General features: G+C 36.5%; 3 protein-coding genes across 3 annotated transcripts; 2 read left to right on the top strand and 1 right to left on the bottom strand.

Annotated features, from left to right (window-relative positions):
• Positions 1-38,585: 38,585 nt before the first annotated feature.
• Positions 38,586-38,888, top strand: LOC110880478. Its single transcript, XM_022129000.1, has one exon. It carries the CDS (start codon positions 38,586-38,588, stop codon positions 38,886-38,888), a length of 303 nt encoding a protein of 100 aa, XP_021984692.1.
• Positions 38,889-42,776: 3,888 nt separating this feature from the next.
• On the top strand, positions 42,777-46,778 carry LOC110880479 (galacturonosyltransferase 8). The gene is made up of 3 exons (XM_022129001.1): positions 42,777-42,872; positions 42,979-44,226; positions 46,503-46,778. The coding sequence occupies exons 1-3, from the start codon at positions 42,777-42,779 to the stop codon at positions 46,776-46,778; spliced, it is 1,620 nt and encodes a 539-aa protein (XP_021984693.1).
• Positions 46,779-50,276: 3,498 nt separating this feature from the next.
• LOC110883894 (ninja-family protein AFP1) lies at positions 50,277-52,669 on the bottom strand. Its single transcript, XM_022131561.2, has 2 exons — positions 52,151-52,669; positions 50,277-50,843 (listed from the first exon to the last, which is right to left on the bottom strand). Exons 1-2 carry the CDS (start codon positions 52,584-52,586, stop codon positions 50,383-50,385), a joined length of 897 nt encoding a protein of 298 aa, XP_021987253.1. The 5' UTR covers positions 52,587-52,669; the 3' UTR covers positions 50,277-50,382.
• Between the last annotated feature and the right edge of the window lie 19,420 nt (positions 52,670-72,089).

Genomic DNA, 72,089 nt, shown 5'->3' with positions numbered 1-72,089 from the left:
CCCCAAAGGCGTTAAACAAACAAAACAGCATTTTCAAACGGGTTATTTTGACAACACTTAACCACCGATCGGTTAAGGTCAATTACCCGACCAAGCGGTATTTTATATACCGTACCCCAAGCGCGTATAGGGAAAATAAGTTAAAAGTATTTACCCGAGCAAAGTATAAATCAAATACAGCAAGTGCACGTAGCTTTTACTGGGCTCCTATATCTGGAATTAAGGTTTTAATAACCTATTAGAATCCTAACGGGTCTTAAGCCTAGACCGGTTAGTTTTATATAAAGATTACGGTTTTAAACGCACGATAAAGCGAAGACCTTTTTTAGAATGTGGTTTGACCCGACAAGCTTGCATGCTTGTTTAACATGGGTAACTTAGTCACATTCTGGATTTTGAGACTGAAATGATATGGTTTGACCCGTTTCGGCTAAATTGGGTAAACTAGTTACAAAAGCCGATCCGAACGCGTAAAGTGCGTAACGAGTAACCATAAGAGTCAAATACAAGTTTCTGAAGTTAATATGCCTAAAATATGTTGTGATATCAGAATGATACCTTCCATTATGCCCCAAATGGTTTTAAACCAAAACTATGCCTCATAAGGGCATTTTGGTCATTTTATAAGGTGTAAGAGAGTTTAAATAATAACCTGAGTTACAGGTCTGATTAAATTAGTAAATATGCTTAATTTACTAAGTCATAACAGTAGGGTATCAAATATATGTGAATTTTATTGCTTATAACCATTCTATGCTCCGTAGGGGCATTTTGGTAATTTCACTTAGGTCTAAAATGTCAAAACTAGAAATCTGAGTTCAAAATATTTGCCCACTGTTTAAAATACAAAAACTTACTGAATATATCAGTAGGTATCAACCCTTTATGCTTAGAAAGATTCTAGTACATACTTATGCGTTAAAACGCTTAAAAAGGCGATTTGGAGCCATTTCCGGGTTTTCTGTAAAAAGCTGATATTTTTAATATTCCAGAAGGCTCAAAATAATTTGTTTAACATATTGAATTAGTAGAAAAAGGTTTGGGGTCAAAAGGATTTGTAAAACTCATTTTATAGCCCAAAAGGGCAAAACCGGCATTAACCGAATTAATCTTAGAACACTAAGTTATGCTCAGCCTAAAATTAAATAGAAATCTCCAAAAATCCCAAAATATTATTTTATATCAGTAGGTAAAAAGTTTTGTATAAAAATTTGGGTTTAGATAGGCTATATGTAATTTATGTCTTTTAATTACTAAAGAAGCTTTAAATTACGCTATTGAGCATAACTCTTAATCTACACCTCAAACTAATCTCAAATTTTAGGTGCAAGTTTATAAATCAGTAACTAAGGTGTCTACCCTTTTAATTTTCCAAAAATCACATTTTAGGGTCATTTGGGCATAATGGTCAACATATGAGCGATTAACGGAAACATGTATGTGAATAGGATATCTAATGAACCAGGTTGTATAATCTCAGAGAGTTATACTAACATGTAAATAGGTCCAAAAGAAGCTCTAAGGAAATCCTAAACTTGGCTTAAACGGGTCAGAACTGAAAGTCAAAGCAGAAGTCAAACTATGCGACTTTCGGTTCCAAACCGAGCAAACTGGAAATTGTCGAGTTGAACATGTTGGGACATGTTCTTATATTAATTACCAAGTTATTTTAATGATCAAACAGGTTGCATGTATCCTACATTGCTAATTATGCATTAATTTGCAAATAACCATTCTGTTGACTTTTTATAATCATCTTTGACTCGATAATTAACATAGTTAGAGTGGGTTTCTGAAAATACCCTTTTAAGGGTTTATTCCCCACATAATTACCTACTTATAGGTATTTTTAATTCGGGATATTAGTGAGTAATTATTGACTAATCCCGAAGTCAAACCTTAATTACGATGGGTTGACTTTTAGCTAATTAACTAAGTTAAAACGAATTTAGAAAAGTTAAGGATACTTACAAGAGTCCTAATTATGCTTCGGGGGCCTAATGAAGCCTTGTTGCTGATCAGAGAGCTCCAGAGAATAAGTTGTAAACTTTTGAAAGTGAATGCACCAATGTTCACAACTTAGAGCTCCATATATAGTCAAATTAATCTCACAAGATGATGCCACAACACTCTATAGTTGTTACCAGATGAAGACAAGTGCCCCTCCTGCATGAAAAACCATTGGAGAGGCCTCTGGTATAAGAAAACAAGAGTTTTAAGTCGGTTACAGACCTAAACTGGCAGCTGCAAGTTAAATCTGTCGCTGGCACTTTGACGCGGGCCACGTAAGCCCATAAGAGGCTCTTATGCGGGCCGCCTGGCCTGTCAGAACTTGCCAAACAAGTTTAAACTTTGCACTTTTGGTCCCTGGTCCTTTGTAACGTGGTTTTAAGCCCTTAAATTGCATTTTCAGCCCTCTAACCTTATTTTTAAGGGTCTTGGGACTTTTACTAACTTGGTCAAGTCCTTGACTAACCTTGTAACCACTCATAAGGCTTTAGAATTCAACGTTGACGCTTTTAACCCCTCGTACACGAATTTGATCATAACTTTCTCATACGATAACGAAACTTTATGAAATTTTAACCACATATTCTAGTGAGTATATTTTATCGTTACAAAGCTTCGGGTCTGCCAAAAGGTCACTCAGAGGTATACTTTGCACATGTTGACACATTTAGCCCCTGTAGTTTGTAATTCCTCACTTTCTTTCATATTTAGCTTCGTATGATCCATGATTTATTCGTTTGAAGGTATAAACATTATGTAGGGCTATTTTAGAATATAATTATCCATCGTTGACACTTTGGACCCTTATATTTTCATAGTTTCCCTGTTTGTAACCAATAGTCCCTCTAAAGTATTCTTTCACACGATCAGAGCTTATGACACGTGTTTATACATTATTGGACATGAATTTTCAAGGTGTTACATCCTCACCCCCTTAAAAGAAATCTCGCCCTCGAGATTTATGAAAACAATTGAGGGTATTTCTCCTTCATTGTGGACTCTAACTCCCCTCTGCGGGCATCCCATTTCACCTTAACAATATGCACAAGCTTTCTTCGAAGCCTTTTTACCTGTCGATCCTCAATCGACACAGGTTTCTCCACAAATTTTAAGCCCTCGTCTATGTGCACATCTGTATGTGGTATTACTAGTGATTCATCAGCTAGACATTTCTTCAGATTGCAGACGTGGAATACATTATGAATACCACTGAGCTCTTCGGGTAAGTTTAACTTATAAGCCACTGACCCAATACATTCGATGATCTCGAACGGTCCTATGTACCTCGGGCTTAACTTACCTTTCTTACCAAAACGCATCACCCCTTTCCAAGGTGACACTTTGAGCAAGACTTTATCGCCAATCTCAAACTTGAGAGGTTTTCGCCTCTTATCAGCATAGCTCTTCTGCCTGTCCCTGGCAGCTTTCAGGCGATCGCGAATCTGGACAATCTTGTCCGTAGTCTCAAAGACTATATCAGGACCTGATAATTGAGTGTCTCCTACTTCTGCCCAACAGATGGGCGTTCTGCACTTTCTACCATATAGTGCCTCAAAAGGTGCAGCCTTGATGCTGGTATGGTAGCTGTTGTTGTAGGAGAACTCAACCAATGGTAGATGCCTATCCCAACTACCGCCTAGATCAATCCCACACGCATGTAGCATGTCTTCCAAAGTCTGAATAGTACGCTCACTTTGCCCATCTGTCTGGGGATGGTAAGCTGTACTAAAATTCAATTGCGTGCCCAGAGACTGTTGGAAACTTTTCCAAAAGTGTGACGTGTATCTTGTATCTCTATCTGAGATAATAGCCACTGGTACTCCATGCAGAGATACAATCTTATCAACGTATAGTTGGGCTAATATGTCAGAACTGTAAGTCTCTTTAATGGGCAGGAAATGTGCTGACTTAGTCAGTCTATCTACTATGACCCATATAGTATCATTTCCTTTCTTCGTCTTTGGCAGCTTGGTGATGAAATCCATCGTCACCATTTCCCATTTCCAAGTGGGAATTTCAGGCTGTTGTAGCAAACCTGACGGCTTCTGATGTTCAGCTTTAACTTGAGCACACGTCAAGCATTTAGCTACATAAGTAGCTATAGACTTCTTCAAGCCTATCCACCAGTAGTTTGCCTTTACATCCTGGTACATCTTGTCGGCTCCTGGATGGACGGAATATTTGGAACTGTGGGCTTCCTTGAGGATAACATCCCGAAGTCCTCCATAAACAGGAACCCATATACGTCCATTTAATCTTAAGATTCCGTCTTTAACATAGGATAACTGTTCTTCAGTTACTCCTAGCTTTCCCTCAGGATAATTAGCTTCTAGCACAGCTTCCTTCTGTGCTGCTAACAACCTTTCATTCAAGCTATTCTTGATTTCAATGCTTTTGGCATTGGTTCTTATTGGCTTCACTCTTTCCTTTCTGCTCAAGGCATCTGCGACTACATTAGCCTTGCCTGGATGGTATCTTATTTCACAGTCATAATCGTTCAGAGTTTCCATCCATCATCGCTGCCTCATATTCAAATCCTTCTGAGTAAACAAGTGCTGAAGGCTCTTGTGATCAGAATAGATCACACATTTAGTTCCGTACAGATAGTGCCTCCAAAGCTTCAGTGCAAAGACAACAGCACCCAACTCCAAGTCATGGGTGGTGTAATTCTTTTCGTGCACCTTCAGTTGACGTGAAGCATAGGTAATGACCTTGCCTTTTTGCATTAACACACAACCCATCCCGGTGTGTGATGCATCACAGTAAACTACAAACTCTTCAATTCCATCAGGCAATGTCAGTACAGGAGCATTGCTCAACTTCTGTTTCAAAACATCGAAGGATTCTTGTTGCTTAGGCCCCCAGTTAAACTTGCTATTCTTGCGAGTGAGTAGAGTCAGGGGTGCTGCAATCCTTGAGAAGTTCTCGATAAAGCGTCTGTAGTATCCTGCCAATCCTAAGAAACTGCGAATCTACGTAGGCGTTTTTGGCTCTTGCCAGTTCATAATAGCTTCAATTTTAGCGGGATCTACTTGGATACCACGCTCACTCACAACATGTCCAAGAAACTGGACTTCACGAAGCCAAACTCACACTTAGAAAACTTGGCGTAGAGCTTTTCTTGGTGCAACAATTTCAGCATGCAACGGAGATGCTTCTCATGGTCAGCTTGGCTCTTAGAGTAAATGAGGATGTCGTCGATAAAGACGATAACAAATTTATCCAGATAGGGCTTGCAGACGCGATTCATGAGATCCATGAATGCGGCCGGTGCGTTAGTGAGCCCGAAAGGCATCACTAGGAACTCGTAATGACCATAACGAGTCCGAAACGCAGTTTTGTGTACATCTTCATCCTTGACCTTCAATTGATGGTAGCCTGACCTTAAATCGATCTTGGAAAAGTAGCTAGCTCCTTGAAGCTGGTCGAATAGATCGTCGATCCTGGGTAACGGATACCTATTCTTGATAGTAACCTTATTAAGCTCACGATAGTCGATGCATAAACGCATTGAACCATCTTTCTTTTTGACGAACAAGATTGGTGCTCCCCATGGAGACGAACTAGGTCTAATAAAACCTTTAGCTAGCAAATCATCTAGCTGCGTCCTTAATTCCTTCATTTCTGTTGGTGCTAACCTATAAGGTGCTCTTGCAACAGGTGCAGCTCCGGGGATGATGTCAATCCTAAATTCCACTTGCCTATCTGGTGGTAAACCAGGTAGTTCTTCTGGGAAAATTTCAGGGTATTCAGAGATGATTGGAATATCTTCGATCCTGGGCTTCTACTCATCCATGGTTACCTGTGCCATGTAAATGACACAGCCTTTCTTCAGACATCTGGATGCCTTGAGCATAGACACTTGCTCAGGTAGTCCATGTTGGGTATCTCCCTGAATGGTGAGTGGCTCACCAGATGGAGTCTTGATTACCACTTGCTTCTTATTGCATACTATTTTGGCTTGGTTATGCGATAACCAATCCATGCCTATTACTATGTCGAATCCGGCTAGCTTAAAAGGTAACAAGGATAGAGGAAAAGAGTGGTTCCTAATGGATAGGACACATCCATCTAATACAGTCGAAACTATCTCTATGGTTCCATCAGCTAATTCCACTTCGTATTTCACACTTAGGGCTTTAACAAGTAATTTCAATAATTCACAGAACTTATTATCTACAAACGATTTATCTGCTCCAGAATCAAATAATACTCTTGCGTAAACATCATTTATGAGAAAAGTACCTGTTATTACGTTGTCGTTCTGTATAGCTTCTTGAGCATTCATCTGGAAGACCCTTGCGTTGGTCTTCTTTCCCTCTTCAGCCTTTTTTCGCAAGTTTTGGGCAATTGGTCCTAAGATGCCCTTTTTCATTACAATTATAGCAGGTGGCATCCTTAAGTTTCTTGCAATCTAATGCCTTGTGATCCGGGGACTTGCAAATCCCACATGCTTTTGGCTGAGATTGGGATCTAGACTCATGCCTGCACCTCCCAAAATGGTGCTTCTTACACACCTTGCATCTGGGTTTATCACCCGTTTGTTGATCTCCCTTCTTGGATCCCGACCCTTTCCTGTGGTCGTTATTTCCCTTCCGTTTCTTATCCGAGCGATGTGAGCTGTCATCATCGCGCTTCCTCTTCTCGGCGTCCACATTTCTTAATGATCTCTGTCTTACAGCGTCCAGCGTAAGAGACAGAGATATGTCAGCTGCTGATCGAAGAGTAGCGGGCCGAAACGGGCTATCCTCTTGGGTTCAGGTGTTACAAGGTAAGGAACTAACCTTGACAGAGTATTAAAACTTGTGAGATAGGCCTGGCAATCCAGGTTCTTCATGACCAAAGATAGAAAATCAGATTCTATCCTTTCAACCTCGTGCTGAGGACAGTAGTTCTCCTTGATGAGAGCAACAAATTGATCCCATGACATGTTGTACAGTGGAATCTTCCCAGTAGCTTGAATTAATGACCTCCACCAGGCCAGGGCTTCACCCTTGAATGATTGGGATACAAACTTCACAATATCCCTTTCCGCACAACCACTAATGTCCACAACAGTGTCCATTTCATCCAGCCATGTCATGCAATCCACAGCCCCTTTTTCTCCGGTAAAATCCTGGGGTTTACAAGAAACGAAATACTTATACGTACAGGACTTAGTGTGTGGAGCATCATCAAACACGATCTTCTTGGGTGGATCACTGTTGTTGTTCGAGGAGTGCCTGTCACCATCTTTCTTAGATTCATCCTTCTTGGATGGCGGCTTGCTGTGAGACTCCGAGTGAGTCTTAGGCTTTGTGTGCTGTGTAGATAGGGTTCTACTATGGGTCCCACTGTACTCACTATACTGCCGCTCTAAAGCCTTTGTAACAGCATCATCAACAAGCGCTTTCAGCTCTGCGCCCGTTAACTGTATCCTTGCATTCTCGGGATTTTCTACTGGACGACTGTTCACTTCGTCCAACCTAGCCATGTAGCTTCGACTGCTACATATAAGCAATAATGGGCAAGGTTTTATTTAGAAGTTAACACAGTATTTTAGATTTTTATTAACCATGGCTTTAAATAGTCATTGCTGGTTAATTTGTTAATCACTTATTTATGCAGGACCTTTATTATAATCTTATATTACAATTTTAATATTGGCACCAAAAGGCCTAGTCACGTAAACAAGTTTAATTATAACCAGGATTCTCACAGAATCAGGGCATTAGGGTTTGAATCACAGTTCATTACCCTTTTTAGACAGTGAGTTGCAGACTTCTACTGTCTATTAGTCCCAACGGACATTTATTTATTACCCGTAGGCACTTCATCCCCAAGGGATGGTTATTTACTTACAGGGAATTTCAAATTAACCCAATTTTCAAAAAGAATGGCCTATGTGACTTTTACTGCATCACAGTTTGCCCAGTATGTCAACATACTTACAGATGTTAACAAAATTTGGAATCTTTTAGACAGGTTCTACCATCTTGGCCATGTCTACAACGACACGTGGCTAGGTTTTACCCCTAAGATTCTCTTTTTAACATAACGCAGATCAATCCTAAGTTGAGACGTTAAGTATGGACCTGAATCTAATTATGGAGGTACCATCTTGGCCTTGTCTTAAAATGACACAAGGCTAGGTCTTGTCCCCTTTTAGATTTTGCCATCATATAATAATGGTAGATCTTCTTTATTAGGAATGTCATTTTCATTCTACTTTTTATTTTAAGTTTATGCATATACTTATTTATAATAAACAATCATGAAAATTTAAATGCAATTTTTTTCCATTAATAAAGATTAAACAGTACAATACTTGCTCTAAACGGGACTTCTACAAAACAACATGCCCGCGCAGGGGCGAAATACAACAAACAAACCCACGCAGGGGTTAACTGAAAGACATGCCCACGCAGGGGCAGAATACTAAAAGACAAGCCCACGCAGGGGCTGAATACAGAAACAACAAGTCCACGCAGGGACTGATTACAACTAAACAAATAACAACAAGGTCTTTAATGACCCCTTCTCTTGGACTTCCCCTTGACCAAGTCTGACAGACCTTTGAAGAAGCCTCGGTTGTTTTCACGGTCTTCACGAACCACTTGCTCGACTCGGTTCAAACGGTCGAGAACCTCATGTTGGCGCTCCGGCGGAATTAGCTGCGGCTGCGGCGACTGATACAGAGGTTGAGGAGGTGGCGGACGCTGGTACCCATAAGTTGGGTAACCAGTGGTCCAAAGACCACCATAAGGTCCCTCTGCGTGACGTGCATTGTAGTCCCATGCTTCCTGGTACGGGTCTACGTTGGCATAGTCAAACTGGTTATGAGCCGGCTGCTCAAAAGGGTTGTACGTCGCTGAGCCGGCGTAAGCAGGTATTAGGTTGTCAAAACCCACTGGTGGGGCCATAGGCGCAGAGTTGATCTCCGGAACAGGGTTCGATGGACCCCCTATCTGTGGTTCTTCTTCTTCTTGGAGTGGCGGGTAGTGACTGCCACTCGATGGTTGGGGTGTGCTGATGCGGACACCCCCTCGCACGGACATCCGTGTGTTTGACCTTCTCCGCCTCGGTGGCTCCGTAGGCGGTTGCTGTTCCACTGGTGGTGGTGGTGGCGGTGTGACTGCCACAAATCGAGAATCCTCGGAAGGATCCTGCTGCTGTTGCTGCTGCTGGTATGGGGACGAGTGGTGAGAGGGGGTAAAATACCAGTCAATCTGTCTGAACCTCTCCTCGTAGCTGTCTGGACCGCGATAAGGCGATCCGTGAAATGAAGACCCATCTGAGATCTCGATGGGGTGGTTTGGGGTCCTAGTGGCAGGCTCCACGGGATCCGTGTCCTCGTCCATGTCATTTTCACCGGAAAAGTGGTCTTCTGGTCCAAGTGGGTTAAAACCCACGGGTTCTTGAAGGTAGTTAGCCGGGTTGAACCGGCGATGGAATGCGGGGGTTGGGTCACCAAAAGAGTGGTGAGAGTTGGACCTTTGCAAGGGTATGAAAGAGGCTTGAGGGTTAGTGGGCTCAATTTCCGATTGAGGCCCGAAAGAATGCAAGTATGAAGGTGAAGAGCTGAGGGAGACGGATCGCCTCCCAGGTTCAGTGTAAGTCCTCCACGGCTCTTGAGGACTTGTGCTCATGGTAATTGAAGGGGTACGCCGGTGCGAAGGCCCGACTTCATGATCGTGGCTTGTGAAAGGAGCCTTTCCCCGTCCGCGTCTTATTCTTGGTGGCATGGTTAAACCTGTCAACATAATTAATACAACAACATATATAAAAAATAAATTAAGGACAAATCAAAATAAAACATAACAGAGTCTGTCCTATGTTCTTTGTCTAGACTCGGAACTCGAGGAATGTGCATTTATTTAACTGAGATTAAACACAAAAGGCTAGTGTTTAATTCACTCAGCGTTGGCTCTGATACCAACCTGTCACACCCCAATTTTCCATGTGTCACCGGCGGGCCCGGTGGGGGATTCCGTGACGTAGTTGATATCGTCATAGTCAAACATACAATATATAAATACACAGCGGAAGCAAAAGAAAGATTTATTTCAACTTAATAATAATGTAATATCCAAGTATCACAAAATAGTCGAAATAGATCCACAGGCGGATCAAATCAAAGAGGAAACTTTATTTCAACAGACTTCATGCATCCTAAGCTTGCGAGACTTCTATGGATGCTAAGGAGTGGCCAGCCTATTATGCGTAGTACCTGCACTTAACCTTTTTGGAAAATACGTCAGTTTACACTGGTAAATACAATTTAACTGACTCATTTTGAAAAATGTTTAAATTGATTTGAATGCCCGCGGCACAAAACTTTTTATAACTTGGGATAATTATTTGCTTATAATCTTGTAAAAGAATTACATGTTTATTTTGCGTTCAGTGGCCCGGGTCGTGCCGGGTTAATGAATAATAGACACAAATATAATTCCGTCGCGAGACTCCTCTCGTACCGACGATTATACTTGTTGTAATGCACTACGGGTGTACGCCTACACCCGTGTACTAAGGTCGTGGCCATTCTTTGAATGATGCCAAGGATATCCGGGACATGGTCATTAAACCCCCAAAGGCGTTAAACAAACAAAACAGCATTTTCAAACGGGTTATTTTGACAACACTTAACCACCGACCGGTTAAGGTCAATTACCCGAACAAGCGGTATTTTATATACCGTACCCCAAGCCCGTATAGGGAAAATAAGTTAAAAGTATTTACCTGAGCAAACTATAAATCAAATACAGCAAGTGCACATAGCTTTTACTGGGCTCCTATATCTGGCATTAAGGTTTTAATAACCTATTAGAATCCTAATGGGTCTTAAGCCTAGACCGGTTAGTTTTATATAAAGATTACGGTTTTAAACGCACGATAAGGCGAAGACCGTTTTTTGAATGTGGTTTGACCCGACAAGCTTGCAGGCTTGTTTAACATGGGTAACTTAGTCACATTTTGGATTTTGAGACCGAAATGATATGGTTTGACCCGTTTCGGCTAAATTGGGTAAATTAGTTACATAAGCCGATCCGAACGCGTAAAGTGCGTAACGAGTAACCATAAGAGTCAAATACAAGTTTCTGAAGTTAATATGCCTAAAATATGTTGTGATATCAGAATGATACCTTCCATTATGCCCCAAATGGTTTTAAACCAAAACTATGCCTCATAAGGGCATTTTGGTCATTTTATAAGGTGTAAGATAGTTTAAATAATAACCTGAGTTACAGGTCTGATTAAATTAGTAAATATGCTTAATTTACTAAGTCATAACAGTAGGGTATCAAATATATGTGAATTTTATTGCTTATAACCATTCTATGCTCCGTAGGGGCATTTTGGTAATTTCACTTAGGTCTAAAATGTTAAAACTGGAAATCTGAGTTCAAAATATTTGCCCACTGTTTAAAATACAAAAACTTACTGAATATATCAGTAGGTATCAACCCCTTATGCTTAGAAAGGTTCTAGTACATACTTATGCGTTAAAACGCTTAAAAAGGCGATTTGGAGCCATTTCCGGGTTTTCTGTAAAAAGCTGATATTTTTAATATTCCAGAAGGCTCAAAATAATTTTTTTAACATATTGAATTAGTAGAAAAAGGTTTGGGGTCAAAAGGATTTGTAAAACTCATTTTATAGCCCAAAAGGGCAAAACCGGCATTAACCGAATTAATCTTAGAACACTAAGTTATGCTCAGCCTAAAATTAAATAAAAATCTCCAAAAATCCCAAAATATTATTTTATATCAGTAGGTAAAAAGTTTTGTATAAAAATTTGGGTTTAGATAGGCTATATGTAATTTATGTCTTTTAATTACTAAAGAAGCTTTAAATTACGCTATTGAGCATAACTCTTAATCTACACGTCAAACTGATCTCAAATTTTAGGTGCAAGTTTATAAATCAGTAGCTAAGGTGTCTACCCTTTTACTTTTCCAAAAATCACATTTTAGGGTCATTTGGGCATAATGGTCAACATATGAGCGATTAACGGAAACATGTATGTGAATATGATATCTAATGAACCAGGTTTTATAATCTCAGAGAGTTATACTAACATGTAAATAGGTCCAAAAGAAGCTCTAAGGCAATCCTAAACTTGGCTTAAACGGGTCAGAACTGAAAGTCAAAGCAGAAGTCAAACTATGCGACTTTCGGTTCCAAACCGAGCCTAAACTGGAAATTGTCGAGTTGAACATGTTGGGACATGTTCTTATATTAATTACCAAGTTATTTTAATGATCAAACAGGTTGCATGTATCCTACATTGCTAATTATGCATTAATTTGCAAATAACCATTCTGTTGACTTTTTATAATCATCTTTGACTCGACAATTAACATAGTTAGAGTGGGTTTCTGAAAATACCCTTTTAAGGGTTTATTCCCCACATAATTACCTACTTATAGGTACTTTTAATTCGGGATATTAGTGAGTAATTGTTGAATAATCCCGAAGTCAAACCTTAATTACGATGGTTTGACTTATAGCTAATTAACTAAGCTAAAACGAATTTAGAAAGGTTAAGGACACTTACAAGAGTCCTAATTATGCTTAGGGAGCCTAATGAAGCCTTGTTACTGACCAGAGAGCTCCCGAGAATAAGTTGTAAACTTTTGAAAGTGAATGCACCAATGTTCACAACTTAGAGCTCCATATATAGTTAAATTAATCTCACAAGATGATGCCACAACACTCTATAGTTGTTACCAGATGAAGACAACTGCCCCTACTGCATGAAAAACCATTGGAGAGGCATCTGGTATAAGAAAACAAGAGTTTTAAGTCGGTTACAGACCTGAACTGGCAGCTGCAAGTTATATCTGTCGCTGGCACTCTAACGCGGGCCGCGTAAGCCCATAAGAGGCTCTTACGCGGGCCGCCTGGCCTGTCAGAACCTGCCAAACAAGTTTAAACTTTGCACTTTTGGTCCCTGGTCCTTTGTAACGTGGTTTTAAGCCCTTAAATTGCATTTTCAGCCCTCTAACCTTATTTTTATGGGTCTTGGGACTTTTACTAACTTGGTTAAGTCCTTGACTAACCTTGTAACCACTCATAAGGCTTTCGAATTCAACGTTGACGCTTTTAACCCCTCGTACACGAATTTGATCATAACTTTCTCATACGATAACGGAACTTTATGAAATTTTAACCACATATTCTAGTGAGTATATTTTATCATTACAAAGCTTCGGGTCCGCCAAAAGGTCACTCAGAGGTATACTTTGCACATGTTGACACATTTAGCCCCTGTAGTTTGTAATTCCTCACTTTCTTTCATATTTAGCTTCGTATGATCCATGATTTATTCGTTTGAAGGTATAAACATTATGTAGGGCTATTTTAGAATATAATTATCCATCGTTGACACTTTGGACCCTTATATTTTCCTAGTGTCCCTGTTTGTCAACAATAGTCCCTCTAAAGTATTCTTTCACACGATCAGAGCTTATGACACGTGTTTATACATTATTGGACATGAATTTTCAAGGTGTTACAACTAAATTGAATGAGATGTGTCGATAAGATATGTAGACAAATACTGCAAAACGTACATCATACATTTATAAAATGACCGAATTGCCTTTCTCGTTAACAGAAAAATGGATAAAGTTAACACAGTGGACTAAAATGGCAATGGTGAAACCTTTTTGGACCCACAGGTGAAAAATGAAACCTTTGGACTAAAATGGTAAAATGTCCCAAACCACAGGAACTAAAATGACATTTAACTCTTTTTTAAATATATGTTACTAGATAAGAAAATCAGTACAATGAAAATGCAAAAACTATCAGTGAACATTAAGGCTATCGAGTGTGGGGATCCTCCCAGGGAAGGCAAGCCGCGTCCAGGGCCAGCTACACGCCGTCCTCTCCTGCAGCGTCATATCGTCATCGTCCACTCCTAGCCGCCTAAGACGAGGCTCTCTCTTTTTATCACCTACACACATACATATACATACATATTGTTAGGATCTAAGTTTGATATGACTGTGTTTGTTTAACTAAATGAAGATGAAATAGAAACAATTGCAGCGGAAATAGATGAATAAACTTTCAACACAATCAAATAGAGAACAATTTTAAGCAAACATGTTTAACATAGAATCGAATGATTGTATTTGATTACAATAAACAAAACTAATGCATGCATGCACAAAGTCTCCCCCTCAGCCTGAGCTCACAGTGATTTGTTCGTACAGAATGACTTGGTGATGAAAAGAGCTAATAGAACAGTACAGGGTACTGTTCTATTTATAGTACAGAACAAACCACTGAAGCATCTTTGCTGACGTCACCATGAAAGTGACATCTAACCTCCTAACAACCTCTAACCACTGACTATTACAACTAGTGCTTTACAAACTACTGCTTACAATGAATAAACAAAATACTAAGTAAACTACTGCATCTCATTCCACTGTTATAGCTCCAGCAGTACTTTGTGTCTTCAGCAGTGCTTGACCCATATCAGTAGATTGAGCATCAGTGCTTAGTCTTCAACAGTCTTTAGGTATCATCAGTTGTTGGAGACCAACAATTGTTGTAGAAGGGCAGTACTTAGAGGACATCAGTTGTTTGGCCACATTCAAGGGGAAAGAACTATTGCAAACAACTGCTTATTGTGAACCCACTGATCTGATCTAGTTTTGGCTTTATCGACTGTTCCTTTGGAGGGGTTCAATCCCAACACATATGTATATATAAAAGGGGCTCAACCCCACAACCTAGGCCCATCCCTTTAGGCTCATTCTCCACACCCGCTGACGTGGACGTCTACGTGGCGGATCATCCTCAAGGGACTACCCTCCTCCACACCCAATACCCTAACGAATACATTCCTATTGGAGAAATAGGGGTTCTATAAAATGTGTGTGTAGTGGATGTAGCCCCATAACCCCCTAACAATGATTTACTCAATTATTTTTTTTTTTACTTTTATAATCTCTAAATTTTAAAATAAATAAACAGAGGAGTAAACTTCCGTTTTGCGCCCTGTGGTTTGATCGTTTTAACGCTTTTGCCCAATCATTTAAAATTGTCATTTTCCTCCGATAGTTTACTATGTTTTTCCTGTTTTGCTCCTCACCTCTAACTCAGTTAACATTTTCAGTTAAAAGGAAGGGTATTTCAGTAATTTTGAATATAAGTAATTAATTATTTAGTTACCAAAATACCCTTTCAGTTAACAAAAGTTTTAGATGGAGTTAGTGTCGGAAGCTCTTCCTGATTGGGAAAACATAAAAAACTATTGGAGGAAGTAGCAATTTTTAAATGATTGGTGCAAACCGCTAAAATGACCAAACCACATGGAGCAAAATGAAAGTTTACTCTAAACAGAAATAATATTTTCATTAAATAAAAAAACTTCACAATAATTAAAAAAACATTAAAGTCGGCAAACTTGGTTCCATAGACGGTTGATCGGGTAGGAACCAGAACATAGGTTTAGTTCCGAAAGTTCATTTGGTTCGGGTCTTGCTCCAAACTGCTGCATGGACGAGAAGGAACGAAACGCGGGTTATAGGGATACATCTTTTTTAGATTGAAAGCTTGAGTTTTTAAAAAAAACTAGATTTTGCCCTGCCCGCGTTAAAGGAAATAAGCCGAATATTTATCTCTCATAACATGTACGTCTGTGTTTCGGTTACTTATATATACTACTCATAACACGATCCCAAAAAATTACATTGAGTCAACCAACTAAATTAAAACACTATCATACGTTTGCTTAAGGAAAACAGAAACAATAGAAATACAATAATTTTAAATAGGGGACAAAATTGTAATTTTTCCAGATAAATTAGTGTGTTCCAGGCAGCCACCTGGCACGAATAAAAATTACACCGAGTCAAATAATTAAAACAAAACACTTTTATAGTTTTGTAAAAAAAAAAAACTAAAACGATGACATGACTGTAATTTTACATTGGGGCAAAATCGTAATTTAACTGTGAAAGGAAAGGAAAACGATGGAAAAAATGTAAATTTAAATTGAAGGCAAAATCGTAATTTGGCTGAGTGGGGAAAAAACAAAACTAATGGCAAAACTGTAAATTTAAAGGGATGAAAATCGTAATTTTTAACCGAGGGTAAAATGATAATTTTTAGATAGGAGCAAAAGCATAATTTTATTTTGAGCTGGGGGTAAAAACGTAATTTTGAAATAATGGAAAATTCGTAATTTTAAAGCGGGGATAAAATCGTAAATTGGTTGGGCCAATGGGGGAGTGTCAGGCACTGCCTGACACTATTCCCTCATCTTGTGTCTTTAGTTATACATAGGGGGCAAAATCGTAATTTTACTGGGAAATCAAACAAAAACGATGAAAAAAATGCAAATTTAAATTGAGGGCAAAATCGTAATTTAGCTAGGAGAAACAAAACAAAACTAATGGCGAAACTGTAAATTTAAACGGGGCAAAATCTCAATTTTTAACTGGGGAAAAAACATAATTTTATTTTGAAATGGGGGTAAAAACGTAATTTTAAACTGATGGCAAAATCGTAATTTTAAAGTGGGGACAAAAATCGTAAATTAATTGGGCCCAAAGAAGGTGAACTACTGTTTCATTTACTTTCATTTTTAATATATGTATAATGTTAGAGCGAAGAGAATGAGAGATGAGATAATTGTATACAAATTATAAAATGAATGAGTAAATATAGGGTTTAAAAGAGCGAAGAGAATGAGAGATGAGATAATTGTATACAAATTATAAAATGAATGAGTAAATATAGGGTTTAAAAAGTTAATATTGTTGTGAAACAACGACCTACTAGCAACCAACGCATAACTATAAATATAAAGAACAAGGATTATAGAAAGTAAGAGAGAAAGAGAATATGAGAACTCATTCTTGTTCATATATGTATGAAATACAAAAGCCACTATTTATAGGGCTATCATTCAACACAACTTAAATGCCAATGGGAGTTAGGCATGTGGATAGTCAAATATATTTATAACAATCATAAAATATATTTATAACACTCCCCCTTGACTATCCACATGATAAAAGAAAACAATGTATTATACGCTTGGTAGTGTTGCCTCATTAAAAACTTTGCTAGGAAAACTCAGTGGGACAAAATCTCAGCTAATGGAAAAAGAGTGCAGCGCGTATTGTCTCCCCTAATACTTCTGGATCAGGTATGTTGCCTCATTAAAAACCTTACTAAGAAAACCCAATGGGACAAAACTTAGTCAAGGGAAAAAGAGTGCAACTTGAATAAGTCTCCCCCTCATTTTAACATGTATCATTTAAGTGATGTGTGTCCATCTTTCTTGAAAGTCGAACAAAACTTTTGTAGCGAATGATTTATCGCTTGATCCCTTAATGTGCAATCCTTTATGTTGAGCAATGTTGTATAATCTTTTAATGAGACTTTAGGTGCCTCCTTCCAAAAATTATCATATGTCCACGACTGTGTTTCGTTACATTCCTGCATCTACAAAACTAACCAAACTTGTTTTGATGGGTTAGTAAAATATAATCAAATATCGTTTATACCTGAAATATTTCTTTGAACTCATTCCAATGTCTCTTCGCTTGACAAATGTTATATCATGACAATAAGCTCAAATGAAAGATATTGTGATCAAACATAGCTAGTAAAACATATTAATGCACTTATGCATTTAACGATGGTACATCTAGAATGAGAATCTCTACTATGGTAGGAGATGATGATAGGCATTTCTTATAACAAATGACTTAACAACCTTTAACATACTTTAATGTTCAACTATGTCCATACTAAAATATCCAAACATCATCTTCTAGATGTACTTGAGGGATTAGTAAAATATAATTACATATATACTTGAACTACATGTCGAGAATAACTACACTTTGTAAAAGTCATTCAAAAATTTCCTCTTTAGTTTGAGAGTTCCCTCTCGATGATGTTTACATTATCACTGTAAGGGTGAAATCTTGTTAAATAGATGTAGCTCATTTTATCAAAATTATACCTTTCTTTTCAGAGTATAGTCGACTGTACCACATACGAGTAGTTTCCTTTAAGATTCATATATATAACACCTATGGGGTTATTGTTTCATAATGCTTTGAGCATTTTTAATCCTTCAGGGGGTTTTCATACAGATGTCATTTGCAATTGTCTCGTACATGTATACGGTGATGACATCCATAAGTTGTTTTATCTGAAGTTATTCTGAGATTGTGAGGCCGCTTAAACATCTAAAGATTATCGCATCCACTACAGGGGTATACGTTTCCTCGTAATCAACTGCTGGGATTTGAGAAAAATCTTTATGTTAAAATGCGTGCCTTACATCACAAAAACTCATTATTTACGTTTCCTTTTATTTAAAGACACCCATTTATAACCTACTGGTTTGACGTCTATGGGTGTTCAAACTGCTGGTTCGAAAGCGTTTAGTTTGTCGAGCAAATTTAGTTCAACCTTAAGTCATGTAGCCATTTGGCTATTTGTGTGCGTACACTCTTGCACACTTTCTATATATGTAATCTTTTTTTTTCATCGATTACATCTATTGCTATAGCATAATCAAATATATCATTTTACACGTGTTTCATTACGGTTCCATATTGTACTTATTTTGTACATAATTCATCGCGATCTCATTTTTGTTTAGTACTAGAGTTTCTTTTAGAACTCCATTAGCCTCTTTTGGGGTTTTGACAACAACCTTCTTTAAGGTTTAGTATGCAACCACTTCTGGGGTTTTGTGTGCAACCACTTATGGTGTTTTATGTGCCACCTCTTTTGGGGTTACACCAACTGTGTTACTCTGCTCTTTTTATGTTTGTGGGTTTTATCTCTTTGGAACCGATTTATTTCTCACAATTTATTAATATGATAATCATTTTGTGAGTACTTCCATTCGAGCAGATAAGTTTAAGCTGGTATATGTGACTTTGTCACTTTTTTGTGTTGGTGAATTATTTCATTTGTTATTAGTTGTAAATACACGCTCTTTCTTTTGGACTTCAGATTTGCATTGACCACTTCAGGGGTCGATATATAATATGATGCATATTTTTTTTATGTTACCAGTCTTTCATTTTCTTGTCTCCCCCTAAGACTGGGAATATCCCATTTTATATGTTATGGTGGTGCTATTGGTACATGGGCTGCACAACAAAATATATAAAAAAAATGGAAACTTGGTTCTCTTCAGGAGACCAGTTGTAATGGGGAGTATTTGTGATAAGCAGTTGGTTTTGAATTGATATAATCAATCGACGAATTCCGTCTCGACTACGTATGCCTCTCACTATATTTCACATTGTGCCCAACAATGGTCCCTACCATTGGGTTGTCAAATAACAGTGTTAAACCATGTAAAAAAAACAACGTTCCATAGTGTTGGGCATATGCTGCATATGGGTAGCTAAAAACTCACATGTAACCATGTATGAATGCCACAATCCACACAACTGTACATTTCAATGGTCCCATAAGAGGGATTGTTTGTAGAAGTTTATTGTTTTGAAAGGCATAAAAAATTATTTGCCACAAAAAAAAAAAAAAAAAACTAACTAGACATATGATAAGGCATTTTGGGAGCAATGTTGTTAGATTACTTAGAGGTGCTAAGGTGCCGGTTAGTATATTTGATTGTTTAGCATATCATGATGCTATCTTGATGACCTATTTGGTCATGCCATGTGGTGAACGTATAAATATTCAAGTAACTTCTGGTTACTCACCATATTTGATTTAATGGAATATTGTGGAAAATTAGTATCATTTCTAGTAACTTCTAATATAGTCTTCTGGCCATATTTGCTATACTCCCATACAACATTCATGGTGGCATCATTACAATTTTCTTAGTATGTTTATGATCATAACCTTTGAATTGATCATCATCACATTCATATTAGGGAATGGATTAAAATCACAGAACTTTCATGCTTGTTGTTTCAAACTTTATATATATTCTTTAACAATTAATGATATTTGACGATGGAAATTGTTTTTCTCAATGGATTATGATACATATTTTTCTCATCACATGATATAAATCGAGATGTAGTTATATAACCGAGACATTTATACTTATCGGTTTAAAATCTTACAAGCTTCGATAAACTCATAATAAGCTTTGAGAAGTTAGACACTCCATGTGTCTTTTTATATAAACCTTGACCACAATTCAATCATTTTTATAGCTTGTGATCATATACCACAACCCTGGTCACTTTGATGCCCCCTTTCAAATTTATAACATATGTAACATAATGTATAAATTAGATTATACAATGCATGACTATATAACATGTCACCAAATAAACAGGTTATGATACAACCTTATGAAATAAGTTTTTTTCATCACTTTTAAGAAATATATATATTTTTTTGTATTAGCTTATTACGATACAATAAATCGAAAGCATATCTCTTATACATATATATATTTTTAGTGTAACTTAAAACATATAACTACATAATCATTAAGTCCTTACAATGTTTTAGTAGCATATAATAACATATGATCAAGTATGTCTACTTTTTTTTTTTATAAATTTTGTTAGAACATGTAACATAAAAGGTTTCACGAGCTTCTCAATGTTAGACTAATTTACTTGTATATCATCTTTTCCATACAAGCATTTCAAATATTAAAATATAAACAAGAATATGATAACATTCACAAATATTCAATGAAACTATTATGAAATTTGCAACATTATAGCTTGTAATTATATAAATTTAGTATAACAACTTTAATAAACTACAACGATGACCATGGAATGTAATATTAAAATCACTACTACTACCCATAATTTTTTCTTCAACCACAAATAACAACAATAATGTCAAATTAAATATAAGACAAATGAGATAATCTTATATCATTACAATGCTTGTTGAACTTTTAATTTAATAAACCTTTCTTTTGTTCTCAATTTAACATATTACGAAATGAGTAAAAAAAATTAAGTAAATATACATCAAAATGAATTAATGATGAGGAAATCGGAATTAATTTTATAATTAATAATATTTAATTCACGCTCATAAGTTATATATTAGAACTTTAATTGAATTTATGCTATATTAATTAAAACTAAATAATATAAAAAAGAAATATAAAATCCATTTAGATTACATTAACCTAATAGTCAAACTAGAGAGCAATGCTTTACTTTTACTATTCAATAAACTATACACATAATTTATAAAAGTAAAGCAAAGCCATATCAATCCTTAATTATTTTTTTACTAGATAAAATAATTGTTTCTATCATATATATATATATATATATATATATATATATATATATATATATATATATATATTTAAAGAAACATTCAATCCTTTTTTTTAAACATACAGAAAGGCTTGATGTGTGGTAATTAACGCCTTGATATCAAATTGTCAATGATCAAGGTTAATTTCATAATATCTCTAGTTATTTCAAAATTTATATACCTCTATTTATATATATTTATTTCAACAAATATAATATAATAGTACACTAAATAAAATTTACAGCCTCATAATCGGTGAACTAAATAATAACAATCATAACATAATCGGTAAACCAAATAATAATATTTACGATTAATAAAACTCAAATTAAAAAGATTGTAAGTAAAATAAAAACAGTAAAAATTTCAAATTCAAATAACATAACTAATTCACAACTGGCAATTTAAATCACAACTGATAATTTAAAAGTGAAAATATTATCACCTTTTTCTACTTATATTTAGACTTCAGAGAATGTATGTCGCTAATTATAAGTATGAACAACAAATAGTAGTAACAAAAGCATATATGTTGATAACAAAATACACTATGTTTGTTAAATGTGCATATATGTCTATTTGATTATCATAGTTGTGCATATATGTTATGGATCTTTTATACCTATATTAATCATCTAAAAAATAATCTAATCGAGTACAACTTATTCGTATGAATGAAAATTATATACTCTTGTACATTCATATCATAAAACATTAAATCATATGTACTAAATGGCCATGTATCCACGGAACTGGGATGGAGATGCATATACTCAAAAACGAATGTGGTTGGAATGTGAATCGGTTAAGCAGAGAAATTCTTTTAATCATAGGATTTTGGTGTAAAATTTTGATTTATGCACATGTCCCAAGATTTTAACTTAGAAATCAAAACTAATCACGTGGGTTCACGCGATTTTCAAATTTCAATTATGTTCAAATATACATGAACAATATAGCATACGATATTCAAAAATTAAGATTACCTGTGTCTATTTTCGATGGTTGACAATGGCTCGTACGGTTGGCATAGGTGGCCTCAATCTAGTTGCTAATTTCTCCCACATTTATCATCTTCCTTAACATACGATAATATGATTTGTCTACAAAAGCAATTCGTGCTGATAACGTGTTGTGAAACAACGACCTATTAGCAACCAACGTATAACTATAAATATAAAGAACAATGATTATAGAAAGTAAGAGAGAAAGAGAATATGAGAACTCATTCTTGTTCATATATGTATGAAATACAAAAGCCACTATTTATAGGGCTATCATTCAACACAACTTAAATGTCAATGAGAGTTAGGCATGTGGATAGTCAAATATATTTATAACAATCATAAAATATATTTATAACAAATATACATATATATTAAATTTTTTACCGTTCAACGGTCAAAAAAATCAAACCAACAACATTCACCCGTTATCCTCAACGCGGGCATCCAATTTTTCAGCACAAAACGCCTAGGAGGGGGGGGGGGGGGGGTGTTTCTTGACGCTACGGGGCACTCTGCCTAAATTAGAGCACTCACGCTCAACTACACATGCTCTTAGTCCAACTAGTTATATCTTATGCCCTAATATTAGTGGTAAGGGGTTCGAGTCCTGTTCCTAGGAATATAGGATTTGTACTAAGATCGTTCCATTGAAGGAGCGATATGATATGTTATTAATCCAACCAAATGTCTTTTTTAAGTATCTATATTTCACAAATTTTATATAGGGGTAATCGTTTAGAAACCTTTTAGTGGGCATTCAATATCTTGTCTTATGTTGTCTCTTAAACACAAATTATAAATTAATGTATAGGGTCCACATCAAACCCTACTAAACGTAGTCAAGCACAAATATGTAGTAATATGTTACAACGAGAAGAAATAAATGAAAATATATCTTGTTACACACAACTATGCGAGCATCATCTTATAATCATACACATTTTAATTTCTTTTCTTAATTTTCCAATATGACATACTACAAAACGTATATATCACACATTCATATAGAAAATAAAATTACATAAAGTATATCACACATTCATATAGAAAACTAGATAAGAATCATATAGAAAATTACATAAGCATATATGACACATTCATATGGAAAACTACATAAGAATAGAAATATATGATAAACGTAAATTTAAAGGTTTTCTTACAATAACTAAATTGAATGAGATGTGTCGGTAAGATATGTAGACAATGATGTTTGTCTCTTATGGGCATGCCTATGGTGGATCCGTATGTCTTGTCCATTTAGATAAAGACACTTTTTTATCATTGTAATCATGTTGTCACACTTTTTGTAAACAGTAACTTATTTACAATATGGAAATCTTTTACCCGCTGAACAAGTAAACCCCAATTATGCCATATCACGTGTTTATATGAAAATAAAATGATTGCGTGACATTTACTAAATAATATCTAAAATAAATAGCAAAACCTCATATTTTTCATCATATTGTTGGAAGTGTATTTCAATTGAAGAGCCTAATAAATATATCATGAAATAAACTTCATTCAAGTGGTTTTAGATTTTTTTAACAAGATTAGTGAGAGCAACGTCAATACGGCTTTGTTGAACGTTTCTATCGGAGAAAGAAGCTAGGAATGGTAATGGGCTGGGTATTGGTAATCCCAGGCTCGTACTCGGTTGTAATTCTTTGTCCCATAACCGGCCCGTTACCCGTTAGGCATTTTTCGGGTAATTACCTGTCGGGTATCGGGCATACCTGCGGGTATCGGGTATACCCATTAATTTCTTAAAAATACCCATTGGGATAAATGTGCAATTTTTACTTTGATGTTTATATAATTTACTATTTTAGTGACTATAACAAATGAAAATATGATTAATAACTTACATATCATATTCAGACCACATATACTAAACTAAATTAAAACGATTACTTAATTAAGTAATTGTATCAGGACCACCTAATTGTATAAAACATTCACATAATAAAGGGTGATAGCTTTCATATCCAATATACATGCTCAAAAATAAGTTATATGTTCACTAAACACTTGTCAAATACATATCCACATATGACTATAGAGAAGGTAATAAGTACATGTACTAAGTTTATATATGTTAGTGCATGCATCTGTCGACTTCGTCTTGTATCGAGTCTTAGACTAGATAGGATAGATCAGGGCGCATTTTACGAGAAAATAGGAAGTTTTATAGTTGATTTCGCTTGAAAGTGGATTTGTATATGATTCCGCTTGAAACTGTTCAAGCGAAATCAGAAATGTGTTAATTCCGCTTGAGATGTCATTTGTGAGGTTTCGTTTGAACTGATGATTCCGCTTGAGCGTGTTCAAGCGGAATCAGATCTCTATAAATAGGTCTTAGGTGTGTTGGAGCGAAATCAGTTGTTGTATGTGAGATTTTGGATACCGAGGTGCTGCCGGTTTATCCAGTGATTGTACAAGCTGTAATATCAATCAAATCAGTGTTTTAAGTGAACTGCAAGCTGTGTCTACCTTTGTTTCTTAGTTTCCGCCTCTGGAACAAAGTAAAACTCCTCTGAACGACTCGTTCGGGTCATTATTCGATCCTACAAGTGGTATTAGAGCACAGGAGGAGGAGTTCTGCAGATTACAGCTGATTTTCATTGCATTTTCTTACTTCTACACCTTCTTTCTTGAATTGAACAAATTTTAACGGTTAAAATCTGCTGAATTTCTCATATATGGTGTAAAAGTGCATGTTAACAAATCCTTAAAAGTTTCAGCTTAAAATTCGGACTAAAAATGGGTAAAATTGACCTTCGAAGTGGTTCCGCTTGAACGGACTATCTTGTGATTCCGCTCGAGATTGGTTTATTTCACTTGAGTTTTCAAGCGAAATCTGGTATTTCGCTTCAAAAGTTGTTGATTCCGCTTCAAGTGTCCTATTTCGCTTGAAAAAGTTCAAGCGAAATCAGTTATTTCATTTGAAATTTCTGATTCCGCTCCAAAGTTTTGATCCCGCTCCAAATCATCCTGATTCCGCTTGAATTTCAAGCGAAATCAGATCATTTTGGTAAATTGCTTATCCCGCTTGAAATTTTTGATTTTGCTTGAAGTGTTATTTTCAGGTGATTCCGCTTGAAGTTGTCTGTTCTTGAAAAACGTGCTACCAAATCATGAGTGAAGAGTTTTTCAACGCGTTTGCTACATCTTCGATTACTCCGGCTTCCATAGCTCAAAATATGAATCTGGAAAATGAAACCGGAACTACACAAAAACCCCCGAAACTAATGAGCATTGAAGAATATTACGGATGGAAAGATCGCTTCGAAAACTGGGTTCAAGCCAACCATCTTAGATCATGGGAGTGTATTCTGAAGAGATATGTTTTACCCCGCACTGAACTGCAAACCGAAAAACAAATTTCTGAATTTAATGACCAAGAACGGGAAATGTATCGAGCTGAAAAGATGATGATTAGTTTGCTTCAGCAAGCTATCGAAGAAGACATCTTTGTGTTGCTACAACATGACAAGACCTCAAAGTCAATCTGGGATGCTCTTAAAGTCAAGTTTGAGGGTAGTGAAAATATGATTAAGAGTAAAAAGGCACTGCTCAAGAAAGAATTTGATATTTTTAGTAGTCTACCCGGGGAAGACACAAAGAAGCTTATCGAACGATATTGCCATTTAGTGAGATCCATGTCAATGCTGAGCATAACCAAAGATCGTGAAGAGTGGGTCGACAAGTTAGCTGATGCTTTACCACAAAAGGAATGGGGAACTTACTTGATGATTCTGAAGAACACTGGGGTATATGATGGGTTGACAATCTCTCAGTTCATTGAGAAGATAGAGAGTCAAGATCTGGAACAGCAGAAGATTGCTAGGATGAACAATCCGAGTAATCAACAAGATGTGAAAATGTACTACAAAGGCAGTATTCCAGAAGCTGAAAGAAGCCCGAAGATTCAAACTGCTTTTTGTGCTGGAGATTCATCTGAAAAAGTTGATCAAAGTTTAAACAAGAGCAGTGGATTCTCTTCATATCCAAGTGTTAATCCAAAAGAAACAACATCAAGCTTTCAGCATCAAAGTTCAAAAACTGGAAATGGTTGTGTGATACAATGCAACATTGCTTTAAATCTTCCGGATGGTCAAAGTTTTTCTGAAGAGGTTGCTAAATATCACATGGCATTACTTGGTTCCGTGCTTCTATCTTATGAAGGCTTGGTTGCAGGACGGATCGGGAATCCTATGCTTACAAAGGAGGATTACGATCAGATAGACGCTGAAGAAATGGAGTTAATGGACATCAAATGGTGTCTAGCTAGTGTCCTTAGAAGAGCTGAGAAGTTTAAGCTGATTACCGGAAGAAATGACTTTCTTGATGCACATGTTTCTACTTTAGGTTTCAATAAATCTAAAGTTACTTGTTTTAAATGCAGGGAGAAAGGTCATTTCAAGAGGGAATGCAAGAACAGAGAAGTGAATGATGCAAAGAATCCGTTCGGAAAAGATGACTACTACCGGAAAGCCATATACCAACAAGTTGGTCAGCAACAACAACAAGAATCACAAGTGGCTCATGGTAGAAAAGTGATTGAGGATTCAAAGAGAGCATGTTTGGGGAATCAAGAAAGTTTTAACTGGAACAAATACGTTTCATCCGACAGCAAAGCATGCCTAATCCATCAAGATGATGAAAGGCTACCTGAAGGCTTTAGCTGGGATATGTTTGTTGATGAAAAGGGAGAATTTAAAGCTTTCATTGCTAAGATTGTGAAAGAACCAGACGTGTTCACCGAGTGGATGAAATCTATTGGAGTTAGGGTGAAGAATGAAGATGAAAAATCTGTTTCACCAGAAGAATGCTCACAGAGTTTAGATGAAAGTTTACAAAGTGATGAAAGTTCAGAAAGAGAAGTTGTCTTTGATCAAACACCATCTGATTCTGGCTCTTCGGATGACTGTTCTGACAAATCAGTAGAGTTTGATCAATCTCCAACTGATGATAGTAGTGATGATGAGGAAGAAAAACATATTAATATTGCAAAATCTCATCTCTCTCCTGAAAGTTTTCATTTTTATTTTGCAGATCGTTTGAAAAAACTGAAGGAGAAACGAGCAGCAAAAGAACAAAAACAAATGAAGATTGATGGTGTTGTTCAAAATGAAGAAGTTAAAAGTGTTGCTGAGGAGATTGTTGAAATGAAAAAGAAATGTGAAAGTATGAATCAAGAAGAAGATTCTGATTTTAATGATAAAGTTCAATTTGCTAAAGAAGTGTTTCAAACAATCAAAAGAGTAGTTGAAGAAAATAAGAAAGTTGTTGAAGTTGAGAAGATCATCGAAGTTGAAAAGATTGTGGAAGTCATCAAGCCATGCTCAAAGTGTCTTGAATCCTGCAAAGATTGTGCAGCAAAAGATGAGAAGCTGGCTGAGCTTGAAAAGATAAAAGATCAATTACTGTTTAATCTAAACTACGTGAAGGAATCTTATGATGTTTTGAATAGAACAGTAACCGGTCTTCAAAAGACAAACTCTGAGAGAGAAGACGCTTTGACCATGATGAACGCTACAATGATGACAAAACAAAAAAGCAATCAATCATTACATTGAAGAAAATGCTGAGCTGAAGCAAGAGTTGGAAAAGGAGAAAATTGAGAATGAGAGAATCAGACGCTTATTACTGAGTTATTCTAGTTCTGATTATCTTATTGATCGAATTTATCCAACTGTTGCAGGTTTCGAAGCATTCAAAGACGACAAGCCAAAGAAGAAGGATACTGGTAAGAAACCGACTGTTAGCTATAACAAGTGTCCGCCTCCGATTTGGGAAGGTTATTCTCCCAGGAAACCAAATGAGGAGCAAGTCGAAAAGGCAGTCAATATAAAGTTAAAAACCGATACAACTGATGAATTACCAGAAAATATTGACGTTACTTTCACATCGTCTGACACTGATCATGAGTCTAAGTTAATAAAAAAGGTGGTCGATCAGGTGTTAGATACTGATGAGGAGTCTGTGTCAAAATCTGAGTCTGGAGGGTCAAGTTCGTCAGTCAATAGTTCAAAACTGATGGTCAAAAGGACTTACAGTAAAGAGTTTTTGTTATCAAAATCAAATTTGGATGATGAAACATTCGAAGTAGTATATACTTTGAATGATTCTGACAAATTATATTCTGACGAAGAGTTTCCAATAAGAAGTGTTAGATTTGAAATGATCAAAAAGGTTTTCAAAATGATAAAAATCAATATTTCTAAAATAAAAGATTTAAATCTTACTGGAAAACCTAAAAAATACACTTCAAGAGTTCAACAACGACTAAACAAGAAAAAAGGGTCACAATTCTGGTTCTGGTTTTCAAAAGAAACCAAACCATTATGGTAGCTACAAAAAGAAAGGTTTGGGTTTTGTTCCACCTGAAAATTATAAAAATGATAAAATTTCTAAAACAAACACAAAATTTGTTTCAGGTGGAAGTGCAGAAGAAGAACAGAAGAAACCATTCTGGAGGCAATCAAACCAGGAGTTTTTTACTGAGATGAAAAGAAAAGGAACTGAAGTTTTTCACAAGAAGGATACTCAAACCTGTTTCAAATGCAATGAAGTTGGTCACATTGCATCATTTTGTTCTCAATCGACAAAACCAAAACAGGGAGTATCGGAAAAACTTAAAGGAAAAGTTGACAACGTTGAACCACCAACTGAAGCATTCAAAACTTTTGAAAATTCTACTTATGAAGTTGGTGAATGTTCAAAGAAAAATTTTTACAAAAAGAAAGCAAAAGACAACCAAATGTGGGTTGTTAAAAAGTCTGATGAGAAGGTCGGTGATGAATCTGATTCCACAAAATCAGTGGAGCCACAAGTTGAGGTTAAAAAAGAAAAATTTGTGCTTTCAGAAGATGATGTTAAAATTCCATCATTGAAAATTGAAAATGTTATGCAAAAGGTTGGAAAGGTAGAGATCTCGAATCAATTCTTTTCTGATAAAAAGGAATTTGATGTTGAGAAAACATTCAATGGGAATGTTAAGAAAATTTTTGGGAAAATGGTCGAGGGAAAGGCCAAAGAGGTTAAAGATTTTTATGCGACAAAGAAAGCAACCTATAACCCTACTGAGCAAGAGTTAAAAACACCCAAGGTTGGTAAGACTTGGGTGGAAATTCTTTTCCCTTGAAACACCGGACTATGCCGGAGATCCCAAGTTTGTAATCGTGGATCAGGAATCGACATCATTCTTATTATGATAGATTTTATAAAAAGATTTTAATGTTGATAAATTTTTACAGGTAATGGACTATGCCGGAGCTTCCAGGTTGGTTAGTGTGAAGCAGGAATCGGCATCTTGATTGGTAAAATGGTTTGTGTAAATGTTTTATTCCTACAAGTGGATAAATGTTTTGGATATTTTTACAAGTGGTAAGAGGTTGGATCTTACAATTGATTCGTCAAGGTCATTAGTTTGAACTTGATGTAATCCTTATATATATGTTTGAATGGACAAGATGATGAACCAGTCCCTACAAGTGGTAAAAACAAACTTATTTTCCGGAAAAATCATTTTGATTAAAACAAACTTAAGTGTTTTGAAATCTTAATGAGAAAATGGTTTGTTGAAAGGGGGAGTTTTGATTATTTATGCCAAGTGGATGGCGAATTGAAGCGATTCGATATCAGTTGTTATCTTTCTGTACAGTTTGTTTTCAAATTTCTTTAAATGTGTTTGAATTTTAGGGGGAGTAAGAAATTTTCAGAAAATCCAAAAACATTAGAAAATTTGAAAAATCAAAAAACATGATAAAATTCAAAATGAGTTTTGTTGCAAAGAGAGGAAATGATAGTACATCAGTGGACTATCACAACATGCTAAAGAAATGTAAAGTAAAAATGTGATAAGCAATCTCACTGATGATATGCCAGTAGGTTTTTGCACATTTAGTAGATTGTGACGAGATATAAACCTAAAAATTCAAACTTGCTTATTTCGTGGGTAACATTTTCTTGAATATATAGGTAACCCCTGAAATCTTGTTTGAAAGGTCCCTCTTTCTGAGATACTAGGTCTTTATACTCAGTGATATCTGGGGTATTATCCCGGGACTTCTGCTGAATGGAAATTCTGACCTAGTCCCCGTATAATACTTTCTGCAAATGCTTTGAAATATAAGCTCGCCCTCAGCAAAATGATGAAACAATAAAATTGATAATCATTACTGTTGAAGAAAAGATCCTCTAAAGGGGACACACCAAAAGTCGAAGCCGTCATCTCTCTGCGTATACGGAAGTATCGACCTGAGCTCTCACGGCCCTCGCAATTAACCCCTTTACAGATATCATCTGTGGTATACTCACCTGTAAGACTGTATATTGGGATCTGGATACGAGAGTATATTCAAGTAGTGGGACACGCGAATAAGTTTAAGTGCTTAAAACATTAATATCGTATCTCAGAACAATTGAACTTTGTGTGAAAATTTAAGTGGACCAATATACTGACAATCTAGGTGAATTGTTTAGAACTTAAAATGTAATCAAGCTTAACGGTGTTGGTGATTTGTCTCAAAACTGATATGATCCTCTTACACAAACTCACAAAAATAGTGTCTGTAAATATTTCTTTACTACATTTCATTATATTCAAAAATCCAAAAAGATTTTAGTGTGTTTTAGCATAAACTTTTGAAAAATTCAAAAAGATTTTTGACAACTGGTGTTGAAAAGCTGATTTTCAAAGTTTCAAGTGCTAAACATGATGAACATAGTTTGAGGGGAAGTCTGTGTTTGAAAAACAAAAGTGTTTTGATCAAATCTTCAAATGGTTCATCAAGATTATAGTTAATTTTGAGAGAGAGTCTGAATTGGTACATACATCTATATTCTAAAATGTTTAAATTTGAGAATTTACTTTGAGGTAGAGATTGTGCAGGCATAAAGCTTAGCTAGGTCGATCGATCCTGAGAAGCTTGTGTTTAAAGAAGCCAGGTCACGATACCTGAGGATTCTGTGGATAGAGCATGAGCCAGGTTTCGATTCTGTGGACAAAGTTTGTGCCAGGTAACGATCTTGAACCGGAGAAAGCCAGACTACGATCTTGAAGCTGATGATGCTGATGAACTTAAGGAATGCCAGCACATAATAAGGAGGAGTCTGAAGATATTCGAGAGAAGATTTGGAAGAGTGAAGCCCAGAGACTGATCAAGACTGTAGTTGCAAAGACTCGACACTGTAAGACTCGTCAACATCTGAGGGGGAGTCTGTTAGTGCATGCATCTGTCGACTTCGTCTTGTATCGAGTCTTAGACTAGATAGGATAGATCAGGGCACATTTTATGAGAAAATAGGAAGTTTTATAGTTGATTTCGCTTGAAAGTGGATTTGTATGTGATTCCGCTTGAAACTGTTCAAGCGAAATCAGAAATGTGTTAATTCCGCTTGAGATGTCATTTGTGAGGTTTCGTTTGAACTGATGATTCCGCTTGAGCGTGTTCAAGCGGAATCAGATCTCTATAAATAGGTCTTAGGTGTGTTGGAGCGAAATCAGTTGTTGTATGTGAGATTTTGGATACCGAGGTGCTGCCGGTTTATCTAGTGATTGTACAAACTGTAATATCAATCAAATCAGTGTTTTAAGTGAACTGCAAGCTGTGTCTACCTTTGTTTCTTAGTTTCCGCCTCTGAAACAAAGTAAAACTCCTCTGAACGACTTGTTCGGGTCATTATTCGATCCTACAATATATATGGAAATCTATAATATGATACTTTCGGGTATTATTTGGGTAAATGGGCCGGGTATCGGACGGGTATCACTAAATCCCATACCCATTGGGCTTCGGGTATACCCGGCCCGTATGTTTCGGGTATACCAATCAGACTTGGGCTTTTTTGCCATCCCTAAAAGAAGCTCAGTTGAATGAGAGAATATAGGGTGATGTGATGTTCTTGTGGGGGAACAAATGAGACGAGTGGGGGAGCAATGAGAGAGAAGATGGATATGGAGTTTGAGGAGGATTTTTGGGTTGTGAGAGGGCATGAGAGAGTGTGTAAGCATGTATCATTAAATGCACACAAATTGCGAACTGGGAATATGCGGTTCAGGGTTGTAACCAAATTCAGATATGGTCAACAAAGTCAAAAACTAGATATTGCAATACCCGGGGTTGGATGTGGAATCGAGATTTGGAGAGTAAGTGATTGGGTTTTGATCGGTAGGTTCAAGTGATCGGGTTGGACCCAGAAAATATCCGCCGTGTAGTGTAGGGCAAGGACCGGGTTGGGAATGCCCGGTTTTAGTTTTTTTAGGGTAGAGTAAAAGACCTAGTTTTTTGGGCACCTCTAGGTATCATGTTACTACTGTTTTTGTTCTCTTTTCATTGGTGATGGCCTAAAAGTTATACATTCAAAACTCATAAAATATTGAGTTATGAACTACAAATATATATCTTTAACACGAAAACATCAAACTCTAGAAGTTTGGGTTGTTATATCATTTCTCAATCTATGTTTTAGTTTAGTTTTACCATAAAGTATACATTAGTAAAATGAAGCCGAAAATAATTGCCATGTCTCCCGAAAGCGAGTTTGGTGACAATAGTAATCTTACAATAAACAAGAGTAACCTTAACTAATAAATTAGTATAGTCTTAAATAGTAGAAAGGAGAAAATATTTTAACATTAGTATGAATAATTAAATAGTTTATTAGATAACAACTAGTGTGTGAGAGAAAAGATTAAATGGACGTACGTGTAAGTAAAAGTGTAAAACCCATCCTTTCTAGAATAGATTCAACATTTATAAATTTATACCTATGTGATTATATAATTCAAATTTATAGTTCAACAAAGAATGCACATTATAAAAAGAACATATTAATAGCCGTTGGTGGCAATCATAGCAATAGGAGCGGTAACAATGATAATAGACGAGCAAATTCTATTATCCCAAAGTTAATCATTCTATATTATAGTTTATATAAAATATGGTGGTGCAAGGCTTCCGTTTCACAGTTGGTTAAACTAGAAGCCTATTAATAAACCTTCTTGGACTTTCAAAAAAAAAAAAAGTTTATAAAAATATGGATTATGATTTGCCAACAATGATGGAGGACATGATAATGCTGGTCCTAGAATTTTGGAGCCTAAAGCGAATTAAAAATTCGAGGCCCTTTTTAATTTTTTTAGGCTCGTAATTTTGGTTTGTATCTGACATTAAATATATTCGAAAGAAACTTATAAAGCACTTAACCGTTATATAAACTAGATGATTTCCCTAATCAAATAATGTTGGGATCTAATACATAAATCAAATTTAAGTTGTTCAAAAGAGTTTAACCTAACAAATAACAACTTAAATTATGTGTGAAAGGAATTAAAACATGATACTTATTTTAAGTATACTATTTTTATTAGCTAGAAACGATTTTTTTAAAATAAAATTTTACATGGAAATATCATGTTAAAAATTATGTGAACAAAATATTTTAGCTTATTAAATTAAGAGAGGTGATTAAAAAAGATGCAATTATAACCCTTGATTAAAAGAGTGAGTGAGGTGATTAATAATTCTGAAAATGGGTAGCAGGTGGAATTCGAACCCAACTCTCTACAAAAACAAAATTTTGTTGTTACCACCAGACTATACTTGTATTAAGGTTCATTTGAGAAGAAAATTTAATTGAGAAGAGAAAAAGAACAAAGGGTAATTTTGTAAAACATTAAATAGTTTTTTCACTTATCTCATTTATTATTATTTTGACTAATTAATTAGTTATAAAGACTAGTATCCTCCACACTAATTTTTTTTGCCTACACACATCAAAAGTTATCTTACATATTTCGAAATTCATCCTACACGTTGAAATTTATCTTACACAACTCGTAATTTATCCTACACCAATCGTAATTCATCCTACACTTTAAATTATTTTATTATTATTTTTTTTTTGAAAAAATATATATTTTGAAGATAAGTTACAAAAAAATTAATATAGTTAGCTATTAAAGAGGAAGACTACAAATTAATGACCTATGTATATTTACCAATATACCCTTATAGTAACATTAAATACTTATATTAAATGAAGTAAAATAAAAAATTCTTATTGGTTGAAATTTCCTCTTTTATCTTCTTACAAAAAATTTCTTCTTATTTGAACTCTCCACTATCACCATATATATATATATATATTTTAAGTTTAGAGGCCCTATTTTTCGGAGGCCCTAAGCCGTCGCCTAGCCCAATTACACAAACGGACCGGCCCTGAGAATACAAAACTAAGGAAACAACCCAACGGAAGTATTCCTATTGGGTATTGCTAAAATTTCAAAAAAAAAAAATGATTACAAAAAAATTTTATTTGCTTTTGAATCAACATATCACTCAATTTCGTGTTCGTTCGTTAAGGAAATTAACATGTTTGCGAACTGTTCACGAACGCATACCGAACATAAGTTTATGTTCGTGTTTGTTCGTTAAGGAAATTCAGTTGTTCACGAACAGTTCGTGAACACTGGTCTCGAACACAAACGAATGCAAGCAAATAACAACGAATGTAAACAAACATTTAACTTGAAAATAAAAAAATAAAAAATATTGTTATCCTTAAACATTGGATATAAGTAGTTAAATACAACTATCCAATGATAAATCAAAATACAAGAAGTCTACTATACCACTAAATGATAAATCAAGGTTAAATAACCTAGACATAATTATCCCAAAAAATGTCTTCGAGTGTCCAAATTTTAGCTAACTTAGAAAAAGACAGGGTTTAAGTTTTCAATATGTTTAGTTAAAAGATTTATTATTTATTATTTTTAATATAATCGAACGAACGAACATGAACAAATGTAAATGAACATATTACCGAACGTTCACGAACACAGTCGAACGAACGAAACCTGTCTTCGTGTTTGTTCGCTAAGCTAACCGAACATAATTTTTTGTTCGTGTTCGTTCGTTAAGCTAATCGAACGAACATAAACGAACTACCCACCGAACAGTTCACGAACTGTTCGCTGAACGTTCGGTTCGTTTACAGCCCTAATCAGTCATGTTAAGATATAAGAGTCTAGCATCTCATATATTCTATGAAGTGGTAACACCTCAAATATGTTTGGCAAATTTCTGGAATAAACAACGAATGCTTAGATAATTTGAGAGTCTTGTGGGCCACTTTCAGATTGAAACAATTTGATGGTTCACTCGAACGAATCAATTTGATAAAACTCTTACAAAATTCCACAAGAACCAAGTATGATGTTAATGTGTGATTTTCAAGAACCAGTAATCAAACTAAATTTAAAGATAATACGAAGTTAGGAGATGAGGATTCAGTAACTCCAATTAGACAATTCACAATTTTAATTCAAAATTGCTTAAAAAATGAGCCAAAATTCTACCAAAATTTTGAGAGCAAATTTAATGAAATTAAGCCAAAGAAGGGTTGCCGCCCCTTCGACCCTGCTCACAGGGGTGCTGCCCCCAAATCATTGCTTAGACGTTTCGCTTCTAAGAACCAATTAGGTTTCTAAACACGTAAAATCATAATAAACTAAAACAAGTGTGCCCTCATCCACTCTCCTAACTTTTTTGATGTATATCATGATACATATCGATCAAAAAAGCAATTCAATTATACTAAAATTATCAACAAAATATCCTATCATTCTTGATGTGACACAAATCGTAGTTGAGAAAGTCTAAGACACGAAACCCTATAACTAATGTTTAGTTACCACGAAACAAGTCCTAGTTCCCAAATACAAATCTTAGTTTCGAAACACAATTGTGAGTGAACAGATCTATCTCTGACCATAGTCCGTTAATACTAACAACTGTGAGTGATAGTTATGGACCGTCCCCATTTCGATTATTCAATAGTTGGTTTGTATTACCTGGGTTTGACGAGACGGTGAAAAAAGGTCTCGGTAAGTGTGTGAGTCAAAGTTTAAAGATGAAATAATAGCAATAAAACTTAAGGCGGTTAGAGATGAATTAAAGAATTGGAGAAAAAGTAAAAAAGAAGAAGAGGAACAAGAATTGGTGGAGGCACAAAACAGTTTAAAACAGTTAGATGAACAAGCTGAAGTCAGATTGTTATCGGACCAAGAGATCAGGAGGTGGCATGGATGTAAGATCAAAATCAAAGAATGGAATGATAGAGTGGTGGCGGATCTACAACAGAAAGCAAAATTAAAGTGGGTGGTGTTAGGAGATGAAAATACGAGCTATTTCCATTCAATTATCAACAACCACATAGCTAAAAACAAGATTTGCGGTCTATGGATTGATGGGGTATGGGTATCGGAACCGAACGTAAGAAAATCACAGTTTTTGTCGGCTTTCAAAGCAAAATTTAAAGAACCTGTGGAGCTCAGACCAAGAATTAGGGCAGGAGATTTCAAAACTTTGAGCACGGTGCAAGCCGAAAGTTTAATAATTCCGTTTTCTACGGATGAAGTTCGGAGAGTAGTTTGGGATTGCGGTATCAACAAATCTCTAGGACCGGATGGGATAACGTTTAAGTTGATCAAATCGTATTGGGAGGAGTTGAAAGAGTTAATCATGGAGGTTATGAACCAGTTCTTTATACACGGTTCGATTCATCACAGTTGCAGTGCCTCGTTCATCGCTCTCATTCCAAAGGTAATTGATCCGATAACTCTATCTGATTTTAGACCCATATCATTAGTCGGTGTAGTGAATAAAATAATATCCAAAGTTTTAGCAAGCAGATTGAAAGGGGTTATTAAGAGTGTAGTGTCAAACATCCAATCAGCACTTTTGTCAGATAGAAATATAATTGACGGGCCGATGATAATTAATGAAGTGGTCGGTTGGGCAAAAAGAACGGGTAGAAGTCTATTTGTCTTTAAGGCAGATATAGAAAAGGCTTATGATACGCTCAATTGGAAATTCTTGATTTCCATTTTAACACACATAGGATTCCCACCGAGATGGAGGAATTGGGTTATGGGTTTTTTATTTGCTGGGAGGGGATCGATATTGGTAAACGGTTCGCCAACTGGTGAATTTCAACATAAAAGAGGCTTGAGGCAAGGAGATCCACTATCACCTTTTCTGTTCATTACGGCTATGGAGGCTTTGCATGTAATGATGGAAAGGGCAAAATGGAACAACTTCTTTTCGGGCATAAAACTACCAGAAGACGGACCATATTTAACACACATGCTGTATGCAGACGACTCAATCTTTATTGGTGAATGGGATGAGGTAAATGTAAAGAATCTCAAAAGAATTTTACGTATTTTTTTATCTTGTTTCTGGGCTTAAAGTAAATGCACATAAAAGCCAGCTATACGGGGTGGGGAGGACTGAAGTGGAAGTAGAAAGCATGGCATCAACCTTTAACTGTAAGGCTGGGAAGTTTCCCTTTGTTTACCTAGGGCTAAAGGTAGGTGCAAATATGAATAGAATTGTAAATTGGAAGGGGGTTATTGATATGTTTAATAAGAGACTCACAAACTGGAAGGCGAAAACATTGTCTTTTGCGGGAAGGGTCATATTGGTGAAATCGCTTTTTGGTAGTCTACCAAATTATTATCTATCACTTTACAAGTGCCCGAAGGGCATTATAAAGATATTGGAAGGAATACGTAGAAAGATCTTATGGGGTGGATGTAATAATAATAATAAAATTAGATGGGTAAAATGGGAAAAAGTGGTAGCTTCAAAAGATTTTGGCAGGCTCAGTACAGGGAATATTAGAGATATGAATTTAGCTCTTTTAGTTAAGTGGTGGTGGAGATTCAAAATGAAACCGGAAAGTCTTTGGGTAAATGTCATCACTTCGATTCACGCTAGTAAGAGGAAAGTATAGTCGATTCCGTTTAAAAAGTCTATGCCAGGAGTTTGGAAAAACATTGGTTAAATAGAAAAGGATTTTAGAAAAAGTAACACTAATATCAATACGAACTTGAGAAGTAAAGTGGGGTTGGGGGACAGAACATTATTCTGGATTGATACTTGGCTAGGCAACGAGCCGTTGAAAGCACAATTTCCAAATCTATATTTACTAGCGGTAAAGAAAAAAGCAAAAGTTCAGGAGAATTACAGATCATTGAATGGGGGTAGAGTGTTGGATTGGGTATGGACAAGAGCACCAGTAAGTGTGGAAGAAAAACAGGAAATGGAAGATTTAATGGGGCGTCTTCAAAGTCAAATATTAGCACAAGGGTGTGAGGTGTGGTATTGGAACAACAGTGAGAATCACGAGTTCAGCGTTAAGAACGTGAAAGCATCACTAGGGCAACATCTAGACTTGAATTCGTCAGTTTAAGAGTTCGGATAGAACTGTTGGGTGCCAAGTAAGTGCATAATGTTCGTGTGGCGTGCGATTGATGAGAAAATTGCGTCAGCAAAGGCTCCTAGAAGCAGAGGTCTAAACTTACCAGATATCGTCTATAAAACATGTGGTGCCGATGAAGAATCTGCAGTGCATATTCTCTTAAAATGTAACTTCGCAAAAAGAACTTGGGAGCAGGTGACGAGTTGGCTGAAAATTCCGATGGTAAACGTAAACGACAGTTTGAAAGACATACTATTGGAGATAAATGAAATTCAGCGGAGCAAGGGTATGCGGAAAGCGATTTATGCAGCGACAATACAAACAATGTGGTAGCTGTGGAGATCAATAAATGAAAAGGTTTTCAAAGGTAGACAAGGAAAGGTACAAACAGTTCTGGAAGAAATCAAGGAGGCATCTTATCAAGGGGTGAAGCTTAGATCAAAACACAGCTCATTAACAAGAAGTGAATGGTGGGATTTCAATGTAATGTTGTAGTTTGGACTGTGCTTCTATTTTTCTGTTTGTCTTTTGTCGTTGGTTGTCAAGCTCCTGGCTGGGGTCTTTTGGTTTTGTAGTCTGTTTCTTATAAATGGAAGTTTCATTTTGCTACTAAAAAAAAGTTCTCAAATATAAGTCTTAGTTCCGAATAACAAGTTCCAGTCACAGAAGCAGACACTATAAAACCCAGAGACACAAGTCCCAACCACTAAGTCCTGGAAGAAAGATACACAAACCGAAACGTAGGCTCCAGGTTATCCTACATATATGTATATAACGCGATTGTTATTTTTTCTAAACTTGTGATGATGTATAATAATGTAAGGATGCTTGAGAAAAGTTTGTGGTCGTTTTTATATGTCAAATAACTAGAGAGATTTGTTGAATGATTTTTTTTATGGGAACCTACACTATAGATGCTCTTAGATGCGCTAACTGCTTTTTTTCATATAGATGTTGCTAAAATTACTACATTTCCTTAAGGTTATTTCAAGAGTTGACACCATTTTATTCTGTTAACATAGATTACTAAACATCAGAAAAATACATAGATCGATGTTGAGTTTTCTTATGAGCAAATACATGGATGTAGGTGACTAATGAACTAAGCATGATAATACGGATGTTCAAAGTGAGGGATGTTCAAAGTGAGGTTTCTTACCAAGATGAGCAATGTGGATCCTAGCTTTTAAGCTTTGACAACCTTGCTAACCTTGTTTTTTTTTTTTGTAAAAGAAAGGAAGAGTATCTAAGTTAGGAGATAATTATAGAAGTATAAACACATGTATATTGACTATATGATATTCTTACTCTAAAGGGACTTGTTATCTTGATGATATCCACAAGTGTTTAGTGGAATGGATGTGCAATCGACGACGAGGTGCAAGCGATGGTTGTTTGATGGGCAGTGGTAGACTGTGCAATCGACAACTTTGCATGAAAATCGGGTGTGTGAGAGAAAATGGAGGCATATCTGTGTAAAAATTGTGGGTGTGGGAGAAGAATGGAGGCGATTGTTCCAACACTCACCGCCTTGGTTTAAAAAAAGCGTGCTTGAGGCGCGAGGCACGAGTGCTGATGCCTTGCATAGGCTGAGGCACGTGTAAAACAAGAAGCATACATTTTTTTGGGTACTGCTACCTAAAATCTTCATTGGTGTAGACGAAGTTTTCGCAAAAAATACTCAACCACCAAACAAACATATGCACCTTCAATAATAAACATAAAAATGAACTTAATCCAAAAAATAACAATGCTTAAAAACATCAATTAACTAAAAAAATTACTTACCTGATCTCTATATGATTGAGACCTCCTTGTTCTTGGTTGTGACGTATTTTCTTCTTCCTCTATGATGATTTGTGTCGCCTCCATTATCACGTTGACGAAAAACTCATTAGTTTCGTCCAATGAAGACGGAGAATCCTTGATGTAAAATTATGTAAGTTTACTGGGGCACAAGCTGAGTAATCGAGCTCTTACGCATGCCACATTATGAATATACAAACTGCCACAATTTGTAGGGGGTGGAAGCCGATGAAACGAACCTACCTGATCTCCATCTTCCTTCATACCTAGAGTTGGGTACTACAAATAGGATGGCAAAAATACCCGAGTCCGACGGGTATACCCGAAACCCGACACAAATGGGACGGGTATACCTGATTCCCGACGGGTATTGAGCTGGGTATGGGATTAGTTTTAAAAATTTTCGCGGGTATGGGCCGAGTATGGGATTAGATGATACCCGACCCGATTACCCGAAACCACATACCTGTTTACCCGAACTATATACCCGATTTTTTTATATATATTTTTATTTTTCATTAACCCTTTTCTATTAATGATTTATTTTAGTATGTTCATAATGTGAAAAAAAAAATTTCTTTTAGTATATGCATTTGATAATTGCATTTATATTTTGTATGTTGTGAACTATATACATGTAAGCGTATAAGTATTATAAAGTTATTATTAATTTATTATAAAACTTATATGTATGTAATGTACATTTTTAATTTATAATAATTGTTGTATAAATAAAATAACATAATAATTACGCTAGTAAAAAATGTATTTAGAAATCCCAACGAATATCTTTTAACAAACTAATGGTATATCCGATACCCCACGAGTATTTACCCGACAAATACCCGATAGGTATTGGGTCGGGTATGGGACACGATTTTGTAACCGGGTATGGGATTACCAATACCAATACCTAACCCGAACCCGACCTATTGCCATCCCTAACTACAAACCAATCTCCATCTTCCTACTACCTAATGGATCCATACCGAGGGTGTTGCAGTGGTGTTGCCACGCTACCCGAGCAAACTAAAGGTGTTATCCGAAGGGTGCCCTAGTACCCTAGGATTATTGAATGAAGAGAGAGTTTGGAATGTTTGGAACAGAGACCACGAAGACACCGGGGAGGAGTGGGAGTTGGGGGTAAGCATGATTTCCCGTGGCCCACTGTCCCACAGGCAATGTTGTAAAAGTTACGCCTAGGCGGCTATTAGTCCTTCATTGTTCATTGGAGGTCTGTTGACTGGATTTTGCCAAATCGAACAAAGAAGGCAACGATGGTTAAAATCGCCCAAAACTGGACCTAGTCGGTCAAAATTAGGTCAAATATGGATTAGACTGAGTAAATGACCAAATCAGTCAAGTGGAAAGAGTTCTTACCTTAATTTGAACCAAAAATCAAAGAGAAATTTAAGAAAATAGCCAAGAAATAAGTTTGACTTACCAAAATGGCCACCTCATGCGTCAGTGGAGCAGGGCATCACTGATTATGAGAGAACTTATGCGTCTGCAGGGCTCATTCATGCGTCCACCAATGTAGAAGTGACACGTGTCTCAATGACATCATGCGTCCCATGCGTCCGTGACTCATCCCATGCGTCCGTGAGTCATAAAGTTTACTTTTAGGAGATTTGAGGCATCCCATGCGTCCGTGACTCATCCCATCATCCCATGCGTCCGTTTGAGGCATCCTATGCGTCCGTGACCCATCCCATCATCCCATGCGTTGCCGACTCATTCCATGCGTTCGTGACTCATCCCATGCGTCCGTGACTCATCCCATGCATCCGTGACTCATCCCATGCATCCCATTTTCGTACTTGCTGCTTCATCCATACAAGCATCCATTTAAAGAATTAAGGACGCATAAGAGGGGTGATGCCCCGTTCCAACGACGCATGAGCTGGCTATTTTTGTAAGTCAACTTTATTCTTGGCCATTTTCGTAAATTCCTCAAAATCAAACCCAAATAAGGGCTATGATTTCTTCATGGTTGCATCATTTGATGAACGAGGGGGGGGGGGGTAGCTTATGATCAACGGGGCAGTGGGTTAGGTTTAATTAATCACTTGTCGGTACCTCACCGCGGGACTACTGCCTAGCGTTTTCTACATCATTAGGTATACCGGATGGCCTAACCAACGTGAGAAATGGTGAACCCACGAGTGTTTAGAATGATCCGTGGCACAATCTCGAAGGTATGGTCCATTTGTGATCTTTGGGGCTTTTAAAACCGACCGATTTATCATTGGTGGTCCAATCCAAGAGGAATCAGAATCTCCATTGATGCAAAGTGTGTATCAGTTTCGTAAACATGATGGGAACACGGATCTAAACCAGAACCAGAACCAGAACCACCCACCATCACATCACACGTAAAAATACACACACTGCATGTGTGGTTGAAGAAAATCAATGGCTACACTCGCTATTGCCGTTTCTCTATTGTCAACTCTCTCCTTCGTCTTCACCTCATCATCACCCGACGTCGTTTCATCCGATCTCAACATCGTAGGTTTTCTTTGTTCTCCTTCTCACAATTAATTATCTAATTATTTATTTATATACCTATATTTCATATCCAGCAATACGTAATCTATCATTTATGTAAAACCAGGGCTCGTATTTAAATCCATGCAGTGTTGCAACACATGGGCGATCCATTCTCCATTCAAAATCTGACCCTTTAAAAACTAGATTTGATCAGATCAGAAAACAAGTAGATGATCACAGATCACTTGCTCAAACATACGCTGCATATGCTCGTAAACTAAAGTTCGAGAAATCCAAACTTGTTAGGGTTTTTGCTGAACTTTCACGCAGTTATACAGATGTTTTATCGAAACCAGCTTATCGAGCACTCTCTGATTCTGATACTGAATCAATCGACAAAACAACGATGCGAGAGCTCGAGAAGAAGGTGAAAGAGCGGATTAAAGTGACCAGACAAGTGATTGTTGAAGCGAAAGAGTCGTTTGACAACCAGCTTAAGATTCAGAAGCTGAAAGATACGATATTCGCGGTTAATGAGCAACTAACAAAGGCGAAAAAGCAAGGCGCGTTTTCTAGCTTGATTGCTGCAAAGTCGATACCCAAGAGCTTGCATTGTGTAGCAATGAGACTGATGGAAGAACGAATTGCGCGTCCTGAGAGGTATACTGATGAAGGGAAGCCGCGGCCTGTGGAGTTTGATGATCCTAAGCTTTATCATTATGCTATATTTTCTGATAATGTTGTTGCTGCATCGGTTGTTGTTAATTCGGCTGTTAAGAATACTAAAGAGCCGTGGAAGCATGTTTTTCACGTTGTAACGGATAAGATGAATCTTGGAGCAATGCAGGTTATGTTTAAGATGAAAGAGTATAATGGTGCACATATTGAGATCAAACCTTATGAGGATTACACGTTCTTAAACTCGTCGTATGTTCCAGTCTTGAAACAGCGCGAATCTGCTAAGTTGCAGAACTTTTACAATTTCCTAAACATGGAGAATGCCACAAAGGACACAACCAATATGAAGTTTAGAAACCCTAAGTATCTTTCCATATTGAACCATTTGAGATTCTACTTACCCGAAATGTACCCCACCCTGCAAAGGATTTTGTTCTTGGATGATGATATTATCGTTCAAAAGGATTTGACCGGGCTTTGGAAGGTAGATATGGATGGGAAAGTAAATGGGGCTGTTGAGACATGCTTCGGATCGTTTCATAGGTACTCACAGTACATGAATTTCTCTCATCCTTTGATCAAAGAGAAATTCGATCCCAATGCGTGTGCTTGGGCTTATGGGATGAACTTTTTTGATTTAGATGCTTGGAGGAGAGAAAAATGCACAGAGGAGTACCATTACTGGCAAAATCTGGTAAGATTGATCATGTTTAATCTTTCTTTTGGATGACTTATGTTTTGTGTTTAAAGTTTTGATCAAGTTTTAATCTTTTGGATGATCTATGTTCTGTGTTTAAAGATTTGATCGATAAAGTTTTAATCTTTATTTGGGATGATCTATGTGTTGGGGTTGTACATGGTTTAATCAGATCATCATCATCATTCAGATGATTCAAACGTCTGTTGGCAGCGGACATACTTGACATATTTAACAAACAATAACGAACGAATGGACAGACAATTATCGAAGAGAATTGAGTGTCTTGGTACCGGTTAATGTTGCCGGTCCTTACATATATATACTTGACAAATTTGGCGGTTAATTGAGGCGGGAAAACTGTCATAGGCAGTTTCGAATATACCCGCTTATTATACCCACCACAACTTATCAATATGATCCGAGTTCTAGCTAATACGAATATAAGTGCATATACATATCATAAATTAAGTTTAATCGTTTCTTCTAATACTTCCCCCTAAACTTAATTACGTTTAGTAACACCCTTAAGAACACTTGCATTTGCTTCTTCAACAGCTTTTCTTGCATGATCAAAGTTGAATTTTCTTCTTTTCTTGTGTGCATTCCATGCTCCTTCCCAACTGTTTTCAGCATACAGCGCATACGATTCCATTCCAGTTGCTTCCTTGATTTCTTCAGCACTTGTGCTCCTTCCGAGACTGCATTCAGGTACATCTTCCCTTTCCTTCATTCTTTCTGATTCGTTGGCTCTTGTCTGCACATCTTTAAACTTATAGTAATACACTAGGATATCTAAATACATGGCATAAACGGTCCGCATGTATTCACCATCCTTGTATTCAAAGCCCATGTCTTTAGCGATAATTGGCCAGAGATTATCTTCGGTTACACTGTTGTAACCACCATCCCGTTCCACAATCATGTACAGACTCAGCAAATCAACTTTCCTGTTCTCGGTCATCACCGGAGGCATTGGCCTTGTTGTTATGCCCAGGAAAGTTATAACAAACCAAGACACCATTTCGTCGAATTTCTTTTCTAGTTCGTACTTGTAATGGAACACAAACTTGCCATCCTCTAACATATTTAACAGATTCACACAATCTTTGAAATCATTGAATTCCAAAGCCCTTATGATCATCACACTCCAATCCGTTTCATCGGAGGAAACGTGTAAATCTTCAAAATAGGAATTAAGGTATTCCTCTTTATATTTTTCATTCACATCATTTAACCTTATCACCTTTTGTTTTTCTTTTAGGCCTAATTCATCTTCCTTCGACAGTCCCGTTATTTCGTTGACAGTGTTCTTGATAGGGGATGAGAACATAGGAAATATTTTGCAAGTATCTCCATCCTTTTTAACCGTAAAGCCTTGCATTGTTAACTGATTTAGACTGAGTACATTTCTATCTAATTCCGGTGTGTATAAGACACCCTGAATCAACAACTTTTCATTATTGGACTTGACTTCTACAACCCCTATGCCCCGCATAAACAAGAAATCGTTTCCCCCCGAGTTGGTTTCAACTCCCACTAAATGTTTGATACGCTTGAAAACATTTAGATTACCGGCATAGTGTTGTGTAAATGAAAGACTAACATACCATATGTCTCCCCACGTTCCGCCCTCTGATCCAGTCACAATCATCTCGTTCCTTTCTTCTACCGATTCCCTTTGTTTTCGTATCCCTGCATTTACCGCTTGAGAGACAAGTTGTGTGTTTTCATCATTCTCCTTTGATTTGCAGTCGTATATGAAGTGGCCTGGGCGATGACAGTAATAACACAATTTTGTCCGATGAATTTTCTTTTGCAGTCTGGTTTCTTCATCTTGGCAGTGTTGGCATGGAAGGGTTGTCACCGTGGCTCTGATACCACATGTTGGGGTTGTACATGGTTTAATCAGATCATCATCATCATCATTCAGATGATTCAAACGTCTGTTGGCAGCGGACATACTTGACATATTTAACAAACAATAACGAACGAATGGACAGACAATTATCGAAGAGAATTGAGTGTCTTGGTACCGGTTAATGTTGTCGGTCCTTACATATATATACTTGACAAATTTGGCGGTTAATTGAGGCGGGAAAACTGTCATAGGCAGTTTCGAATATACCCGCTTATTATATCCACCACAACTTATCAATATGATCCGAGTTCTAGCTAATACGAATATAAGTGCATATACATATCATAAATTAAGTTTAATCGTTTCTTCTAATACTATGTTCTGAACTAAAAGATTGTGATCTGTTTTGCAGAATGAAAACCGGACATTGTGGAAACTGGGAACGCTGCCTCCAGGTTTGATCACATTTTATTCGACAACTAAACCATTAGAGAAGTCGTGGCATGTTTTGGGACTCGGGTATAATCCAAGTATAAGTATGGAAGAAATCCGTGATGCTGCAGTTGTGCATTTCAATGGGAATATGAAACCATGGCTCGATATTGGTATGAACCAGTTTCGACCACTTTGGACAAAATATGTGGATTATGATATGGAATTTGTCCAAGCCTGCAATTTTGGTCAATAAACCGTTATACGGGTTGATTAATACCAATCCTGCTAGGTCTGTTTTGTGTGACTTGAACGAGGGGGGGGGGTTGGAGTAGATTAGTTAGAGGTTACCCTCATTCGACCCTGGCCTAACGGGTTTAGGCCTAACGTAGGAGTAGCTCATCTGGCTCAGTTATTCTAGTAAGAGGGAAGTTGAACCACCTTGCATCACCTGTTTCATCTCTAGTGTAGCATGTGCTCTTGGTCATAAAGAGTAGTTGCAAAATTTTGATGTGAATAAGACTAGCTTTACAAGTATATACAAATTTGTAAAGTTTATAACCAACTTTTGTGTTTTATAAACATTAATAAACTGATGGAAATGGTACCTCCCAGTTTATTTTGGTGGAAGTTAGTTTTAGGCCTCTTGTATAATTTTCTTTTGAGTTAATTACACAAATGGGTCCTGTGGTTTATACCTAATTTCGTCTTTGGGTACTAACTTTTTATTTTAACAGATTTAGGTTCTATGGTTTCAATTTTGTAACACCTTTGGGTACTAACACCAAAATTAGTTAATTAATGACTAAAATACCCTTGCATTTTTTTAAGTTTATCAATGTAACACATTTGGGTACTAACACCTGATTTTATTTAAGTTTAAATCAATTTTACAAAATCTATTTATTTTTTTTATTTTCATCTTTTTATTATATCTCTTAATTAACATAAAGTCTTTTTTTTACTTTCATATTTTTATTAAATTTCTTATTTAACATAAAATCTACTTGTTACACCAGTATTTTTTTTAAATAGATTTTTTAAATAAAATCTAGTAGCTATATAGTTTTATGTAAATTAAATTTCTTACTAGTTTTAAATAATGTAAACCTTACTCGTTTTAAATTTTGGATATATATGATTGATAATAATAATAATAATAATAAATATCTTTCATGTAAAAAAATTAAAGCATTTTTAACTCGTTTTTTGTTCATTTACATTTTACTATTTTAGAAAGATATTTAATTCACATAAAATCTACTAGTTGCACTAGTAAAATCTACTAGCTATATAGTTTTATGTAAATTAAAAATCTATTTTACAAAAAAAAAAAAACGAGTTAAAAAAAGGTTTAAATTTTTTTAGTTTTATCTAAAATACCTAGCTATATAGTTTTATCTAAAATACCTAGCTATATAGTTTTATGTAAATTAAATATCTTTCTAAAATAGTAAAATGTAAATGAACAAAAAAACGAGTTAAAAAAAGGCTTAAATTTTTTTACATGAAATATATTTATTATTTTCAATCATTTCAATCCAAAATTGAAAACGAAAATTTAATTTACATTAAACTATATAGCTAGTAGATTTTATTTAAAAAATCTATTTAAAAAAATAATGGTGTAACAAGTAGATTTTATGTTAAATAAGAAATTTAATAAAAATATGAAAATAAAAAAAAATAAATAGAGTTTATGTTAATTAAGAGATATAATAAAATAATGAAAATAAAAAATAAATAGATTTTGTAAAATTGATTTAAACTTAAATAAAATTAGTTGTTAGTACCCAAATGTGTTACATTGATAAACTTAAAAAAAATGTAAGGGTATTTTAGTCATTAATTAACTAATTTTGGTGTTAGTACCCAAAGGTGTTACAAAATTGAAACCATAAAATCTAAACCTGTTAAAAAAGGAAGTTAGTACCCAAATACGAAATTATGTATAAACCACAGGACCCATTTGTGTAATTAACTTTTTTTTTTGGGTAACAAAGGTTTCTTTTGTTCGGATTTGTTACTGACATTAATTAAATATTTTATAGTCGTGAAATCAAACAATTGCATATGTTGATTTTTATGCATGAACACTATTTTAGAGAGTTTTTAGCTAATATCTAACAGATATTGTTTAATAAGTTTTTAATAGTTTCTTATAATAACACACTGGTGAAAACAGAAACGATATTAACATTGTGTCATTATGAAACGATAGTAGCATAAAATATTTTATGGATACCGTGGAGCGAGCGGAAATAGAAGACATGCCAACATCTAAAAAGACAATGATGCCACGTGATAATGAAAAAGGTAACAACGTTTTGTTTGAAGATTATTTTGCTGACAAGCCCAAATACGTACGACGAAGGTATATTTAGACAAAGGTTACGTGTGTCGAAACGTCTATTTTAATAATTGTAGGTGATGTAGAAGCAAAATACGAATGGTTTCAAGTGGGCCTAGATGGGAGGTTGAAAAAGAGTTTTACGAAAATGCACATCTGCCGTTAAACAATTTGCAACAGGTAATCCTCTTGACACATACGATGAGTATTTATGTATGGCCAGGAGGATGTCATGTGAATGTCTACAATATATGTTATGCCGTAATTAAATTGGATGCAAACAACATGCTCGTGTAACTTATGACATTGTTACAGAACGAATATTCGCCTACAAAAGAGGTTGCAATTGAAATTGTTGAACAACTAGAGGATGGTTTTGATGAAGAGCGTGGAAATAACGGTGAATGTTTTGATTTCGACAAAGCAAGTGAAGTTAGTACTGATGTTTCTATAGAGTATAGAGGTTTCCTGCAATGTTTGAAAATTATTTTAAAAGGTGGAATCAGTGGTTCTTTTGGGGAACATTTGCACTGTGTTCTCCAGTCTCATTTAACAGGGGAAGGAAAATGAATTAAAAGAGAAAAAAAAGAAAAATATATGATTTTTTTTCGTGTTCTCGAGTTTAATGAAAAGTAAGGAAAAAAGAAGAAATCAAGCATTTTATGTATTCCCGAGTTAAGAGGAAAAGAAAGGAAAGGAACAATTTTACTATTATACTCTTTAAACATGAAACTTTTTAATTAGATATGAGGGTAATTTAGTAATTAATAAGATTTTCTCTCCTAATCTCTCGGATTTAAGAGGATAAATATAGGTACAATTTTTCTTCCCTTTTCCCCTCCCCTTCTATCCTTAAAAATATCAGAAATACGGTTTTTTCATATTTTCATCTCTTTTTTTTCCCTTCCCCTCCTCTGCTAAATGAGACTAAGGAGTTAGTTTAGTTGTAATGATGGAGATTCGGGGGGGGGGGGGGGTTGGGGTGGGAATGCTGGTGGTGAGGGTAATTTGTTATGTTTCCGACATTAGAGAAGAGACAATCACATTATGTGGGATTGCATATTTGCAAATCTGTTCGGTGGTCAATTTTCAATTATTCCGACATTAGAGAAGAGACAATCACATTATGTGGGATTGCATATTTGCAAATCTGTTCGGTGGTCAATTTTCAATTAGATAAAGCTTTTTTTTTTTCCGGAGTAGCCGACTACAGGTCAAGAGATTTTGGCGAATGCAGTCGAGACGAATTATGGATCGAAGACTAAAGTAACCTAGAGATGTAACCAAAAATTCTAAATACTTACAGTTGAGCAAAATAACCTAGAGATACATGACCAAAAATAAACAAATGGTTTAAAGTCTAAAGCACCATATACATGCCAAAATCAACCAACTCAACGAAAATACACAAGTAAGATTTAATCCACAAAATGTTGCAACTTATAAGGTCCAGAAAACCAACTCGGTTATGTACCAATCGGACCAAATGCGACCCCACAAAATCTTGAAATCAAGACACAAAAGCAGCCGGATATATAGTGATATGTTTCAACGGTTGAGCTATATCAACCCCTCCTGCATGCTCTACAAACCCAGCCGGTGAAAATGAGCGACCATGACATACACAAACGATGCTCACATCCTTTTTTGTGTTGTATTTATACAAGAACCCGCTAACCGTCTTCCCATTCGGCCCGTTTCCAGTCGTTGAAACACATGGCATTCGGGCCAGTAAAGAGGTTTGTTGGTGTTGGCTACTGGGTGGTTCTGGTTTGGGAGGTGGGGTTAGGATACTTGACTCGTGTGGGTTTGATCGGTCGTTTGGTTTGGTGGTTGAGAGTACGGTTTGTTTTGATGAACCGGCTGGTTGATGTTGATCAGATGGCTCTACAATTGCCGTTGAAGTGCTTGCTGCTTGTTGGTCCAGTTGTGAGTTGCTTGAATTGGTTTGGCTATCATCACTAGCACCACCTACAATCACGGCAAAATGTCATTAAATTGACGCCGTCAACATCACGTTAGATTAGATATATGACATTAAAGGAATATCCAAGAACATTCTAGTAGATATTAATTAATTAAGGTATAAAAAACAAAGTTCAAAAAACAATTTTCTTCTAGAGTAAAATACTTTTTTAGTTCCTGTGTTTTAATGGTTTTAACCACTTGAGTCCAAAATAAAAAAGTTTAATGTCCTGAGTCCCTAGCCATTTATTTTATAACATTTAGAGTCCAATTTTGTTTATATTATAACGGTTTGAGGCCAATTTTGTTCATATTATAACGGTTTGAGTCCAATTTTGTTAAAAACATTGGACTCAAAAGGTTAAAAATTAGACTTAAACGGACTAAAATGGTTATAAAAAAAGTGTGTAGGGACTCGGGGCGTTAAACATTTTGACTTTAGATTCAAATGGTTAAAACCACTAAAATACAAAGAATCAAAAAGTAATTTACTCTTTCTTCTATTTATTTTGTAATATTTTTTTTTTCATTTCAATTTCTATTTTCTAGCCTTTGAAATCCTCTAGTTTCCATTTTTTTTATTTTAATTTAGTCTACTAGTCGGGGTGGACCAAGGTAGAGGGCGGACGCACCCCTTGAAAAAATAAATTTTAATGTATTTTACAGGGCAAAATCCTCGCATCCCTTGAAAATTTGGTTAAACCATTCGTTCGGATCCCTACAAAATATTTTCTGAATCTGGCACGCCTACCGGTAGTCAACTAAAAGAAATCAGATTAAAATAAAACCTCATCATGTCCCATTTCGGATTAAAACCATTGTTTTGGGCCACATAGGCTTAATTATCAAGCGGAATTATCTCTTGTGTGGAAATCAAGTTTCACAATTGTTTGGAGATATAACTAAGGGAAAAAAATTAGCCATTAAAAAAAACCATTGTTTTGGTCAACCCAAATGGAGGTTAAAACCATATTTTTGACACCCAAATAACATCTAATTAACCTTGCATCTCCAAATCTTTAAACTCACCAACTTTTGTGAATACAAATATCCTACCACTTAAACATTTAAATTGACAAACGAAAATATAAGAAACCAAAATTATAGTTCTTTCTTGCGCATAGAAAAAACCATATAAAGATATTATTTTTCAAAGCTAATTAACTAAACTATTCACTTCAAATATTAAAGAAGTTCCATCCATGATACCACTAGATAATGGGTCGAGGAAACCATATTTAAGTCAAATTAAAATTGAGACACAACAATAATTTATATTTTAGATAACATTTTTAGGGTACATAGTTTATTACCTTGGTGAGAGGAACATTGGCCATCGGAAGAACAACCATTTGATTTCATTTTACAATAAAGTTTCAATTTGTTTTTCCCTTGATACGGCCTAAAACTTCTACATGCCGTTGGCCGAAAAACCAAATTCTTATCCTCATCATCAACCGAACCAAACTTTTCCTGCTTCTGTTTTTGACATGCAGGCTCATCATCATTTTGTCCCACAATTTGCGCCTCTAACCACTCCTTATTCTCTACAAACGGACCACTTACTGACCCACACGAACCATAATCCACCATTTTCTTCACCTTTTCTTCCCTCTTCCGTCGCCGAACGCCATCTTTCAATATTCGATTGTCGATTTTCGTCGATTCGGTCACATTCGGGTTCGGTTTCGGATTCGCAAAAATCCCCCCTATCGATAACTCCAACATTAGCTCGTTTTCATCCTCCATTGAATAAACTTAAAAGGAAAAGAAACACTCGGATTCTTGATTCTTTTTTTTGTGTGGAAAATTGAAAATGAACTAGCTAGGGTTTTTTCTCAATTTAAAAGGGGGGAGGGAAAAACATGGTGGGAAAAGAAAATGACACGTAAGATATGTTAACGTTGTGACGCGTTAATGTCGGAGTACGGCGTCCGATGATGGTACACGTTGACACGTGGCGGGTAATGAGGGATTTGGGATTTGTGGATGAGTGCATGGTTGACACGTGGCGATCTATTTAGGTTTAGGGAATCTTGGCTCAGGTTAAGGATAACACGTGACGTGTATTATAGCATGGCTGCTTTGGAAAATTGACACGTTGGTATAGGGTTTGAAAATGTGTACACGGTTGGATAAATTACGCATGGGTTGCTTTACAGGTGTTCGATGTTGTTTTCTGGTAATCATGGTACACGTGGTGCGATGCATGGGGATTTATGTCATCGGTATTCATGCTACATCCGTTTCTGTTACCTGTTGGAGGTTGGTAGAGTCAAGGGTGTTCCTTCGGTTTATTATTGTTTTTGTCTTTCTTTTTTATTTTTTTTAACAGCAAAGCAAACTTCATCATAAAATGAAAGGTTGATCTAGTAAGACACTAGAAAGAAACCAAAGTTACATCAACTCAAGATCAGTAGAGATTTTTTAAAGATGAGTCTTTATTTCGCTTAGAAGTCGATCCCCTTTTGTTGCGTTAAATTGGAGTAAACTAGTGGGAGTCCCTACGCTACACGGTATCGACTCAATTCGATTCGATGTAGTACTAGTACGATGCTCGTACTTGATATAGCAATCAATTATAATCGACACTTATTTCACATAATTCGAAAACCAAAAAAATTAATACTGGTATCAAACTAAACCAACACTCGATACAACTCACAATTCGATTACAAATGATTGGAGTAAACTAGTGGGAGTCCCTACGCTACACGGTGTCGACTCAATTCGATTTGATGTAGTACTGCATTCCTGGTTCAGACAATTCACAGACAAAGCTATTGTCCTGTTTCAATGCAATGCACAAAAAACACAAAAAAATGTCTTATTTGTAAAACGCAATGAGCAAAAAACACAAAGAAATGTCTTAATTCTAAAACGCAATAACCTAAAAACACAAAAAAAGTGTAGTTTCTAAAACGCAATGGACTGAAAACACATAAAAATGTGTTTTTACCTAAAACGCAATTCACCAAAAACACAAACAAATGTCTTATTCCTAAAACGCAATGGCCAGAAAACACTTAAAATGTCTGTTTTCTAAAACGGAATGGACTGAAAACACATAAAAAGGTGTTTTACCTAAAACGCAATGCACAAAAAACACAAAGAAATGTCTTATTTATTAAACGCAATAGCCAGAAAACGCTTAAAAATGTCTCATTTCTAAAACGCATTGGCCTAAAAAAACAAAAGAAAGTGTTCTCTGTAAACGCAATGGACTGAAAACACCTAAAAATGTGTTTTACCTAAAACGCAATGACTAAAAACACTTCAAAAATGTGTTTTTCTAAAACGCAATGACTAAAAACACTTCAAAAATGGTGTTTTTCTAAAACGCAATGGTCAGAAAACACATAAAAATGTCTTAGTTCTAAAACGCAATGTCTTAAAAACACAAAAGAAAATGTTCTCTCTAAAACGCATTGAACCAGAACAATAGTTTTGTCTGTGAATTGTCTGAACCAGGAATGCAGTTTTAAAACGCAATGGCATAAAACTGTCTACGAATGCAGTTTTCCAGAGGCAAATTTACAGAAAATTAAATTTTCTCATGCATTTTTATTAAAGCATTTTTATTAAGGCAAATTTGCAAGATCCTCTTAATTGACACCAAGTAGCTCCAGCCTAGTTTCGAGAGGTACCTGTTACTTAGTCTTTGGAAAATACGTCAGTTTTCACTCGTAAATACAATTAACTTACTCATTTTAAAAGAGTTTATGAAAACTAATTTAGGCGCACAAGGCACAAAACCTTTTGTAACTTGGGACAATTTTTATTAAAATCTTGCATACAGATTTACATGTTTGTCATACAATTGGGGCCGGTTTGGAAGCCGGTCATGTTTAACCGACTTACCACTTATAAAACCCACAAAGGAGTTATCCCCAACTTGTGGGTAACATTTAGCATTTTGCATCTGTCAGTTGTATGCCTACCCGTGCATAGGTCGTGACCATTAGTAACATAAATGAGCCAAGGATATCCAAGTCACGGTCGTTAACTCCCAATGTTTATGTTATCAAACAAAACAGATTAAAACGGGTTATGCGGATTTATTAAATCACAATCCGACTAAATAATCCCATACCCGACCAAGCGGTAATAATTTACCGTATCCCGAGCACGTATAGGGAAAATAAGTTAAAAGTATTTACCTGAGTTAAATTATGCAAAGATTGCAACTCAGCCGTATATTCCTAAGGGTTTATGCAAATTTCTTCCACTGAAGCTACTTAATCTGTAAGGAAGGTTTTATTAACCTATTAGGATACTAACGGGTCTTATTTAAGTCAAAGACTTAGACCGGTTAGTTTTAAAGATACTTTACGTTTAGAAACGCTAGATTAATCGGAGACCGGAATGGAATGTAATTTAGACCCAACAAGTACGAATACTTGTATAATATGGGTAAACTAAACACATTCTGGAATTTGAAGTTTAAATGATAAGGTTTAACCCGTTTTGTCTAATTTATGTAAACTAGTTACATAAACCGAACCGAACGCATATAAGCATAATGGGTAACCAAATGAACCATATACAAGTTTCTGCTTAAATTATGTTAAGACATCATTAGGATGTCAACATATATGCCCAAAAAGTATTTAAAACCGATTTAAGCCTCATAAGGGCATTCTGGTCATTTTAGGATTTATAAAAGAGGTTTATAGGTAAACTGATGTTCTTCTCAAAAGCATTCTGTAAAAATATTTATTTATGATGTTATATCAGTAGGATATCATACATATGTGTCGTTTACCATTTATGGCCAAACTATGCTCCGAAAGCGTATTTTGGTCATTTCATATATGCTTTTAAGGAAATAATTGGAAGTCTGAGTTCATAACTTATACCTACTGTAAAAATATTAAAATTATTTATAAATTCAGTAGGTAACAAGTCTAGGGGTGCTAAATATGGTTTTAAACCATACTATGCACCAATTAAGCGTAAAAACCGATAATTGACGATATTTGCAAAGTTTATGTGATTCTGAGATTTTGATCAGCCTTGGATGGTCAAAATATTTTATTTTTCATATTAGATCAGTAGCAAAAGGTTTGGCATGTTTATTATTTGTAAAACTCATTTTATTTACAAAAAGGCATTTTCGTCAATTATAGAATTTATACAAGAACTCAATGTTAAGGTCAATATATAATCTGACCCAACATTCCAAAAATTCCTAAAAATGATATCATAATAGTAGGTTAAGAGTTTTGTGTCAAAATTTATGTTTAAGCATGATTTATGCACTAAAGGATAATTTAGTCTTTATAAAAGCTAAATTTACAAACTTTTACACAACATCAGTTTATGACAAGAATAAAATTATCAAAATACTTTAATCATGTTTAGTAATCAGTACCTAACTTATTTGCATGACCATTTATTCAAAAATCCTAATTTTTATCATAAGGGCAAAATGGTCAACATTAAGCATAATAATAGAAACATGCATATAATTCAGAATTTCTAAGTGATCATGTAATATAACCTCAGAGGGTTGTACTACAACATTATATGGTTACTATGAAAGTTTAAAACCTAAAGGAATTAAGCTTAATCGGGTCAGAACTGAAAGTCAAAGCAAAAGTCAAGCTTTTGCGACTTTCGGTTGCGAACCGAGCTTAAACTCAGAATTGTCGGGTTGAACATGTATAAACATGTTCTAATAATATTTACCAAGTTGTTTAAATGATAAAATATGTTTTATAACCTCTACATTATTAGTTTTGATTATTATTCACAAATTTGACCTGTTTGACTTTTTGATTAAATACTTTGACCCGACAATTAACTAAGCAAACATGAAAATTAGGAGGTGCCCTTTTGAGGGATTAACACCTACCTAATTATGATCACATAGCCACATTCGCCTCGAACAATGGCTGGACCATTTAGGTTTTAACCGAAGGTCAAAGTCATTTTACGACAACTTTGACTTTCGGTCTTTAAACCTATAAAAACTGAACTAAAATGGCTAAGGACACTTACAAAGGGTCCTAGCTTGAACTTTAAACTAGAGAGAGCTTTCTTTTGTATCAGGAACCTTAGAAGATTGAGAAAGAGATGATTTTTGAGATGAGCAAAGAAATGAGGCAATAAGAGGTCCTATTTATAGTTGAAGAGGATGATCCAAGATCATCACAGGTGTTAAGGAGTGTCCAGGATCATCACAGGTGTCCTAGCTGGTTCCTAAAACCATCAAAGTGCTCCTGGTATCGAATTTTGAGTGTATAAGTCGGTTATGGTGAAAACCTGCAGTTGTCCAAAATTTTCTGCCCAGATACAGGCTTTACGGACCGTAAGCCTGACCCCTTACGGTCCGTAACCGCTATTGAATTGTATCGCCCAGGTACAGTCCTTACGACCGTAAGCCTAACCCTTTGTGGTCCGTAAGTGATTGCTCAGGAAACTAAAATCTTTGAAGCTTTACACCTTTAGTCCTTCAACTTTTATAATCATCATTAATCATTTCCGAGAGCATGTTTTAACATTATAAAGTCTCGGGTTTGGTAAAAGGTCACTCAGAGGCATAAATTAGCATGTTGACACTTTTAGTCCCCCGCATACGTATTTTCAATGTTTGTCATGTTTAGTCCTTCGGAATAAACCTTTTACACGTTTAGGGTTTTATGACACGTGTCTTTATATAATTGGACACGATTTTACAAGGTGTTACATCCTCACCCCCTGAACCCCGAGATTTACTGAAACAAGTGAGGGTACTTTTGTTGCATAGTGGACTCGACCTCCCACGTATATTCAGGGCCTCTACGGGCATCCCATTTAACTTTCACAACCGGTACATGCTTACTTTGGAACTTTTTAACATGTCGATCCTCGATCGATAAAGGTCTTTCAACAAACCTCAGGCTTTCATTAATTTGTACGTCTTTATGAGACATTGCTAGCGATTCATCAGCTATACATTTCTTTAAGTTACAAACGTGGAACACCTTGTGAATTCCACTTAGCTCCTCAGGTAAGTTTAGCTTATAAGCTACACTTCCGACACACTCGATGATCTCGAATGGTCCTATGTACCTTGGGCTTAGCTTGCCCTTCTTACCATAATGCATCACACCCTTCCAGGGTGATACCTTTAGTAAGACTTTGTCTCCTACCTCAAACTTTAGAGGTTTTCGCTTCTTATCTACATAACTTTTTTGCCTATCTCTGGCAGCATTTAGGCGATCACGAATTTGGACAACCTTGTTCGTTGTTTCTAGAACTATTTCAAGTCCAGACAATTGAACTTCTCCAACTTCTGCCCAACAGACGGGCGTTCTACATTTTCTCCCATATAAAGCCTCAAAAGGCGCAACCTGAATGCTGGTATGGTAACTATTATTGTAGGAGAATTCAATCAAGGGAAGGTGTTCATCCCAGTTGCCACCCAAATTAATGACACATGCGCGAAGCATGTCTTCTAATGTTTGAATTGTACGCTCACTTTGCCCATCCGTTTGAGGATGTAAGCAGTACTAAAATTCAAACGAGTGCCCAAAGATTGTTGGAAACTTTTCCAGAAATGAGAAGTATATCTAGTATCTCTATCAGATACAATAGACACTGGCACTCCATGGAGAGATACAATCACATCCACATACAACTGAATTAGCTTATCGGAGCTATGAGTCTCATTGATGGGTAAGAAATGTGCTGACTTAGTCAGTCTGTCAACTATGACCCATATTGTATCGTTTCCATATCTTGTCTTAGGTAACTTGGTAATGAAATCCATGGTTACCATCTCCCACTTCCATGTGGGAAGTTCTAATTGTTGTAGCAAACCTGATGGCTTTTGATGTTCAGCTTTAATCTGAGCACATGTCAGACATTTAGCTACGTGTGTGGCTATGGACTTCTTCAATCCTATCCACCAATAGTTAGCTTTTAGATCTTGATACATTTTGTCACCTCCATGATGAACTGAGTATCTTGAATTATGAGCTTTCTGAAGGATTATATCTCTAAGTCCTCCACATAGGAACCCATATTCTACCATTTAACCTGAGGATTCCGTCTTTGCCAGGTGACAATTGATCAACAGTTGCACCTAATTTCTCACTTGGAAGGTTAGCTTCCAATACAACTTCTTTTTGAGCAACTAACAATCTTTCATTCAAGCTGTTCTTAAGTTCAATACTCTTGGCATTAATCCGTATGGGTTTAATCCTTTCCTTTCTGCTTAAAGCATCAGTGACTACTGTAACAACTGTCACTAAAATCCATAATTAGGATGGTAATTAGCTATTAAGAAAACCCTAATTGAGAAACCCAAGTAATTCTGCATTAACCCTAAAATTTCCAGAACAATCAGAATCAGAATCAGGGCCCCTAAAACTCAGGGGGGGCAAAACCCTAGTCACGATTATCCTCATAACTATCTGTCAAATTTGAAATTTGAGAAACTGTCGACTCATCCAGCCTACATGCACGAAGGGCTACCCTATGAAGTAGGGTGACCCCTCGCGTAGCGCGACGCCCATAGGGGTACCCCTCGCGCTACGCGACGGGGGTCAAATTTCGTGTATAAATAGAGGAGTCTGGGACTTGAATTTGAGAGTTGAAACGACGAAAAAACTCACTGTATACGCTGAGTTATAGCAGAAATCGTTCACAACACACACAATTCACGAATCGCTGCCGCAATCAGGGTAATAACTCGATCGCTATTACGATTCAACGTCCGATCGATTATAACTATCCAACGATAGTCCATGTGCTGCTCAATTGAGCTTGTACTTTGATTATTCGTCGTGATTTCGACTTGAATATTAGAGTGCTGTTCGAATTCGGACTATGCTCTGTTATTCGTTGTGAATCCGATTGAATTATCGAGTATTGCACTGATTAATCGTTGTGAAGGTTTAATCTCGTGAATTGACGTAATTGTTGTATTAGTTACTAGCCTGTGTGTGTGCATTGTGTTAAATTAGATTTAATCAAGGCTAATCAGTAGGCATTATCTATTTGCTCGTTAATCTGCAATGTGAGTCATTCTTCTTTTTAACTGTTTTCTCACAGTTTGTGAGTAAGTATTACAATACCTCAAATTATTTTCAAGGTTATAATTACAGGGATTAAGTCTTTGTAATCACCAAATTACAGCTGGTATGTGGGGTATTGTGCACATTACTATTTCTATCACTCTATGTGAGTGAATATTACTCTATGTGAGTAATTATTACTCTGTGTGAGTAAATCGTCATTATTGGGGCGACGGGACCCAATAGTGGTATGACCACAGTCACAGATCCGGTCGAGTGACAAATACCCATTCTTGATAATTGGTTGATAGAAACATTGTAATCGCTCTTAATACTGTGATTTATAACTAACGGGTCGTTTTAGAAAACAGAATGATTCACTCAGTATTTCCCCGCTGACAAAACCTTTTTCAAACATGTTTCAGGTGATCTGTGTGATCCAGGAAAAGTGCAGTAAAGCACTACAAGCTCAGAGAAGTGGCTCATTGTGAATAAATAAATAAAACATGTTTTGGAAAATAAAGATTTCTATGTGAAATCAACTTATTGTAAATTATGGGATTTATCCCTTAAACTTTGTGTAATATATTAAACGAGCATTTTCCGGTGAAAAGATCCTGTTGTAAAAAGACTTCCGCTATCGCATAAATTAAATACCACGGGTACCACTGAAATCTGCATCGCGGACCCCGACTCCGTCCAGGGTGGGTCGGGGGTCGCGACAGAAGGTGGTATCAGAGCTAAGAATTAATAACTATTGAGCCACTGATCGAGCCGCTGATTAAGCCTAATACTAAATTAAGTATTTGACAAAATACTTAAATCTACTAGTTGTTATTCTGTGATTATCTGTTTATTAACTGATTATTTGTTAGTTACAGTATGGGTAAACAAAAGCTGTCTGCTATCTACCACAAACTAGATGTTGCATCTTCTTCTAAAAACCCAGTAAATTTAGAAGAAGGAATCTTTGTCCGCAAGGCAAATTATGAAAATCCTCTTTCCCCAGAGAAAAGGGATTCGATACTTAAAAAGAGTCAGGAGAAAAAGAAACCCCGAACCAAGAGAGTTAGGTTTAACCCAGAAGTTCAAGAATTGGGTAATAGTGCACCTTGGGAAGATAAAATAGACGGAAAATGGGCAAATCTCTATATGCTAGCTACTGTAGCAGAAAATGCTAATCTCTAAATATCCGATAAGTTGGGTCTAGTAAGAGAAATCACAATCCCGTAAATAAATAAAATCCCAGTGTGTTTATTTCCGTTATTTCTGTACAAAAAGTAATATGCAATAAAACTTCAGTGTTTGTTTGTTAAACTTTGTTCCAAAGTTTTAACATTGCATTTTGCATATATACTATGCAGCATGAATGAGATGTCGGAAGCATTCCAGAATCTCAACTTATATCCAGTGCCTATCGAAGTCTCTCACGACTTTACTGGTTACATTGCTGACATAGAAGAACCTGTGGAATTCCAAGCTCCACCGTTGGAAAAAGCTAAACCTAAAAAGAAGAGAAGATACGTAGGATGGAGGAAAGTACGCCGTAGGAAACCGGCCACTAGGAGACTCCCTAAAATAGAAAATCCTGTGATCGTGAGCAAGGGAAAGGAAATAGAAACTGGAGAAAGTTCAAAACCACCCGAAAAGGAAATAGGAATAGATCTGAAACAAAAGGGAATAGAAATTGGCGAAAGCTCTAAACAGTCTGAGGAAATCACGTTCCAGGACGAAATAGATCGCCTACTGGAAAATTGTGATGTTTTAAAGCCTATCAATAATAATCTTTTCTCTTATCCGGTTACAGCCCAATTTCCACTAAACCTAGGACCAGTTATTCCAGACCCACTAGTTCATACCAGACCATTAGGCCAAATGGAGGAATGGTGGACCAACGACTGGCAATTCCAAAACATAGTCAACAGTCCTTATAGCTTCCTTCCACAATTTGACCCAGAACCACTCCCAAATCCTCCCATGAGTAGTGAAAACCTAGCTGAACTCCGTCAGTTCGGTGAAGAACTGATAGGTACAGGTAATAGGATCAGGGAAATGGGGGAGCATCTAACTTGGAAGTACGATGAGAGGGAGCATCGTTACTAGAACAGTCAGTTAAACCACAGAAAGCCGTATTGTATGATAGTAACTTAAAATTCTGTAAAATGGGCAATAAAACTCTGTAAAATACGGTGTGTATGGATGCATATACAATATACCAACAAAGTAAAAGTCGAGAAATCGACAATTTTGGTTATACTTGTATATTGTGATAATCTATGTGTTTATCTATGTGAATTTTGTCATTGATAAGTAAGACACTAATAAATTCCTACTAAATTAGCAGATGGAAAACGCTAACAATGAACCAATTAATGAAGTAAATCAATCTGAGCAAGAACAAGAAGATCAATATATAACTCGACAAGATATCGAGCACTTTATCGCCCAAGGAATAGCCCACGCTATTCCAGAAATTGTAGCTGCTGTTCAAAAACCTGCCAAACCACAATTAATTCCTAGTAAACGTATTTCAGACGATAACGGCAGTAATAGCATAAATGGAGGCGGCAATCATGACGATCATGATCCGCAGCAGGCCCCACTTCCTAAAAGAATGAAAGCTGCAACGTCTGGTTGCACTTACAAAGAATTTCTTGCTTGCAAACCCGCTGAATTTGCAGGTAACGAAGGGGCAACTGCAACACTGCGTTGGTTAGAGAAAACCGAAGCAGTAATTGCAATAAGCAAATGTGCCGAAGGAGACCAGGTGATGTATGCATCAAACCTGTTCAAAGAAGGGGCACTCGAATGGTGGAACACGGTCCTCCAGGCAAAAGGAAGAAGGATAGCCTACGCCATAGGTTGGGAAGAATTTAAGAGTTTGGTAGAAAGAAAATTCTGTCCCGAATACGAAAAGGAACAGATGGCAAACAAATTCCTTAGTCACCGCATGACAGGAGTAGATTGTCGGGGCTATACTTCGACATTCTTTGAATACGCAAGGGTAGTGCCATCACTGGCTTCGCCAGAACCGGTACTTATTTCTCGTTACATCTGGGGGTTAATTAGTGAGATCCGAAACATCGTTAAAGCTGCGAGACCTCGTACTATTGACGATGCAGTAGAATTAGCTAATACCCTAACGGATGAGTTGGTGCGCACAAGAGAAGAAGATCGTAAGAAGGAAATAGCTCAAAAGATTACCCAAGGATTTCGTGTGGGTAATACCAAGAAAAGAGGAACCGGGCAGTCCTCATCATCTCCGTTCTGCAAAATTTGCAAAAAGAAGCATTATGGACAATGCAACATGGTTTGCAATTTTTGCAAAATGAAAGGACACCGGGAAGAAGACTGCAGAAAGAAAACCAGAGTTTGTTACAATTGCAGAGAAAGGGGACACTTTCAATTTGAATGTCCTAAGTTAGCTAAACCTGTAGTTAACCAAGCCAAACCCGCGGAAGGAACAACCAAGAGAAATGCCCGTGCATTCCAGCTAACCACTCAAGAAGCCGAACTCATTCCAGATGTGATAGCCGGTACATTCCTAGTACATGACGTATTTGCAAAAGTATTATTTGACTCTGGTGCGAACCAAAGTTTTATTAATACATCATTTTGTCTAGATCTTAAGTTACCTTTAACCACTCTTAGGCAAATTTTCACAGTTGAAACCGCAGAAGGAAAGTCTGTGAACATAGATAAAATCTGGCAAGGAGGAAAAATAGAACTATTAGGCCATAAGTTTTCTGCAAATCTGTTACCAATGAATTTAGCCGGATTCGATGTAGTATTAGGAATGGATTGGTTAGTAGCCAACCATGCACGAATCCTATGTGATAAAAATGCAGTAGAAATTCAAACCCCTACAGGAGAAGTAATTTTAATTACTGGAGATAAACCTCGAAAGCCATTGAAATTCATATCAGTAATGAAATTGGCTAGTTATTTGAGAAAACAGGAAATGGTGTATATGATTTCCGCAATCATTAACACTAAAGATAAGGAACTCCAAGACATCCCCGTAGTCTCAGAATACCCAGACGTTTTTCCAGAAGAATTACCTGGATTACCACCTGATAGAGAAGTAGAATTTAGAATTCATTTAATTCCAGGTACTGCACCAATAGCCAAAGCACCATATAGATTAGCACCTACCGAAATGCTAGAACTGAAAAAGAAATTAGATGAATTATTAAGCAAAGGATTCATACAACCGAGTTCATCCCCTTGGGGTGCACCGGTACTGTTTGTGAAGAAGAAAGATGGATCGATGAGAATGTGTATCGATTATAGAGAATTGAATAAGGTTATGATTAAGAATCGATACCCACTACCTAGGATTGATGATCTTTTTGATCAATTGCAAGGAGCTAGGTATTTCTCAAAGATAGATTTAAGATCCGGATACCATCAGTTAAAGGTACAAGAAGAAGACATACCTAAAACTGCCTTCAGAACTAGGTATGGTCATTATGAGTTTACAGTCATGCCCTTTGGGTTAACGAATGCCCCAGCAGCATTCATGGACATGATGAATCGCATCTGTAAACCATATTTGGATAAATTTGTAATCGTTTTCATCGACGATATACTTATTTACTCCAAAAGCCAAAAGGAACATTGTGAACACTTACATGCACTCTTAACTTTGTTAAGAAAAGAAAGGCTTTATGCCAAATTCTCAAAATGTGAATTTTGGCTACAAGAAATACAATTCTTAGGTCATGTGGTAAATCACAAAGGTATCCATGTAGATCCTGCTAAGATAGAAGCAATTACAAAATGGAAAGTCCCACAAACAACAATGGAGATAAGAAGTTTTCTAGGCTTAGCTGGATACTATAGACGATTTATCAAAGATTTTTCTAAGATAGCCGTACCATTAACTAAGTTAACCTGTAAAGCTGCTAAGTTTGAATGGGGACCTAGACAAGAAGAAGCCTTTAAGATTTTAAAGCATAGGTTGACAAATGCACCAATCTTAGCTTTACCCGAAGGAACAGAAGATTTTGAAGTATATTGTGATGCTTCAAAATTAGGCTATGGATGTGTGTTAATGCAACGCAAGAAGGTAATTGCGTATGATTCTAGACAATTGAAAAAGCACGAAGAAAATTATACGACTCATGATCTAGAACTAGGAGCCATAATTTTTGCCCTTAAGATATGGAGACATTATCTGTATGGAAGTAAGTTTACTGTTTATACAGATCATAAAAGTTTAAGATATATATTTGGGCAAAAAGAGTTAAACATGAGGCAAAGAAGATGGATGAAGATGCTAAGTGATTACGACTGTGATATCCAATATCACGAAGGAAAGGCAAATGTAGTGGCAGATGCCTTAAGCCGTAAGTACCATGAGAAACAGAGACGAGTCCGTGCTCTGAGGTTAAATCTACAAGTAGATTTAATAGCACAAATCAAGGAAGTTCAGAAAACAGCAATCAAAGATGATGCTGAAGGAATGAAAGGTTACCTAAAAGAATTAGAACAAGGAAATGATGGAATTTGGAAATTCCATAAGAAACGAATTTGGGTACCTAAGCAAGGAGAGCTAAGAAATAAGATTTTAGAAGAAGCTCATAAATCTAGGTATACTATGCACCCAGGAAACAATAAGATGTATCAAGATTTAAGAAATAATTTCTGGTGGATAGGAATGAAAAAAGGATATAGCCGAATACGTATCCAAGTGCTTAACTTGTTCACAAGTTAAAGCTGAACACCAGAAACCTTCAGGACTACTACAACAGTTAGAAATGCCTGTATGGAAATGGGAACTCATAACAATGGACTTTGTTACAAAGTTACCCAAAACCAAAAGAGGTAATGATGCGATTTGGGTAATCGTAGACCGATTAACCAAGTCAGCTCATTTCCTACCAATGAAAGAAACCTTTAGCATGGAAAGGTTAGCACAACTCTACGTGGACGAGGTAGTATCCCTACATGGAGTCCCGCTCTCCATTGTATCGGATAGAGATAGTCGTTTTACATCTCATTTATGGACAAGTTTTCAGAAAGCAATGGGAACTCGACTAAATCTAAGTACTGCTTATCATCCACAAACAGACGGACAGAGTGAAAGGACAATACAAACGCTAGAAGACATGCTCCGAGCATGTGTAATTGACTTTGGTGGTAATTGGGATAGCCATTTGCCATTAATTGAATTCTCCTATAACAATAGTTATCATTCAAGTATCGAAGCTGCACCATTCGAAGCACTGTACGGACGTATGTGCAGAACTCCAGTATGTTGGGTAGAAATCGGAGAAAGTCAATTATCAGGTCCTGAGATTGTACAAGAAACTACTGACAAGATAACTCAGATCAAGGAAAGACTAAAAACAGCTCGAGATCGTCAGAAAAGCTATGCAGACAATCGTCGCAAGCCTTTAGAATTTCAAATCGGAGATAAAGTACTTTTAAAAGTTTCTCCTTGGAAAGGAATAGTACGATTCAGAAAGAAAGGAAAGCTAAGTCCAAGGTACGTTGGACCATTCCCCGTGATTCAACGAATAGGACCAGTTGCTTATCGTTTACAACTACCAGAAGAATTATCTGGAGTACATGATGTATTTCATGTATCCAATCTCAAGAAATGTCTATCAGACGAATCCCTGGTAGTACCTCTTCAAAATGTAGAGGTGAACGAAAAATTAAAGTTTATAGAGAAACCACTATAGATCGAAGATAGAAAAGTCAAGTTTCTCAAACACAAACGACTGGTGTTGGTCAAAGTCAAATGGAATTCAAGGAGAGGACCAGAATACACTTGGGAGCTGGAATCAGAAATGAAGCGCAAATATCCTCATTTATTCCAATAAATCTCGAGGACGAGATTTTTCTTAAGGTGGGGAGGATATAACAACTGTCACTAAAATCCATAATTAGGATGGTAATTAGCTATTAAGAAAACCCTAATTGAGAAACCCAAGTAATTCTGCATTAACCCTAAAATTTCCAGAACAATCAGAATCAGGATTAGGGCCCCTAAAACTCAGGGGGGGCAAAACCCTAGTCACGATTATCCTCATAACTATCTGTCAAATTTGAAATTTAAGAAACTGTCGACTCATCCAGCCTACATGCACGAAGGGCTACCCTATGAAGTAGGGTGACCCCTCGCGTAGCGCGACGCCCATAGGGGTACCCCTCGCGCTACGCGACGGGGGTCAAATTTCGTGTATAAATAGAGGAGTCTGGGACTTGAATTTGAGAGTTGAAACGACGAAAAAACTCACTGTATACGCTGAGTTATAGCATAAATCGTTCACAACACACACAATTCACGAATCGCTGCCGCAATCAGGGTAATAACTCGATCGCTATTACGATTCAACGTCCGATCGATTATAACTATCCAACGATAGTCCAGGTGCTGCTCAATTGAGCTTGTACTTTGATTATTCGTCGTGATTTCGACTTGAATATTAGAGTGCTGTTCGAATTCGGACTATGCTCTGTTATTCGTTGTGAATCCGATTGAATTATCGAGTATTGCACTGATTAATCGTTGTGAAGGTTTAATCTCGTGAATTGACGTAATTGCTGTATTAGTTACTAACCTGTGTGTGTGCATTGTGTTAAATTAGATTTAATCAAGGCTAATCAGTAGGCATTATCTATTTGCTCGTTAATCTGCAATGTGAGTCATTCTTCTTTTTAACTGTTTTCTCACAGTTTGTGAGTAAGTATTACAATACCTCAAATTATTTTCAAGGTTATAATTACATGGATTAAGTCTTTGTAATCACCAAATTACAGCTGGTATGTGGGGTATTGTGCACATTACTATTTCTATCACTCTATGTGAGTGAATATTACTCTATGTGAGTAATTATTACTCTGTGTGAGTAAATCGTCATTATTGGGGCGACGGGACCCAATAGTGGTATGACCACAGTCACAGATCCGGTCGAGTGACAAATACCCATTCTTGATAATTGGTTGATAGAAACATTGTAATCGCTCTTAATAATGTGATTTATAACTAACGGGTCGTTTTAGAAAACAGAATGATTCACTCAGTATTTCCCCGCTGACAAAACCTTTTTCAAACATGTTTCAGGTGATCTGTGTGATCCAGGAAAAGTGCAGTAAAGCACTACAAGCTCAGAGAAGTGGCTCATTGTGAATAAATAAATAAAACATGTTTTGGAAAATAAAGATTTCTATGTGAAATCAACTTATTGTAAATTATGGGATTTATCCCTTAAACTTTGTGTAATATATTAAACGAGCATTTTCCGGTGAAAAGATCCTGTTGTAAAAAGACTTCCGCTATCGCATAAATTAAATACCACGGGTACCACTGAAATCTGCATCGCGGACCCCGACTCCGTCCAGGGTGGGTCGGGGGTCGCGACAACTACATTCGCTTTACCAGGATTGTAGCAAATCTCACAGTCGTAGTCATTTAAGGTTTCCATCCAACGGCGTTGCCTCATATTGAGTTCCTTTTGATTGAACAAGTGTTGGAGACTTTTGTGATCCGAGTATATTACACATTTAGTTCCATACAGGTAATGTCTCCATAATTTAAGTGCAAAAACAATGGCACCCAACTGTAACACCTCGAAATTTTGCATCCAATAATGTGTTGACACGTGTCTTGAGTTTACACGTGGTATTAAATACAGAATAAAGGACTAAAGTTGACAAACATGGAAAGTATGTAAATTCGAGGGTTAAAAATGTCAACGAGGGATAAATACACTGTACAGTAACCCTAAATGATGCTCGTACCTTCAAACGGATAAATCATGGATCGTACGGAATGAAATGCGGAAGAAAGTGAGAGATTACAAACTACAGGGGTTAATTGTGTCAACATGTTTAAGTTATACCTCTGAGTGACCCTTTAACATACCCGAGGCTTTGTAACAGTAAATTACGCTCACTAGAATATACGATATAAATTTCGCGAAGTTCTGTTTTAAAACGAGAAAGTTATGATCAATTTCGTATGCGAGGGGTTAGAATCGTTAACAATAAAAGATAAGGCTTTTCGGAAAGTAATTAAACTAACCGGGGACTTAACGGCGCGGGTAAAAGTCACGAGGCCCTTATTCGTAAATAATCGAGGGCCAAATCGCAAAGTTACCCCTTCGAAACCGAAAGGTCAGGCTAATAATGACAAAAGATTTGAAAATCTTGAATTACAGGCCTCAGGCGGGCCGCGTTAGAGAAACAAGGAAGCTCATGCGGGCCGCGAGCCATGTAAAGATCCGGTGTCTGACATAAGGATTCAGGCGGCCCGCGTATGGGTAGCCTGATCCTTAATGCGGGCCGCATCAGACCGCCAGATGCAGAAAACATGCACATGTTCACTGTTTGATGTTTTAACCGACCTTGGATGCAATTATGGCAGCATGGGCGCCCCCTACACGTCCCCTAGCACTCAGGGACAGCTGCTGATCATCCATGAGCAATTATAGACTTAGTTGTGATGATCTTGTGCCCCAAAATTCACTATAAAAGGCCATGTAGAGCACACATTTGAAACACACCTCAAACCTGCTTTCTTGACCACTTCTGGAGCTCAAGAGCATTCTTCTAACATCTCTGGTCGTGCACCAAGCTTCTGTAAGTTTGCCTAACCCTTTGTGGTTTAGTTTTTACATAGTTTTAGCTTAAAAGTCAATCCGTCGTAATTAACGATTGACTTAGCGATAAATCACAAATGGTCCAGTGGTTTGTCGAATCAAAGGTAGTTATATGTTGGTAATCATGTGGGCTTCAAACCCCTAAGAGGGCATCCTCTGATTCCCACTCTAACTAGTCCGATTGTCGAGTCAAACTTGCTTAGAAAAAGTCAACAGAATGCTATTTTGCGAATTTATGCATAATCAGTAATGTAGATGGCGTGTAACCTATTTTAACACTCATATAACATGATAATAAGTATATTAACTAATCTAAGCTTGTTTGATCCGACCGTTTTCTGTTTTGACCCGGTTCGGAACCGAAAGTCGCAAAACTTTGACTCTTGCTTTGACTTCAGTTCTGACCCGTTATGGTATGATTTAGATAGCCTTAGGACTCTCTTAGGACCAGATTACATGATGGTATAACCCTCTGTGACCGGTTCGTCGTTTGTCCGAGTCTTTAGCACATTTCCGTTAAATGCTTAAAAGTTGACCGTAACGCCCTTTTTACTTTAAAACGAGAATTTTGAATATGTGAAAGGACAATAACCTTAGTTACTGATTTCTAAGCATGTCCCTAAAATTTCACGTCAATCCGAGGTCTAGAATAGGAGTTATGCTAAATAGCGCAATTACGGAAACTTTAGTAATTAAACGGCGCATTTAGCATAAAGCCTATCTAAACCCAAATTTTGGCACCAAACCTTTTACACACTGATGTAAAATAATATTTTTGAATTTTTAAAGATTTTTAATTATTTTTAACCTGCTCATAACCTGCGGTTATTGCATCGGTTCGGTAAATACCGAATATACCCTTTCCGAGCATAACTTGAGTTCTACATGGTCTTTTGACCCGATTCCAGTTGCTACTGATTTTAAATAATAAATAAAGTGTTTTGGACTTTATAAACTGTTCAGGAAACTCAGATTTCCTGTAGAACTCAGAAACCTCTTTTATAATCTTTAAAAATGACCGAAATACCCCTACGGGGCATATAATGGATTTAAACTCGTTACGGGCATTATGGAAGGTATCCTACTGATACCACAACCTCTTTAAAGCATATTGACTTAGGAAACTTGTGTAGGACTCTTACGGTTACCCGTTACACCTTTTGCGCGCACGGTTCGGCTTATGTAACTAGTTTACATAAACTAGCCGAAACGGGTCAAACCTTATCGTTTTCACCTCAAAATCCAGAATGTGATTATATTACCCTTATGAAACAAGTCTTCAAACTTGTTGGGTCCAAATCATATTCCATTCCCGGTTTTCGCCTTTCACGCGATTAAGCCGTAATTATCCTTTGAAACCAACCGGTCTAGCTAAGGCTACATTAAAGACCCGTTAGGATTCTAATAGGTTGTTATAAACCTTCGTTCCAGAATAGGAGACCAGTAAAAGATACTTGCATTTATTTGATTGAGGATATTATTTTCAAAGGTAAATACTTTTAACTTATTTTCCGTTATACGGGCTTGGGTTACGGTATTTAAAATACCGCTCGGTCGGGCAATTGACCCCAACTCATTAGTAGTCGGGTGATTTCAATGTGACCCGTTTAAAAATTGGTTTTGTTGGCTTTACGCCTTTGGGAGCTTAATGACCGTGTCCCGGATATCCTTGGCATCATTTTACGAAATGGCCATGACCCCGACACACGGGTATAGGCGTACACCCGCAATGTGTCTATATTATTAAACGTATAACCGTTGGTTTTCCCGCCACAGCTTTATGCTTTGTGGCGTGTCTATTAACCTTTAACCCGACACGACCCGGGCGACCGAACGCATAGTAAACATGTAATTCTTTTACAAGATTTAATTATAAATTATCCCAAGTTATAAAGAGTTTGTTCCATGTGCATTCATATCAATTTTATTAAACATTTTACAAAAGTGTCGGTTGAATCTATTTACCAGTGTAAACTGACGTATTTTCCCAAAAAGATTAAATGCAGGTACTAAGCGTAATAGGCTGGATATTTCTCCCTAGCATCAATAAAGAGTCTCGCAAGCCTAAGATGCCTACGTCTGTTGAACAATATTTACATTTTAATTTGATCCCCTGTGGATTATATTTCGACGATTGTGATACTTGGATATTACATTCAATAGTTGAAATATATTTATCTTTATGCTTCTGCTGTGCATTTATATATTGTGGTTTGACTATATTGTTGCCAACTACGTCACGGTAATCCCCCACGGGCCCACCGGTGATACACGTGGAAATCGGGGTGTGACAGGTTGGTATCAGAGCCAACGTTGAGTGAATTAAATACTATCCTTATGTGTTTAATCTCAATGACACAATTGCACATACTTGAGTCTAGACAAGAACATAGGACAAATTCGAATTGTTATTCCAGTTTGTCTTTTATTGTTTATTATGATTTAAAGATTTGATAAGTAGGAAATATGCCACCAGTAATTAGAAGAGGAGGAAGAGGCAAAGGGCCGATCACTACTCATAATGATCACGAGGCCGGACCTTCGAACATGCGAGCTCCTTCCAGTACAAGGAGTGAAGAACCTCAGAGACGTAGAAGAAACCTCTTTGAGCCAGCAAGACGGTCTACCTCACA

This window comes from Helianthus annuus, chromosome 10, assembly GCF_002127325.2.
Source record: "Helianthus annuus cultivar XRQ/B chromosome 10, HanXRQr2.0-SUNRISE, whole genome shotgun sequence".
NCBI classification, from domain to species: domain Eukaryota; kingdom Viridiplantae; phylum Streptophyta; class Magnoliopsida; order Asterales; family Asteraceae; genus Helianthus; species Helianthus annuus.
Note: the sequence above shows the minus strand (reverse complement) of the source record. Positions and strands in the feature narration are given on the sequence as shown.

Bases quoted from the DNA above. Each gene is read 5' to 3' on its own strand.
- LOC110880478 (XM_022129000.1), top strand. From the start codon at position 38,586: ATGTTCGTGTGGCGTGCGATTGATGAGAAAATTGCGTCAGCAAAGGCT.
- LOC110880479 (XM_022129001.1), top strand. From the start codon at position 42,777: ATGGCTACACTCGCTATTGCCGTTTCTCTATTGTCAACTCTCTCCTTC. The intron at 42,873-42,978 runs GTAGGTTTTCTT...ATGTAAAACCAG, and splicing joins TTTCATCCGATCTCAACATC to GGCTCGTATTTAAATCCATG. The intron at 44,227-46,502 runs GTAAGATTGATC...TCTGTTTTGCAG, and splicing joins ACCATTACTGGCAAAATCTG to AATGAAAACCGGACATTGTG.
- LOC110883894 (XM_022131561.2), bottom strand. From the start codon at position 52,586: ATGGAGGATGAAAACGAGCTAATGTTGGAGTTATCGATAGGGGGGATT. The intron at 50,844-52,150 runs GTAATAAACTAT...CCGTGATTGTAG, and splicing joins CCAATGTTCCTCTCACCAAG to GTGGTGCTAGTGATGATAGC.